At 34.0% G+C, this 72,089-nt stretch overlaps 3 protein-coding genes and 2 long non-coding RNA genes across 8 annotated transcripts; 2 read left to right on the forward strand and 3 right to left on the reverse strand.

Annotated features, from left to right (window-relative positions):
* Nucleotides 1-26,477: 26,477 nt before the first annotated feature.
* LOC145805672 (secreted RxLR effector protein 161-like) lies at nt 26,478-26,921 on the reverse strand. Its single transcript, XM_082900846.1, has one exon. The coding sequence runs from the start codon at nt 26,919-26,921 to the stop codon at nt 26,478-26,480; it is 444 nt and encodes a 147-aa protein (XP_082756972.1).
* A 7,700-nt stretch (nt 26,922-34,621) lies between these two features.
* LOC114273613 (early nodulin-93) lies at nt 34,622-38,200 on the forward strand. Its single transcript, XM_028215415.2, has 4 exons — nt 34,622-35,016; nt 36,489-36,550; nt 37,235-37,310; nt 37,926-38,200. Exons 1-4 carry the CDS (start codon nt 34,920-34,922, stop codon nt 38,024-38,026), a joined length of 336 nt encoding a protein of 111 aa, XP_028071216.2. The 5' UTR covers nt 34,622-34,919; the 3' UTR covers nt 38,027-38,200.
* A 3,855-nt stretch (nt 38,201-42,055) lies between these two features.
* Nucleotides 42,056-44,721, forward strand: LOC145806409 (uncharacterized). 3 transcript variants are annotated; one of them, XR_014349490.1, is made up of 4 exons: nt 42,056-42,383; nt 43,444-43,751; nt 44,129-44,199; nt 44,335-44,721. It is a non-coding gene; the product is annotated as an uncharacterized LOC145806409 (long non-coding RNA). The 3 variants fall into 3 exon arrangements; XR_014349489.1 differs by having other exon boundaries at nt 42,057-42,383; nt 44,120-44,199; XR_014349491.1 differs by having other exon boundaries at nt 42,309-42,660.
* Nucleotides 44,722-52,781: 8,060 nt separating this feature from the next.
* Nucleotides 52,782-55,621, reverse strand: LOC114273617 (uncharacterized). Its single transcript, XM_082900847.1, has 6 exons — nt 55,547-55,621; nt 54,571-54,971; nt 54,105-54,493; nt 53,392-54,001; nt 53,018-53,328; nt 52,782-52,915 (listed from the first exon to the last, which is right to left on the reverse strand). Exons 1-6 carry the CDS (start codon nt 55,619-55,621, stop codon nt 52,782-52,784), a joined length of 1,920 nt encoding a protein of 639 aa, XP_082756973.1.
* Nucleotides 55,622-65,363: 9,742 nt separating this feature from the next.
* LOC145806410 (uncharacterized) lies at nt 65,364-67,238 on the reverse strand. Of its 2 annotated transcripts, none has more exons than XR_014349493.1 (2): nt 67,036-67,238; nt 65,364-65,554 (listed from the first exon to the last, which is right to left on the reverse strand). It is a non-coding gene; the product is annotated as an uncharacterized LOC145806410 (long non-coding RNA). The 2 variants fall into 2 exon arrangements; XR_014349492.1 differs by having other exon boundaries at nt 65,364-66,176.
* Nucleotides 67,239-72,089: the final 4,851 nt, after the last annotated feature.

Below are 72,089 nucleotides of genomic sequence, written 5' to 3' on the forward strand. Positions count from 1 at the left end.
GTGACTACATTTCGCTACTAAATTATGTTTAGTCGGCAAATGTTATGTTTCCGCCACTAAAACTTTAGTCGCCGAATGAGGCTTTTTGGCTACTAAGTTATTGTGGTCGGGGAAGGTGTCACCTTTAGCTACTAAATAATTAGTCGCCGAAAGTACACATTTGGATACGAAACATTATTTAGTCGGCAAAAGGTGCATTCCGTGACTAAAAATTTAGTGGTCAATAGTTTCTTTCTCTCATTCTCAATTGTTTTAGCTACTAATTATTTGGTCGCCAAAACTTTTTGGGTTATGTTTTGCTACTAAATTATTAGTCACCAAAATATTTGATTACGTATTTGGCTACCAAAATATTTGGTAGCCAAATGCTTTAACGTGTTTTTTTTTTTTTTAAAAAAAAAAATTCTAAACAACCTGTATCCATTATGAATACAACATGTACTCTGTATAAACAATATAATCCATTAACACTAAATATGTTATCAAGCATTCAACAATGTGCACACATTTTAGCTCCAACCATCCAAAACATTAATATTGAACGTCCAATTCTATATATAATACAAATTCCATACGAACCAAGTCTAATCCAACGTCAATAATTTCATTTTATACATAATACAGGACTAACCAAATTAAGTAACAAAAAGGACATATGTATCACAACCTAAATTAGCATATATGCTAATTTCTACCATGCTAAATTAGCTTATAGTTACCACACCAATGGTATTTCTTCATTTGCAGCCTGTTCATAAGGCTTCCCATTATCCCAAGTTTCAAGAGCCGTAATATGATCACTGTGCTTCTTAAGCAAATCAGTAAACCACAACATTATTCGTGATCTTTCCTGAAAAAGTTTAACAACAAAGATTACATTACGTAACTCATATTTCAAAATTGTTTGAAGTTAAAATAAGAATAAAGAAGGAAACAAAGGAAAGAAAGTACAAAGCAAATGATCAATGTGTGATATTCTTACATAAGCAGTCATCTTTGGCCATGGTCCTTGGTCGAATGCTTTGCGAGCCGCAGACACTGCTTGGTTGTCATCTTCAGTCTCACCTTCAGCGACATGAGCAATCACATCTCCTGTCCTGGGATCCAGGGTTGGAAATTTTTTCCCTATAGTCATACAATTTGCAAAAATTCAGTTTCACTACACATTCTTGAATTGAAGGAACATCAAGATAGAAACTTGAAAGCCTACAATATATTGTAAAAGGTATCATAATCGAAATATCTACTTAGTTTTTTGAATCAAAGGATGAAAACACACCTGATGCTGAATTCACGAATTGTTCATTGATGAGAAGCTGGGTATAATCTATTTGAACAGGCGGTGTGATTGGTTTCTCAAATGCAACAGCGGTACTAAACCTATTGATGCCTCTGCCCCAGTTAGAGTACCGACCTGAAATTTGATCTTTTCACATCCAGGAAAGTCCTCATTCTCTTATGTCTTCGCCTTTTTGTGTTTTTTTTTCATTGCTTCTAAACGCCTACATATAATTAAAGTTAAGTCATCAAAATGTTTAAAGGTGAACTGCATTGGAAGAGAATAAGCACCAAAAAATAAACTTTGCACAAAAAAAAAAAGTCAATAAGTGACCACAATAAGTACTGAAACATTCTCAACCAATTGGTTTAACAACTACAATGAATGAAATAAAGTGACCACAATATGTCCTCTTCTCGTTCAACAACCGACCAGAACAAATAATGATACATAAATGCCTGGTAGATTTCACATCAAATTCACAAATAATGATACATCCCGTGTGTTTATCATAATAGCAAAAACGTTTAAGCTTGTTATTTGCCAAGGGTTTCACATGGAAATGTTTTCTTCCAACGTCAACAATAATTCATCTTACCCTCTATATGGCAAACACTACACAATGACATTCTCAAGCCAAGTTATTCCCCAAACTTTGACTGGTTATAGATTGTTATTTCAGGGATACCATAACATTAATCTTCATTCCTGGATAATATGTGATCTTTATGAACTACTTTCACTGATCATAGACTGTTATCTCCTTTTAAAACGTTACCAGTATGCATTAATATTTATGAATTTGAAGCCATGGCACGCTATTAAACTACAATTAAGTCCTTTATGACAGCATTTAAATGAAAGTACAAACCACAATTTTTCTACGAAAAATATGAATACAAAGTACGTTTAAAAAAAAAGATCTGATTAGTGGAAAATTTATAAACATTAATAATTAAAGTCTTAAACACTTCCATGAATCTGTAATTATTTTGTGAAACTACCACTAAATTGTGATTTCCCCATTTCTCTTTCTTTCATAAAAATGAAATGAGTGTCATCCACAGGTGATCAAATTTCAAGAAACCCACAAAAGAACTGATTGAAGCTATAAAATTAGGGAAAATTTCAGAAGCACTGTAAAGTAACAATTAAGGAAAATTTCAGGGGTAAAAAGCTAATTACCTTTCAAGAAATTGGACTGTGCAGCGAAGACGACAGGAATGGAGTGAAATTTGTGGGTTTTGAGCTTGCCGAATCAAAAACTATTTTACAACTTCAAAGTGGTCTTTCAAAAAAATTGATGGAACCCATTAATGGAAAGCTAGAATTAGAGCAAAAAGTGAATGACCCAATAGAGAATTATGCATTAGAAATCATATCTTCTGACTATTTAAAGAACCCATGTGTGTGCGTGTATGTGAAGCTGTATGGGTTTTTGTGAGACAGAAAAATAGAGCCGAGAGGGAGAGAGAGGATCTCAGGCGACGGTGACTAACAAGGAGGTGAATCGGTGCTCCGATTGCCGGCCAACGCGAGGAGGAGCGACGGTGAGAGTGGAGGGGAGAGAAGGGGCGGTGAGGGAGAGGGAGAGGGAGAGGGAGAAGGACGCTGAAGAGAGAGAGAGAGAGAGGCGCTATTAATTGTTCAGGGTTGGGTTTGGTTTGGTGAGACCGTGAGATGTTTTATATAAATGGTTATTGGCGACTATCGACATTGGTCGGTAAAGGTATTTTATAAATCCCTCTAAATATTTGAAAGGTCTCCCTCCAAAACATTTTACTTCTTTGGCGACTAAAATTAAATTTTGTCGCTGAAAACAAACTTTTGGCTACCAAAATTTTGGTCGCCAAAGGTAAAAAATAATTTTTTATTTTACATTTGCCGACTAAAGGTTTTAGTAGCCAAATCTATACCTACGGCGACTAAAATTAATTTTCGTCGCTGAAAATCAACTTTTGGCGATCAAACTTTTGGTTGCCAAAGATAAAATTTAATTTTTTATTTTACATTTGCCGACTAAAGGTTTCAGTAGCCAAATCCATACCTACGGCGACTAAATTTATTTTTTGTCGCCAATTTCTGGCATTTTTGGCGACTAAATTTCTTTTAGTCGCCAATTGTGATATTTTTAGCTACTAAATTTTTTTTTAGTCGCCAATTGTAATATTTTTAGCTACTAAATTTTTTTTAGTCGCCCATAATCAATATTCCCCTACTAAAAAAAATTAGTAGCTAAAAATTTGACTTTTGCCGACTAATTTTGTTTTTGGTAGCCAATTTCGTAACTTTTGGCGACTAAACAATATGATCATATTAGAGTGATGAGTTTTTATGGGCACATGTTTTTTGGGTAGTTCACGTCACCGAAATTTTTAGCCAAGGTGCCACGTGGGCGAATCATGGTGTCGAGATATGGTCGGTAATACCGGAATCCGAGATATGCGAATAGAAGAGTCCTAGATGACAATAAACTACTTATTTGGATAGAGATGTGACTTTTTCATCTAATCTGAATAGTATGAGTTGTGATAGATGTTGTTTTTGTAAATGATAGAGTCCCATGAAGTAAGACTTCTAGGGGAAGTTGGACACTGACCATTATAAAAGTGAGGTACCCGTAGGTCTAAAGTATGTTTTTGTTTTTATTTTTTTGATCAGCAAAACAAAGCTTTTTTGATGAAAAAAGCACAATACATGTAAATTTTACATTAACAAGCAGGGAAATGCACAGAGCATCATAGCTAACCTTCACAATCCCAACTAGGTTGGCACCGCAAAGGAAGTACAATCACATGCTAGCATTTGACCCAACATTGATGAGAAACCAATCAAAAGAAACCAAAGAAAGAAAAGAGCACAAAACAATAGAACAGGAAACAGTAATCAAATAAAATAACACCAATAGCAGGCCAGCAGCAAGAGTAGCCCAAAAAACCAAACCTCATCCCAAAACAGAACACCATCAGCAACCCCACTCACTTGTTTGGAACTCTCAACAGATAGTAGATTAGAGTATTGAGTATCATCAAATTCTTGATATGACTTTACCCCAATATGCTCTATAATGTAAACAATATAAACCCCATACAGCTGTGAACTCCACCCAGCAAAACACCCTAGCAGCAACCATAGCCTTATCCCAAAACAGAACACCATCAGCAGCCAGCAGTAGGAGCACCCAGACACCCAGAACACTTGTTTGGAACTTTTTGCTCAGTCATATCAATTTCTTGATATACTTTAACCCCAATATTCTCACCAATATAGACAATATAAACCCCCATTTAGCTGTGGACTCCACTTATCAGTAACCATAACAGCTGCAGCCAAAACATTACAACATCTATAATCAGAAACAAAAACACCAAATCAGCAGCAGTAACCAAAAAAATGACACCAACAGTAGGCCAACAGCAGGGGCAGCCCAAAAAACCAATCTTCATCCCAAAACAGAACACCATCAGCAACCCCTCTACACCAATAGAACACAACAGCAGGAGCAACCCAGAAAGCCTGTTTGGAGCTCTCCACAGATAATAGATAAGAGTAATAAGCATCTTCAGTTTCTTAATATGTTTTACCCCCATTTGCTCACCAATGCAGACAATAAAACCCCCATTTAGTTGTGAACTCCACCCAGCAGCAACCATAGTAGCAATAACACACCAAGAGCATTCCTTTACATCAGCAACTATAACAGCAACAGCTAAAACAGCCTCAATGTAATGCATGTCTTACCTGTTCCAAATTGGCCACCACATCATGCACTGAGTATTAGAACTCACTAGAGGTTGCTATAATCCACAATGCAACTCTAGTTTTAATTAGCTCACAAACCTCCTCCAATATAGGTTGTTTTTCATGAAAGATACACTCATTTCGTAGCCTCCACACAGACCACGGGACTGCCAAAGGAATTGACTCCTAAATTTTCTATTCAATCTTTCTCCATTTGTACCCTCTCCACCAATCCAATACCCTTTTCGGCTTTTCAGGTATCACCCAAATCAAACCCTACCAATTCAGCAAATTTGTCCTGATCCTCCAAACATAAGGGCACTGCACCAGAACATGATACCCTGATTCCACCTCACAGCTGCAAAAAACGCAGTTTGATCGAGGCTCATTACTAAGACACCCCACTCTTTGGAGGAAAGCTCTTGATTTGATTCTACCCTTCCAAGCGAGCCAGCCAAAAAACTGAACTTTTGGTGGAGAAATATTATTCCAAAGAAGCCTTGATGTCCCCAAGCTCTGCGCCACACATCTTCTATTATAAATTGAATTAACTGTGAACAAACCTGAAGATGATGCCTTCCAAGCCAATGAATCAGCTTTTTCTAATAAAGATGGGTCATGTGAAAGTAAAAGGGACTGAATTCTTTCCATCTCATCCTCCTCTAAAACTCTCAGATTCCTTCTGAAACTCAGTTTCCATTCAGACAAGCCACTTCTTTTATCCATCATCTGCTTAAGAGTGACCTCTTGTTCTACTGATAACTCAAATAATCTAGGAAAATCCTCCTTCAAGCATTTGTTGGTAGCCCAACTATCCTCCCAAAATCTAACTCTGATTCCATTTCCTACTTGAATGATAGAATTATCCATAAAGAAGAAAAATAGGTTAGTATTGTTGTGTTCCAAACTAAGAATATTAGTCTACACTCTTGAACAATAGGCACTGCCACTAGAAACTGGTCTCCACCTTCTACCAAAGCTGTCATATTTACCAATCAAAATGTCCTTCCGCAACACACGGTCTTCACCACCATATCTCTACCACCATTTGGCTAGTAAACAATCATTGACTTCCTTCAATTTCTTAATCCCCAAACCACCCAAGTGCTTTGTTTTGGTAACCTCCTCCCATTTTACCAGATGGAGCTTCTTTTTGAGTTCTAAACCTCCCCACAAAAACCTGGCCTGAATTTTGTCCAGCAATTTTGATACACTTGCAGACAATTTAAACAAAGAGAGGTAGTACACTGGTAAAGAAGATAGCACTGCTTTGATCAGTGTTAACCTACCTCCAAATGATAGTAATTTCCTTTTCCAAGATGCCAGCCTAAACTTGAATTTATTGATAACCGGCAACCATGTGTTTTTCCTCTTCGAGCTGGCACCCAGTGGTAAACCAAGATACATGAATAGTAACTTCTGGATTATACAATTCAATTTTCCTGTGAAAATATTTACATCAGCCTATTGTACACCTACTCCACAAACTGCACTCTTATGAAAATTAATCTTCAATCCAGAAAGCACTTCAAAACACCTCAAGATTCTCTTAACATTCAAAATGTCATTCTCCTCCGCCTCACATAACACAATTGTATCGTCTACAAATTGCAAATGGGTGACATTAACCTTCCTTAGGCCAATCACAACACCTTTGATTAACTCCAATGCTTTAGCTCTTTGAAATAATATATTCAAACCCTCAGCCACTATATTAAACAAAAAAGGAGACAGTGGATCCCCTTGTCTGAGTGCTTTTTCTGGGTAGAATTCATTAGTCGGGGAACCATTAACAAGAACTAAAACTCTAGGTGATTGTATACACTCCTTCATCCACCTAATCCACTTATCTTGGAAGCCAAAGCTTGACATCATATCAAAGAGATACTCCCAATTTAAGGTATCATATGCTTTTTCAAAATCCAGTTTCAAAATTACCCCCCCTTTTTTTTTTCTTCTTCCACCAATCCACTACTTCATTGGCTACTAAAATCCCATCTAAAATGTTCCTCCCCCCCCCCCCAATGAAAGCGGACTGAGATTCTCCAATTATTTTAGGCAGTACCTTCTTAAGTCTAAAAGCTAGAACCTTAGACATAATTTTGTACAGAGATCCAATAAGGCTAATTGGTCTATAATCTGAAACACCACCTGGATTCTCATTCTTAGGTACTAATGTGATGAAAGAACTATTGATACCTTTCGCCAAACATCCATTATCATAGAATTCCTTGAAGAATTGCAAGATATCCTTTTTAAACACTTTCCAACACTTTTGAAAGCAAGACAGGTTGAAACCATCAGGTCCTGGTGCCTTATTTCCATCACTCTCTCTAACAGCTCTCCAAATCTCCTCCTCTGAAAAAGGAGTGACCAGCCCATTAGAATCATTATCTTGACCAATGGACTTGAAGACACCTTGGAGCTTAGGTCGAAATTTCCACTCCTCAGAGAACCTGCTTCTAAAGTATTTAGCTACCTCATGTTCGACCTTTTGTGGATTCTGATGAATCTCCCCATCCACTTCAATTGAATTCATCAGATTTCTATTTTGCCTGCTTGTAGCTATGACATGAAAGAATCTTGTATTCTTGTCTCCTTTTAAACTCCAATTAACTCTAGACTTTTGCCTCCATAACCATTCTTCTCTCCTACTTAATGACCATACTTCCTTTCGAACTTCTCTTATTCTTTTAACCTCATTCTCTATAAGACTTCTAGATTTAGCCACTAGATCAATGGCATGGAGCTCCTCCTCCACTGCTTTTAATGAATGAGTAACATTGCCAAAGACCTCCACATTCCATTTTTTCAAAACTGAACATAGAACCTTCAGCTTATTCATAATAACAAAACCTGCCCAGCCAGTAATTACAGAATCATCCCAAGACTTCTTCACAATTTCTCCAAATTTCAGATGTAGAGTCCAAGCGTTTATGAAATGGAATGGTCTTGGACCCCAATCCCTGCCATCTTTAACCAGTAACAAGGGGCAATAATCTAGAACACTTCTCTCTAAACCCCATAACTTTAATTTCAACCTTTCTAGCCACTCCATTGACATAAGTACTCTGTCAATTCTACTCCATCTTTCTCCTTCATTAGAATTGCACCATGTGAACTGTCTTCCCAACATGGGTAAATCAAGAAGCTCTATATTTTCTATAAATAGATTAAACTCTTTTATCCCTCTATCTCTTCTAGAACATCCCCTTATTTCCCCAAGATTTTGTATCTCATTAAAATCACCAGCTAGACACCAGGGATTACAGAAGCTAGATCTTAACCCGTACAGCATATTCCAGAATCTACTTCTCTCATAAACTTCATTTGGAGCATGAACATTGACATGGTATGTTTTTATTGGTAATATTTTTGAATGTGAATTGTATATTTGTTTGCTATCTTTGAGATAAGTTGATTGACTTGATCGTCGGAGTGTCCCTGGGTGGGCGAACCACCGCGATATTTTCATCTTCTTATTAGCAGGTGGTTGGTTCAATCTATTTGGCCGCGTGCTTTCCAGCTAAATTCCCTATTTAATTGTGTGGTAGGAAATCAATACCCACATTTTCCAACTAATATATAGAATGTATTAGTATTTGAATTGAAACGAAAAAAAAAAAAACCAAAATAGGTATGGCGAAAACGGTAGATATCAAACAATATTTAAAAGCTTGGATCCACCAACCACTTGTTCAATATAAATGGATGTGAATTTACTCATACTTGTAACTTTTTTAATTAAATGTTTAAACTCAAAGGATTCCAGGCAGACTTTAAGTTTAAACATTTCAAAAATGCCAAATCCATAGGATGAACCAATTCTAAATACTTTTTTGTGAGCTAATTCTATACATCTAGTATTTTGCACATATTTAACATCTTAGGGTGACTTTCATAATTAGTGATTTGTGGATCGTGTGGAAGACTTGGATGGCCTCCACCACACACATGATAAGAACACTGGAAGAGATGTAATATTTGAGCTCAAATCCATGCTTGATCTTATTTAACACCACATGTCTAAGGAAAAATTATGAATTAGTGGGACGGTAAAATTTTTATTGTAGTATATTTTCTATGTGCATGGTACAAGTTAGTCTTACGTTTAGTGTGAGTCCTTGTGTGAGAGTTATACTAAGAATATGTGTGGGCTGAACAAAGATTATAAATCCAAACGACAAATAGAGTTTTCAAGCCATTCTAAATATGGGTCGAGTAAGGTCAAGGCCCATTGGACTATGCCATTGTCGAATATGGAGGAGCACCAAATAGTTATCTCTAATAAACAGAGCTGAATGTGATGGGAGAATCGACATTGACCCATTAGCTGGGACCAGAATGTCCCTTTCAAGGAAATATGGTAGGGGGTGAGCCTAGACATAGTAATGATGGAATGATAAGTTTCCTGGAATAGGGCTCAAGAAGGATGACTCTATAAAATGAGAAGAGAGGCTGTAGAAACAGGTATGTGCTAAAAAACTTGAACCCCAAGAAACCTAAAAAGACTAACCCTTATACAAGGACTAATTTGTCCATCGGAGTGCTAATTCTAGCACCATCGTCCGAAGTTTTATTTCTATTTTAGGTAACAGCTAGAAGATCAAAGGCTTGTTTAGACCAAATGAGTGTTCCATTTCCATCTCCACATAATTGGCACCGTTTGTGGAAACACTCAAACTCATCCATGGCAAGCCTAAACCAGGTTCCCTTAACAGTCGATAACACCACAACAGGAGCAGTTTCCAGAAGAAACCCCCACAAGGAGGTCTCTGAATTTTAACCTGCTAACTCTATTTCAGTATTCGACATCCACAGAGGATGCTATGTAAATGTTGATGGGTCGAATGTAACATAGTGAGCAACGTCTCAAAAACATGGTAGTGGAAAACGAGCGACTACGTCAAGAGTTGGTAAAGTCCTAACAATTACTACCTTCCCACGAGCATGATCGATCACTAAGAGTCCAAAAGAGGCGACAACGTCAACCTCAGAGGCATGGCAGCAGTACATCAAATTCCTCTTGGGAAGAACCTAGAAAACAAGCCCGAGGAGACGCATCTAGCTTGTCAGATGGGGGAAGCCCCCCGCAAGAGTGTCATAGACGAAAAAACAAGAGACGATGACTCACACTCAGTGGACAAACACGATCCTTTGATACGACATATAGCCAATGCGACCTTGCCTAAAAAGTTTAAGGCTCTATTGTTTACTCTTTGTGATTGAAACTCAGACCCCACGGATCATGTTCGTTATTACAAACAAGAAATGACATTACACACAGACGACGAGGCACTTATGTACCGAATATTCCCTAGCAGTCTGGGATCATTCGCTGTCAGGTGATACTATAAGCTCGAGCCGGCTTCGATTGAAAGTTTCCATCAACTTCAAAAATCCTTCAAGGCCAGGTTTATATCCAATGAAACTCAGCCAAAACAAGAAGACTCGCTATGAGCAATGAAAATCAAGACCAAAGAATCCTTGCATGAATATTCGACGCACTATTAGGAGTGTTTTAATCCAGTAGATGACGATTGCAACGACTCAATGGCAATCACAACCTTCAAGATGAGACTACATCCTGACAGCTCACTCAAAAGTTCGCTGACTCAAAAGCCTCCTAAGACAGTTTGGGCCTTGATGAAGAAGGTAGAAGAATACTGCAAAGTAGAAGACGATACAATGCGAGTTAAAACCAGACTGCAAGCTGCAGAAACGACAACACCTATCCTAGTACAGTCACTTACTATTGTACCACCAGACAGAACCCCTCCCAAGAGGAGCCTAGAGCCAAGAGGCTGATTAAGAAAGGAGAACCGTCGAGATTCGTACTGACAAAACAAACAATACCAAGTAGAAAACAGGCACTCTAGGCGGTCAAATAAGAAATACAGATAATTGACTGAGCCGATCAGTAAAATTCTCTCAAAGATCAAGCATCTAGCCTCCTTCAAATGGCGGACTAAGATAGTTGGGCCGCCTAACATGAGACGAAGAAACTTGAAATGCGACTATCATATAGACCATGGGCACATAACTGATAAATGTTATGTCTTAAAGGATCATTTGGAAGATTTGATCCAAGGTAGCCAGTTAACTGAATACCTCCTAAAGAAGGCTGACCCACCAGGTGTGCTCGCTATACGTCCTAATTCACCTCCACTCGGGGTGATTCATGTGATATGTAGCTTACTCCTGCCGAATAGGGTGAATACGATCCAGTAGTAACAAACTGCCCAACTCAGTTTTGAGCTCAGTATGTCATCCAAACGGTAGTGAATGTCAAACGAAATTAGCTTCTCCGACGTTGATCTTGAAGGGGTCACTATGCTTCATGACGATGCCTTCATGATCAACTTACTAGTAAACAAGTTCGTCTTTGGACGTATCCTGATTGACCAGGAGAGTACATCCGAGATAATGTACTATAAAATGTTTCTCAAACTTGGCTTTAAGGATGCAGATCTCATGCCCGCCGATTACCGCTTGTTTGGTTTTAATACCAATCCCAAATATCCCTTGAGCAAGATTGTGTTACCAGAGCTAGCAAGCATGGTTACTAAGTTGTGATCGATATCTTTTGCTCTAAAAAAGTAACACCCTTACCGACCGGAAGATTTTGCAAGGGAGTAACAATGCCGAATGGCAGAAATCCCTAGGTTCAGGTTTAGTCCTTGGTTCAACTCTACTATGCCCATCACTATTCTATAAAAGTTTACATTGGGCTGAGAAGGATAAGGCCTCAATAGTTGAGGACGGACCTAAGAAAACGATGGAGAGGGAAATGAACTCTACCCTTAGCAATTGCCAGTAGGGAGAAGACAATGGTATTAGCGTTGGCCGTCTCCATGTCCATATTCCTATCCTTAACGAGGGCCAATTGGACATTGTTAGGGATTGAGAAGTGACGACAGAAAGTGACGACCCTGTCCTCAGACAGTAGGGCTTTCAGGTGGTTGGCCATAGAGTCAGAATAAAGCGTAAAAAGTAAAAGGAGAAGGTAATAGGAATAATGGTAAACCTGAATTGCGTGAAAGATAAGGAAAAAGACAAAAAAATGAAATAAAGAGTTAGGACTAGGACTTATAGATTGAAGCAAAGGAAACTTGTGAACAAAAGAAAGAGAAAGCAGAGGAAGTAGAGCAATCAGGAGCTAAAAGTCGAAGATGGAAAGGTAAGAGGATGCTAGCATAAAATCCCTTTGGAAATGGAAAGGCGAGAGGTTTTCAAATCGCATTAAAGGAATGGAAATCACGAAGAGGCAGGAAACCGCAATCATCTCACATCGCATCCTATCTGACGTGTCAGAAATCAAATAGCCTGTCCATTACGCATCCGAATTTCTAGGCACAAAGTACGATTAATCGGAATCCATGAATACGACCTGAATATGAAGCCGAGTACACTACCCATCATGAGCTGGTTTGGAGCTCGGGGGCAATTGTAGGGGCCGAACAAAGCTAATAAATCCAAACGGCAAACAGAGTTTCCAAGCCTATCTAAATATGGGTCAAGCAAGGTCAAGGCCCATTAGACTATGCCATTGCCGAATATAAAGGAGTGCCAAATAGTTATCCCTAATAAACGGATCCAAATGTGTTGGGAGAATCGGCATTGACCTATTAGTTGGGATCAGGATCAGAATGTCCCTTTCAAGGAAGTATTGTAGGGGAGTGGGCCCAGATAGAGTAATGATGGAATGATAAGCTGCCTGGAACAGGGTTCGAAAATGGTGACTCTATAAAAAGAGAAGAAAGGTTGTGGAAACAAGTATGTGCTAAAAAACTTGAACCCCAAGAAACCTAAAAAGACCAACCCTTATACAAAGGTTAACTTGTTCGTCGGAGTGCTAATTCTAGCACCATCGTCCAGAGTTTTATTTCTATTTCAGGTGACAGTTGGAAGATCAAAGGCTTATTTGGACCGAAGGAGTGTTCCATTTCCACCTCCACACAAAATATTTTATCTATAATACAATATTTTTTCCCTGTCCTACTAGTTTAGAATTTTCCCTACTTCTAAAGAACTAGGGATAGAAAAATTAAATTTCATGTATAAAGGACTTTGTGGATCTGTGACCAACAAAGAACATAAATGAATCATATCATAAATACAGAAAGATGTAAATGAAAATAACTCAGAAAAAGAGAGAGGCACCACACCAGTTATGCCCCATAAAATGAACTTTGTGTGGTTCCTCTTGCAATATTAAGTCCCATATACATGAAAAAAGTTATAAGATGACACACGAAAGACCCACACTATAGCACCCCATTTTAGATCAAGCTGAATGGTAATAATTATTATTATTTTTTTAATAATCAGGAGTTTGAGTGAGCTTGTACGTACCTTAACTAATCTAAGATTCCGAAATTAACGACCGGACAAATCTCTAATACTCATTTAGAATGACTCAAACTCGAGATATTAGATTTTGTTCTCCAATTTTACCTTTCAAACCACCCTTAGAATTAAATAATAATAATCCTAAACCCCAAAGATTGACATAATGGTCAAGATTTAGAACCTGGAGATGTGTTTCCTCGGAGGTCTCAAGTTCGTAACCTCCTAAGTGCAAACAAATTTTTTGGATCAGTCCATATGGGATTTTGTCCTAGCTTCAATTAGACCCCCTATTAGTGGATGGTGGGATTGGTCCCACAAATTAGTCCAATCCAATGGCTTTAATTGGACCCTTTACTAGTGAATGGTGGGATTGGTCCTATCAATTAATCAGTCTAATGAGTTAGATACCGAGTTACAAAAAATAATCATAATAATCTTAACTACATGTTTGTCACACTATCAAAATTTACTCTTATATAATGGATATGTGTCAATTGGTCAATTGAGATTAGTCTCTCTGATTAATCGATCTAGTAACTATATGTTTGTGACACTATTAAAATTTACTCTTGTACAATCGATGTGTTAAAATGAAATGTTGTGTATTACAAATTTGTTCTACAATGGATTAAAATGATAATAATAAAAAATATATGAAAGTGCTATTGAGGCTTGAGCCATCAAAGGCTGAGGGATGGAAGGGAAGGGGAAACGGAGGGAATAATTCTTGGCTTGATTATTTCATAACCATCCATCTCGTTTGGAATGGAAAGAGTAATTTCTTGATGCTGGTCTTTCATCATGTTTTGGAGCTCTCCTTTCCTTACCTCACCTCTATGGGATCCAAAAGCATATTAAACAAATAATGATCCATTATTATTTAGAAAATAATAATTATATATAAATAAACATTTATTGTGAAAATTCAAAGAAAAGTTTATTTTTTTATTTTATTTTATTTTATTTTTATTTCAAATCCGTCATAGATGGCAGCACTCTTTATAAAAAGTGAGAGAGAGGTACTATAAATATTTTGGAATCAAAGAGAGTGTTGGTCAACCCAAATTGATGAACTTTTGCACTGAGAATGTCAGCTTACAATTTGCATGCGGACTTTGCCTCTCGGCCCACAGCACTACCCACTCCACCACCGAGACCACCCTACCAGCCATAAAAGTGGTAAGTGAAAGCGATGGAGGGTAATTCGGTCAATTAATTAATTTTTTAAAAATAAAAAATATATAGAATAATTACTCTTTTTATTATAAAAAAAAATAAAAAATGCTGACCTTAGTTTTGCATCAATATTGAGTGAAAAAATATTTTTGAAATCAATAAATCTATGGATACAAACCCAAGCATAAAGGCTCCACTGAGTGATGTTTATTATCGCGACTAATTTTGAGTCTTTTAATACTCTGTGTTAAAATTTCAACAATTGAAAGCTAAAGTTTAGCAACCCAAAAATAATCTATTTTTTTTATCTTTTTATCTTTTTATCTTTTTTTCATTACATCACCTCTCTACTTTTCTACACATCTTTTCGTAAAAAGACAAAAAGTGCACTTGTTTAGGTCATCTCAAACAACCTTAAACACAAATAGATTTGTTAATGGTTGATGAAAATTTGTCACTGTGTGTGTGATCCTATGTAAAAGGCTCATAAAAATAATTTATTTCAAAGTTTAAAAGGAAAAAAAAAAAGAAGAAAAAAAAAAGAGGTGCATTCTCAACCTGAAATCAAATCATCATTTGTGTTAATCTAATTTATCAAAAATCATGCTATTTTAATTAATGTAATGATATTTTATATTATGATATGTGTTACAAAAAAATAATTTTAATTTTAATTTAAAATAAAATTTTAATTTTAATTATTTATTTTAATAATTTTAATCCTATCGTTCTATAAAAGAGTTATTTGAATACTTATATATAATAAATTTAGTTTAATTATTTATTTATTTTGACAATTTTAATTCTATTGTGCTATAAAAATGTAATATCATATAATAATTTTATGTGATATATATTAAATTATAAGATAGTAAAATAAAAACATACGTAAATTAATTATGTAGAGTATTGATTTTTTTCCTTTAATATTCTTTTTGAATTATTCATACATATTGTATATAGGTATATAAAATTTAAATTAAATATAAATATTTTGTAATAAGTAATTTTATGTTAAATAAAAAACTAAATATAAATTAATATTAAGACATCAATAATATAGACAAAAAATAAAAATTAGAAAAGAAAATTAATTCGATGAGTGCAATGCACATAATTAAGTATATTATGTCTTATTTATTTATTTGTATATCTATCGAGATAATTTTTTTTCAAATATCATAAAAATTAAATTATAATTATATATATGAAAAATAAATATTTCTCAAATAGAATCTATATAAAATTTTAGAAAAAAATAAACCTTTAAAATGTGCCACATAAAAAAGGTATAAACACTACTTATATATATATATATATATATGATACATACACACACAAAAATACTTTTATAAAGAACCAAAGAAAAATGAAAATGAATTCAATAAGAACTACACTTCAATTTGTCAATCCTCAATTTTGCAGACGAAAAACTCTGGATATTCATCTTCACCGTTCAGCAAAATTGTGAAATTATAGAATTAAATTCAATTTTGGGTTGTTAATTACATTATCGAAAGACCCTAAGTATGTTTAATAATAACGCATAATCACCTACTACTCAAATCTAAAAATTAACTAAAAATAGATTTTAGCTTTAAGTTAGAGGAACTTAACTCATCATGATAGAAAGTAGTTTCCATTTTAATTTCGAACTAACAAATTAAACAAATGGGAATGTACTGCAAATTAAATAATCATATTAAACAAATTGGAAAGGCTTGTACGACTGAACATGTTTTTCTTTTTGCAAAACTATCTACTTATTAATTAATTAAATCATATTCTTCGGCTTTTGATTTTCTTTCGCCGTAATTGTTGAACACTTTTAATAATCCAAACCCAAAAAGCCTAAGTTTTTGCTGCATAGTTCACGCTTTTAAGTAATGTTATACTCAAATAACTTTGCAAATCCAGAAAATTATGGTTAAAAACTTTTTTAACTGATCATATGCTTGAAACTTAGGTTAGACTTGTGGTAGTTAGTTGCATTGCAGCTTCCCATCATTACTTTATCTTTCTTTTTTTTTTTTTAAACGATTCAAAAATTTTGATTGAAATATGATCACGCCATTTTAGGACATGTTTGGGGGTTTGTTTGTTTGTTTGTTTTTTTTAATGATTTTTTTGACTTTTTTTAGTAACTTTTTTTAGTTAATACATTTGGGAAGTTGATTAAAAAAAATTATTTTTTTGTAAGTGAAAAATTGATGTAACATTTAAATTTTTTTTTTTTTTTTTAACTGATGACAAACAGCTTAATGACTTTTGATTTTTTAACTTTCTAGTTAAAAACTTGCTTTTGGGAGTCTCCTCATGCATCGTTTGAGGTTAGTTTTTTTTTTTTTTTCTCATAACTTTTTTAGGAGTTAGAAAAGCTAATGTGTTTAGATAGTTATTAAACAAATATATATACATATATATATATATATATTAATGAAAAAGTTGATGTGATATTTAAAACTTTTAGTTGATAGCAAATTAACTTATTAATTTTTTGACTTTTAACTAAAAGTTTACTTTTTTGAGAAATCCCAAAGACCCTCTGAACCACCATAATTTGTTGCAAATATTCTCTTTAAACTACAATTTTTGTTGCCAGTAATGATGTTTTATAATTTTTTTAATCAACAAAAAAAAACTTCATTAATGAAATTCAACATGATTAATTTACATTAATAAAGGGAAGGTGAGAGCAAAAAATATCATTGCATGCCTACCTAATCCCCATTAAGTTGACTCTAGGACACTCAATCATGTGCTAGCTCAAACCAAGTTAGTGAGAAACCAATAAAGAGCAGGAAAACAAAAACAAGATCCAAACAAGAAGCAGAAAGAAAAAAGCCGACGGCAAGAAGCAACACAGCTCAAACATTTCCCGTTTCTCCTCTGATGCAGCTCCAGGACTGCCTTTTTGTGCACCACACAACCACCATCAATACACACGCTTACATTATTGAAATTGAAGAGAACATCATTGACAGAGAAAAGCCACTCCTTGGTTGAAGCTTTAAGTCACAATGCAACTCTATGTTTGTAATAGTTGGCACATACACGTTTATTGCAACAAATTGACACTTTTGACGATTAAATTTTTAATCAGCAAAAGTCAATATTTAGTTGCCGAGAGCTTTTGCCAACTAAATTATTTGGTTGCCTACTTAGTTGTTGAACATTGGTTAGGAAAAGTAAGTGGCAACTAAGTCCTTGTTAGTCGTCGAAAGTCATCAATTGGTGACCAAGCTTTTGGTCGCCAAAAGTTTTCAAATAAAATATCGTTTTAACTTTCAACAACTAAATGTTTTAGTCACAGATAAGTTTTGTTGCAATAGTATTACATTTAGGGACCAAAGCATTTAGTCGCCAATGGATTTTACAACTAAACATTATAGCCGCTGAAAACTTGAGATTTTTTGGTCATGCAAAGATGGCATGTTTTTTCATGACTAAATCATTTTGTTGCCAAAATCATCAATTCTTTTGAGCTACAAAATATTTAGTTGCCAAAAAAAATTATTTTTCATTTTGTTTTTGTTTAGCTACTAACTCATTAGTCGCCAACAAGTTTAAGTTTATTTTAGCTACTAGCTATTTAGTCACCTAAAGTCTTACTTCTTTTTTTTGGCTACTAAATATTTAGTCACCAAAAATCTTTGGTTTTTTTTTTTTATTTTTTATTTTTTATTTTTTGGCTATCAAATATTTAGTCGTTAAAAACCTTGATTTCCTTTTTGACTACCAATTAGTTAGTCGCCAACAACTTCACTTCTTTTTTGGATACTAAACGTTTAGCCGCCAAAAACTTTATTTAGTATTTTTATTATTATTATTTAATTTCTCCACAATCTATATTTATTCCGTGCAATATGTACCCTGTACATAAACAAAACAATACATATATCCATTATATTATCAACAATTCCATAATCTGTATCCATTTCACTTTCAACCATCCAAAAATATTGACTTTTAACATCAAATTTCATACAAACCAAATATAATTCAAGCTAAAATAATAATTCTATACAAAACATAGAATCATACAAAAATCATGTCCTCCGTATACAAAAAAGAAATATCCACTTCCATGCCAAATGACCATTTGGCATGGTACAAATTACCTATACCACACCAATAATAATTTGTTCCATGCCAATAGTAATCTGTATTACGCCAATAGTAGTCTGTACAAATAATAGTAATCCACACAAAAATAGAGGACAACAAAATAATGGATTATACAAAAATAATCTCCTCCGTAGACAAAAAATGAATATCCATAATTCCACGCCAAAAACCATCTGTAAAAATAATTGTACTCATTAATATTGATTTAATAACATTGGCATTTCAAGTTATAAAAGAAAATTATATAAAACTCAAATGTATATAATCTTTTCAAAATTGTATAATTATAGTTCTAATCATATGTTTCATGTTTGGAGAAGTTCACCCATTCTGCAAAGCAAATTTTTAGTTAAGTTTAAAGCATTTTCAACTTTAACTCTCAAACTACATGTCCCAATTACATGACGTCTGTCTACACAAGTCATATTTTTCATGAGGAAGCTTTCGGTAACATTCCCAGAGTGGGTCAAGGGCTATTTTGCATTTTTTCTCTTCGAATGCCCTTTTCGACTAAGTTTGAAGCATTTTCAGCTCTAACTCTCAAACTACATGTCCTAATTACTTGTCATCTATCTACACAAGTTGTATTTTTCACGAGGAAGCTTTCGGTATAACATCCCCAAATTGGGTCGAGTTTGTTTGTTTACACAAGTCATATTTGTTATGAGGCAACTTTCGATAACATCCCTAGAGTGGGTCGGGGAGCTATTTTGTATTTTTGCCCATCGAATGCCCTTTTCGATTAAGTTAAGACATTTTCATCTCTAACTCCCAAATTACATGTCCTAATAATGTGTCGTCTATCTACACAAGTCATATTTCTCACAAAGAAGCTTTCAGTAACATCCCTAGAGTGGGTCGAGGATTGTTTTGCATTTTTGCCTCTCGAACGCCATATTTCGACTAAGTTTACAGCGTTTTTTACTCTAACTCTGAACTTACGTGTGGTAATCACGTGTCGTCTGTCCCTACAGGTCATTATTGTCACAATGAAGCTTCCCGTGACATCCCTAGAGTGGGTTGGGGGTAATTTTGCATTTTCACCCCCCGAATGTCTTTTTTCGACTAAGTTTAAGACATTTTTTACTCTAACTCCTAACTTACGTGTCCTAATTATGTGTTGTCTGTCCACACAAGTCGCATTTGTCACGAGGCGGCCGTTGGTTGTATCCCAAAGTGGTTCGAGAACTGTTTTGCATTTTTGCCTCAAACGCCCTTTTTTGGTTGCCAAAGAGTAAAAGTAAAAATTATGGCTGTTATTTGGTGACTAAATTTCTTTTAGTTGGAAAAAATAGTATGCCACGACTAAATTTTTTTTGGTCACGAAAACTGCGTATTTGCAGACCAAATTTTTGGTTGTCAAAGAGTAACAATAAAAATTATGACTGTTATTTGGTGACTAAATTTCTTTTAGTCAGCAAAAATTAGTATACCATGACTAAAACAAACTTTAATAGCCTAAAACCTAAACTAACGCTGCCCAATTTTTATTTATTTTTTTTGTCGCCTATTGTGGCATGTTTGGCGACTAAATATTATATTTGTCGTCAATAATTAATATACCTTGACTAAAAAAATTTAGTAGCTACATCCTGAAACAACGCCGATCAATTTAATTTTTAGTCGCCTATTATATAACATTTGGCGACTAAATTTCTTTTAGTTTTCAATTTTAGTCGCCAAAAGTATAAATTGTTGTAGTGGTTTCCATCAATTGTGTTTGATTCACCTCTAATTAAGTTGTTTCAGATTTTCTAAGAAATCTAATTTTATAGTTCTACAAAAATACTTTAAATCACTCTAACAAATTTAAACAATTGTATGAGGAAACAACTATTTTCCAATTTATGATTCCTTTAAAATGCCCTTTTAACCTTTTTTTTTTAATAAAAAGAACCTAGCTATGGTGTTTAGGTTTGAAAAGTAAAATTAAATCACAAAAGGGAAAGAAAACAAAAAAATTACATGTTAATAATTGAACTGAAAACCCCAAGAAGTCAGACTTCAGGATGAGAAGTGGCCCATAGGCCCATCTCAGATTACTCATTCTGGACCATCGCAATCTAGTAATTAAACCCAAGGAATTAAAATAAGGGAAATTACACATCAATGAGATTTTAATAAAAATATTACAGATTAGTGGAAAACTTTAAAAAATTAATTATTATTGTTTATAAACTTTATGATTGATTTGCAGATATTTTGAACAATAACAGTGAATTGTAATTGTCCCATTAAAATATGACTTTTTTGGGTGGAAATTCTTTTATACATACTCTAATAAATGTGCATAATACATGTAATCCCACTTTCACTCATTAGATTTAAAAAAATGAATTTGAATCATTAATTATAATTATATTAGGCTGTAACTGATATCACTTTGGGATATAACTGAAAATCACTTTAGTCATAATCAATTTGTTAGCTCTACTATTACAATGGTATGTGACCAAACACCAGCAGACCTTGCATATGGTATAAACTAGCAGGTAACACATGTGATACATATGAAATTCAAATAAGTAAGACTAAAAATAAATAATAAAAAAATTAATATTATAATATGTATATTGTTTAAATAGTAAAAGTGTTTTTAATGAAATCTAAGATCTTGTGTTTAAATCTTGTGCAACACTTCTTATATAATTTTTTATTTTAGGATACAAAAATTTGTCACGTGGCATAATGAGAAACCTTGGACACCGAGTTCAGTTTTCACTTAACAATAGCATTGATATAGATAAAAATAAATAAATAAATATGCGTAAAGTATACTTTTCATCTTTAATATTTTATCTAAATTATTTGATCTATTATATCTTTTAATTACAACATTTAAGTCCACATATTTTAATTCGTGCTTCAATAAGTCACTTACGGTTCAACCGAACACATTTTGAGGGCATTAAAATGGAAATGGAGTCACTGCTGTGTTAAAAGCACAGTAATGACTGTTATGCCTCAATTTGAGCTACATTATGGGCTTATTTTTATGATATGAACCGTTATGTTGTAGGGTCTTTTGAGTACTTCATGCTTATCAAAAATCATATTAATCGGATATTAATAACTATATGATTGATAAGCAAAAAAATAAACAATAAGTTTTTCTTTTGAGAAACAGCATAAAAAATATGCAATTCGATCATATAGTTATTGACCCGATTAATATGATGTTTTGTAGGCATGAAGTACTCAACAGACCCTACAAAATGAACGGTTCAAATCATAAAAATAATCCCCTAATGCACCTCAAATTGAGGCACAAATTCCCATTAAAATAAAAGAATTAGAAAATATTACACTTTTCACCCTTTAAATTGAGAAATGCTCCGGACCCCACTGGAGGTGACCCCTAGTGGGCTGTGATTGGCCAGAATTTTTTTTTTTTTTTCAATCACTAACCCCCACGTGCGTGTGTTAGAAGGGGGATAGGGGGGAGTGGAGGTCTCAATCAGCTCTCCTTTAAATTTTACTATAATCTCTTATGTATTAACTTTCATTTTAATGTCAACACGCAAGTTGATTGAAGAAGTAAATTGAAACATGGTTAAATCAGACAATTAAATGTTACAATTAAAAGTTGGTAAACTAAAGTGAATTTTGAATGAATGTTTAAAAGAGAAAAAAGTGTAGTTTATCCTTAAAAAGAGTTATTTAATATGACTCTTTGTCAAAATATAAACAACAAAAGTTTCCATGAAAGGTGGTGGTAACATGAGCAATTAGATTTGTCCAATACCATTTCTTTATTGAAGGAACCACCAAACAAGATTTGAAATTTGACACAACTGAGAGGCACTAATGTCTCGTTTGACAAGATAGTTAGGATTGATTCAGCTTGTTAAAATATAAAATAAATTAAAAAATTAATAAAATAAAATATTATATTTAAATTATAATTTTTTTTCTCAAAAAATAACAAAAAAAATTAAAAATTCTTTTAAACTAAACTTTTTTTAATCCATTAAAATAACCAAAATCTAAAAAGTCAGATTAAAAAATATTTTCCTAAACAAAGGGTAAAGAGGAGGTCCAAACACTCTTTTCTAAAAGATAAAAAAAAGGAGGTCCAAACACAAGTACACAATAACCTTAGGCTACTGACCACTGACTGGCCCATCCAACCCAAAAAAGAGTGGAAAACCATGGACAAAAGTTAAACCCATCAAACATGTTTTGAGTGCTGTCTCTGTACATAATGAATCAGAGCCCTCAATTTGGGACACATGTCTCAATCCCATGGTCCTGTCATGGTCTGCAAATAGATCCGAATGCACGTGGTTAAAGGGTGCCCACCCATGGTTTCAAGCACTACTTTTGTCCCAAACCACTGGCTTCTATTAACTGCTCCAGGAGTTTTCTGCCAAATACTAACAATTTTCTCTCTTACCATATTCTCAATACAAAATAATTCATAAATTAAAATTATATATATATCACTAAATAATATAACAATAATATTTTTAAAGGTAAATTATAAATGTATCTTTTTGACATTTATTTAAAATATGTATTATTCCTTATAATTTTAAAAATTACGAATACTCAATTGTTAAAAATTTTTATTTAACAAAATTAACGGAAAAAATAAAATATATTACTACTCTCCTATACAACAATAAAATTACTTAAATTGTTAATTGAAATATATTTTTAAGATTATTAAAAATTGTTAATTGATTTGATAATTTATTGATAGAGAGGTTATTTTTTATACGACTGCAAACTTTAAAGGCTGAGATATAATTTTCAAAGTTACAGAGGACAATTTATATTTTAAGCAAATCTCAGGAGGTGTGCTTATAATATACCCTATTTTGGATAAATTACAAATATACCATATTTTTGATAAATTACAAATACCCTCTATTTTGTAATTACAATTACAAATAATAAATCACTTTGATGGGTCATTTCATTTATGGAAAATTATAAAATAAAAATAAATAAATAAATTAAGATTTCATCATTGAAACAAAATAAATCATAAGTTTTTAATTTTGTCAATTTAAACCCTTATTTTGGATTTATATTTAATCTAATCTACTAATTTTTTTAAACCCTTATTTTGGATTTATATTTAATCTAATCAACCAATTTTTGTTAAGTAAAATCAATAGAAAAAAGAGTATTTTAGTTATTAAAGTTAACAAAAAATTATATTTTAGACATTTTATGTACACCTATCTATATTGGGTTTAATTTTACTTGAAGGAAATAGACTAATGGTTTATATTGAAAACAAATCAAAATATTAAAGTCTAAATTAACAAAATTTAGAACTTAAAATTTATTTTGTTCCAATGATTAAACTCTGAATTTTTTAAAAATAATTTTATCTTTTATTTAAAATGAATGTATATAAATATATCATATCATTTTATATGAATTTTACGTTTATGTATCATTATGTTTTTAGGATTTTGTATATAGCATTGATAGGGATACCTCGTAATTTATGCATGAATGGAATGTAATTTAATATGTAAATTAGGACATGTCAATATCTTACTGCTTCATAATACACAGGTTTTTAGGAAAATTTTATACAGATTGGAAAATTTTATAAATATTTTTTACTAATTGATATGTGATGCAATAATAAAAATTAAGAAATTGAAATAGGACTTAATCTAATAACAATTTTATAAAAAAAAAATTAATTGATATACGATGCAATAATAAAATTTTAAAATTGAATGAGAATTTACTTTAACAATAGGGTGAATTATACTGACACCCCCTGAGATTTATGTTTATTACAGTTTCTCCCCTCACATTTGGAAAATTACACTGCCCTCTATTAATTTAATTTTATGTATAATGATTATTACGGAGAGGGGGGGAACTGTTATGAAATTTTAAACTTAATGGGGCAATCTGTAATGAACCTTTAAACCTCAGGAAGGGGATGTAATTTTCAAAAGGTGAAGGGAGAAATTGTTATAAATATAAATCTCAGGAGGTGTCAATGTAATTTATCCTTAATAATATGATAGGTGTTACATTAGTAAGTAAAATGTAACGTGTAAGATTAATTAATTTATGTAGTATTACTCAAAATTTTAATGAGCATGGTTAATTTAGAGTAAAAAAAAAAAAACAAAATAAAAATTGTAAATAAATAGGGGAAATTAAATAAATGCAAAACCATGCAGATTCAAGTAGCTCTATTCTTCGGCGCAAGTAATCGTGCTCAAGGGATGAGCAACTTAGTCCTCCCCTAAAGTTCCAAGCGAGGAAGGCACAATTATTTTATCTTTCCTATATGATACGTATATACATGAAAACCATCACTCAAACAATCCTGAATTTATATCATTTTCATTCACTCGACAGGACCCAAAAAAAAAAAAAAAGTTATCTTAATACCTCTTTCATATGATGGAATCTCTTTCTATGTATTATAACAAAATATAAATTCTTTTATCATTATCAAAGAGACAAACTTATTATTTTATTTTTTTAATTCATTCATTTATTTATTTAGCTATCAGGAGGAGTGTTTAAGCTAACTTACATTCACTTCGATTAATTCTCTTTTCAATCTGGTAAAAAAAAACCATCCATGTTGAGACTAAAAACTTCACAAAAAAATATTTTCACATGACTTGATCAAAAAATCAAACTGTGAACAATCATGTGGAAAACATATCCATCAATCACTAAAGGCAATTCTAAATTATCACTCACTATATTTTATCTCTCCACGCTATACACTCAATGATCACTTTCTTATTAAATAAAAGTTTGCTCAACAAAATAAAGGTTTACTACAACTTTCATCTCTTACCCTCTCATCAAATAAAGTAAAAAGAATCTATACTTTTCTATCTCATTATACTTCAAAAGTTCAATTTATATTCATCTCCTATCAACCAAATTCGAATGAAACAGCTCATTTTATTGTACCTGTCTCTAACTTCTTCCTTTGTGGTGAAAATTTTCATTTAAGCTACAAAAAGTAACTACTCCTTTGCCTGGGCTAATGAAATATACATTTTTTTTTAAGTATATTATATTTTTGTTTTTCACAAAAGATGAAACTTTACATGATTTAATTTATTTATTATTAAAAAAATTGATTTTGGTGTCAGTGAAATTGACTAATTTTCAAGCAATAAACTTAAATTTAAACTAAATAAATAAATTTTGGTGGTAAATGTTATGAATTTTAAATAAAAATTATTGTGTAAAAAATTATAAAGGCTCCAATTAAATGTTTTTTGCATCGAGTCTCAAGTAAATTTGGGTTGCTTTTGGGTTCAACTGAAAATTATGACTTTACTTCACACTAGAACACAAACCCTACTTGCGCATCTATAGCTATCGAGTGGTATTGTTTAAATGGTAGTCTCAACTAATGAAAAATCGCTACAAACACTAAATGGGTCATTCCTTGTGTTAGAATTGTTGAAAGAAATATGGAAAATATGTATCTGTATTATATATAATGAATTGAATACAATAGGAGAGCCTGTATTTATAGGCTGAACACAAACCTAGATAAGTATAGAAGGAGATAGCGATAGAGAGAGATAGAGATATAAGCAGATAGAGATAGAGATAGAGATAAACTATATCTACAATACAAGGAGATAAAGTATAAATCTAAATCTAAATCTAATATATACATTAACAGCCCCTCTCAAACTCAAGGTGGGTAAGCATCAACCAATTTGAGTTTGGAAACTAGATCACTGAAATAACTAGAAGGATGAGCCTTTGTGAAAATATTAGCAGGTTGATCAGCAAAAGAAATAGGAAGAAGGTGAACAATGCCACGTGTAACATGCTATCGAATGAAATGATAGTTAATCTCAATATATTTGGTACGATCAGGGAAGACATCATTGTGAGCAATCTGAATGGAACTCTGATTGTCATAATAGAGAGAGGTGACACCAGGGAAAGAAACAATCATATCAGCAAGAAGCCAGCGAAGCCATAAAAGTTCCTGAGTAGTGTCAGCAAGAGTGCGGTATTCAACTTCAATACTAGGGCGAGCAGTGAGGGACTGTTTCTTGCTGTGCCAAGTAAGAAGAGAATCTTCTAAGAAGAAATAGAAACCCGTGGTAGAGCGTCGATCAGTAGGATCCCCAGTCCAATCAGCATCAGAAAAAGCATAAAGCTCGAGAGAAGAGTAAGCAGAGTAATGGAGCCCATGGAACATAGTGCCTTTAAGGTACCAAAGTATGCGAAGTAGAGCAATGCAATGTGGCGTGCGGGGAGCCGACATGTACTAAATAATAAGATGGACAACATAAGCAATGTTAGGACGAGTCATAGTGAGATAGACAAGACTACCAACCAGCTGGCAATAAAGAGTAGCATCAGAGAGAAGATCCTCGTCTAGAGGAGTGAGACAAGTCGGAAGATCAACGGGAGTAGAGGTAGTCTTGTAATCGGTAAGACCAGCACTTGCCAGAAGATCAGATGCATATTTGGCTTGTGACAAATAATAACCAGTGGAATCATGAGAGATTTCAAGTCCTAAGAAATAATTAAGAGCACCAAGGTTTTTGATCTCAAATTGACGATTGATAAATTGTTTGAGGCTAGGAATACCAGCCACATCATCACTGGTGATAATCATATCATCCACGTAAAGAAGAAAAAGAGTAGTACTATGAAGAGTGGTTCGAACAAATAGAGCGGAGTCATATGAGCTGGAGTTGAAGTCGAAGTCATGGATGGTAGAACTGAATTTTGCAAACCAAGCTCGTGGGGCTTGCTTGAGACCATAGAGAGTACGCTGTAGTTTGCAAACCTTATGAGCCGGATAGGCTGACCCAGGAGGAGGGTGCATGTAGACTTCCTCAAGAAGATTACCATTAAGGAAGGCATTTTTGACATACATCTAAAAGAGATCCTAGTGGCGAGCAGCAGTAACAACAAGTAAGCTACGCATAGAGATAAGTTGAGCAACCAGAGCGAAAATCTCCTCATAATCAATGCCATATTCTTGGGTGAAGCCCTTTGCAACAAGACGGGCTTTGTAGTGCTCAATAGAGCCATCAGAATGGATCTTGATTTTGTAGACCCATCTGCAGCCAATCGCAGTCTTTCCAAGAAGAAGATTAATAACATCCCAGGTATGAGTTTTGTCTAAAGCTTGTAATTCATCAGTCATAGCTTGCTGCCAAAGAGGATTAGTATAAGCCTTACGATAGGAGGTAGGTTCATAAGTAGAAAAGGCAGTAGATCCAACAATATAATCACAAAGATGAACAGGTGGTTGAGTTACCTGATGTGGACCACCAGTGGAAGAAGGATCTGGTAGGGTGATAGGAGACTCAACGAGACCATCAGAGGGAGTAGTCAGGGCAGGATCAGGTGTAGGCAAAGGCGTCTCTAGAGAGGAGGAACCTGCATCAAAGGCATTAGAGAAGAAATCAATAGAAGGATTAGTAAACAGAATGGAAGTAGAAGATGATGATAAGTGGAACGAGGATAAGGATGAAAATATTTTATGCTCCCAGAAAATCACATGACGAGAGACACGAAGACGTTTAGTGATAGGATCCCAGCAACGATAGCCTTTATGTTCAATTACATACCTAAGAAAGCAACAAAAATGAGAACGGAGTTCAAGTTTGGTGTGCTCATGAGGTTGGAGGAGAACAAAGCATGCGGACCCAAAAACCCGAAGTTTTGTGTATGGAGGACTAGTGCCATGTAAACGTGCATAAGGAGTTTGGTTATGGATAGTAGAAGTGGGAACACAATTGATAGTGTAGATAATAGTAAGAGCAGCTTCCCCCAAAAAATATTCAGGACATGAAGAAGAGATAAGAAGGGCTCGAGTAGTGTCAAGAATACGCCTATACTTCCATTTAGCACGACCATTTTGCCGGGACATGCCAGCACAGGAACAATGAGGCTGAGTACCATAACGCTGAAGAAATGAGAGAAAGTCAAGATCCCTATATTCCATAGCATTATCAAATCAAAAATTTTAATGGTTTTAAAAAATTGGGTTTGGACCATGCTTGCAAAATTGTAATAAAGTTGTTTGAGTTTTGATCGACTTTTCATGAGAAACAACCATGTAAAACGTGAAAAATTATCAACAAATACAACAAAGTAACGCAATCCCCCCATAGTGGTAGTAGGTGATGGTCCCTAAATATCAGAATGTATAAGATCAAATGGTGCATGAGAAATAAAAGTACTTGCATTAAATGATAAGGCAGGTTGTTTTGTAAGTTGACAAGATAAACAATCCAAAGTATCGGGAATTACATGACTTAATTGACGATAGTAGGAGCGGCGCACGCGGGTGCACGGTAACAGGAACGGCGCACAGTTATGGCGCATGTGTGCACGTAGGAGAGTGGAGGTAGAAGACTGGACGCGCCAGTGAGAAAAGTGGCGCGTGAGGGTGCGTGTGGAGGTTTTTGGCGACAAGCCTGGTGGCGTTGAAACCAGGGCACAATTCCGAGAACTTTGTGGCAAAATTTTTAAATTTTTGGTCAATGATGATGACGAAGCAATGTTGTGAAACAAAGAATAGTGTATTGATGAAAGAGAAGAGAGATGCTATAATGCCACTATATACGGGCAATAAGTAAGAGAAAAGAAGAGTTAGGATTCAAGACCTATGCTCTGATATCATGTTAGAATGGCTGAAAGAAATATGAAAAATGTGTATCTGTATTATATAGAATGAATTAAAAACAATAAGAGAGCCTGTATTTATAGGCAGAACACAAACCTAGATAAGTATAGAAGGAAATAGAGATACAAGGAGATAAAGATAGAGATAAACTATATCTACAATACAAGGAGATAAAGTATAAATCTAAATCTAATATATATATTAACACCTTGTATGAGAGGCAACAATAAGAAATTTTTCGCAATAGGGCTTACGCCTAACAGAGCAATGTTGTGCGGAGATAGAAGGTCCATAGGTCATGAACTTTTTTTTTCTCAAAGAAGAATTAATGATGATATTTGAGGAATAAGCTTCAAGTAACGTAGAAGTTCCAGTTATACAGAGAATTCAAGTGTTATTTAAAGCTTGTTAATTAACAAGCTTTAAATAACACTTGAATTTAATTTTCATTTTGGGCATGTGAACTTGGATTGATGTTGCATATTCAACTTTTAGGGGTGCTTGGAAATTAGTTCTTGATGGTTTGGTTTGCGGTTTGGATTCGCCCGTATGTTTGCGGTTTGAAAAAAATTAAACCCGCAACAGCTCGCAATGCAGATTGTGATTTGTGTAGGGTTCACAAAAAATTTATTTTTAGGACTTGTTTTTTTCTATTTTTAAATATTTCTTTTGGGCCTTTCCCCCCCATTTTTAAATACTATTTTGGATCATAAAATTACATATTTCTTATCATGAAATCATTATTTTTCAAATGATTTATCTTAAATAAATTACGGCTTATCTATTCAATTTACTTCTAGAAGAAAACCGGCCATAAGCACAAGCCATGATCAGTCAATTAATTCATATTCACTTGGTAGAAAATTGTAACAACCCTCATGCTGTTTACTGATTAATGACTGATTGATTACCGATAATCACCGATTACTGCTAAACGGAACTGATAATGACTGATAACTGGCTGATAATTGAACTGATTAAAGTACTGAACTGACTGGCCGAAATTTAAACTGAATTAAATGAATACATCTGTTTGAATTGCATTCTATCTGTTTGACTGTATGATTATCTGTTCATGCTTATATGTTTAAACTGCTAATTGAAGGCCTTATCGGCGGCCGAATCCGGAATTGGTCAGTGTTTTATGATCCTCATAATTAATGTAATTTTATGGTATAATTATCTGAAAACCGATTAGGTATGATTAAATTAGATTAAAATATGCCAATTAAAGAGTTTGACGTAATTACACTTTTGCCATCTAGTGGGGCCTTTGTTTACTCATATTTGAGCCTTGTGTATGCTTTATCAAAACATTTCTTCAGCCATATTTTGAGCACACCACCGAACTAGAGAGAGAGGAAGTGAGAGAGTGGAATTGTTCTTGAGAATTGGCTTGAAAGGCTTGAAGAGATCATAGGAGATTTGCCTAATTGGACTCCTAAACCTTGAATACAAGCTCTAGGTAAGGATTTCATCTTCTCATTCTTATGTTTGAACTGGTTCTTGCATGGTTCATGTCTAGTTGTAGAGCTAAGTCATGAATTGATTCATTAATGGTGAATTGAAGCTCAATCTTTGCATGCATATTAGTATTGTTGGATTTTGAGTTGAGTTCATGGAAAAAGGTTACATGCATGTTCATAATTTTGTAATGGTCCATGTTTTCACCATGTTTTGAAAAGAATTGGCTCCTTAGAGCATCACATTGGAGCTTCAAAATGGTTTGAATTCATACATGTTTGCATGTTCTTCTTCTTCTTGAAAATTGTTTGAAATTGGGTTTGAATAAAACACCCTTGGGCTTTGATTTCCCAAATTGAGTTTTGAATCATGTTATTCTATGTGTCTATAAATGTTTTCCAGAAAATGGGCCCAAGAGGATCGATTTTAATGCTTTTGAACTTGGTTTTTGGCTTGGAGGTGCAATCTGGAATTTCCAGATTCTGCACTTCCGCTCGAGCGTAGGAAGTGCCGCTCGAGCGTAGAATTCGAGCGTCCAGTATTTCTGTACTGTTTTGCAGTCCGCTCGAGCGGAGGATTGGGCGCTCGAGCGGAGTCATGTCTCACGCTCGAGCGGGCATCGAGCGGAGATTTCACCCATCCAGCACTTTTACAGTAAGCTCGAGCGGGAAAGTTTACGCTCGAGCATGTACCTTTCTTGCATGTCTGCTCGAGCGGGGAAACCTGAGCTCGAGCGGAACTCTGTTTTTCTGAAAATGCTTTTAAATGTACATCTTTGCATCCTCATCCCATTCTAGGCATTCTTAGGCCTAGTTTAAGGCATCTTGTTGAGGATATAGATATAGAACACACCGAGGCATTAGGAATTAAGTTATTACCGTTCCCAATTGGGTAGCTTAGTGTGTGTTCAATCTGTTAACTGTGTAGGGTTGGCGACTGGGGAGACACGCTCTAGCATACTGTAGCCCAAACTCTGTGAGTAACAATTGTGTAAAGATATGTTCAACTGATATCTTTTGAATACTGAACTGAACTGTTTACTGAATTGGTATTATTGAATGAATGTATGTCCTTTATTTCTGAACTGTACTGTGGCATCCTTAGTACCTACTGTTTACTGTTACTGTTACTGTTACAGAGATCTCTGTCGGTTCCCTCGTGGAGCCACTACTGTTTACTGACTGATGGCCATCATTACTGTTCGGTCTTTTAAGACCTACTGTTACTGTTATGCTAATGGATGTACCACATATGACTGTTTACTGTACTGAACAACTGAAATACTGATTGAATTGAACTGTTTTCATTACTGTAAGGACATTCATTCTAAACCCCTTTACGCTTTATGTTATTCACTGGGCTTTAGCTCACTGCTCATATATATATGTAGGTGTACAGGCACTAGATCGGAGCTAGGAGCGTCAGGGTAACTCCAGTTTTGTCAGGCCAGCCTTTGTGCCTCACTGCGAGGTTCCGAGTTGCCATGTTATGGCTTTGGGGTGTTTTGTTTGTTTTCCCCCGCCTGTCTTCATACTGTCTAACTGTTCTGTATGGACTGAATGTTTACCGTACTGTTATCAAGGGATTAGGTTCCTGTACTGTGTGACTGTAAATTCTGTATAGACCGTACTGTTTGTATGTATGAATGCATGAAAAATCTTTTTGGCATACAGACCGTCACAGCTCATTGGACATTGTTTAATTACTGTTTTGGCTTCCGCCAGGCCCTGTACTCTGTTTTACTGTATTACTGTTCAGCAGGCCTTCGGTAATCTCGGATTACTGGCCGGTTACGGTGCTAAACCCATAGGGCCGGGTTTGGGTCGTGACAAAAATGTATAAATTAAACAAAACCCATAGTTGTTTTAATAAAAATGGAACAAACATTTCTTTTAAAAAATTGATTTTAGGTTTTCCTGAACTCACTAACTAGCGAAAACACAAAAAGCATAGCCATGAATAAGCCATTTTACTAGTTTTATTGCAAGTTACCAGTATTTGTTGAGTCTCCACACTTGCAATGCAAAAAGTTGCAAAACATTTGTTTACTTGCAAGTAAGAGAGAGAAGAGAATATTAGGGTTATACACTTACAAAACTTACAAGAAAATCTGGCAGTCTAGATTTATAAATAAAATAAAATAAAATAAATGTATACAGATGCGGATGGATGAGTGCGGGTGTAGTAAAACCCACGATCTGCCCACAACTCACAAAACAGGAAAATCTTAAACCACTTCCAACCATAACGATTATGTGAAACTACTAAATAGGTGTAGACAGTTCAGTTTGAGCAATTTTTACGAGTCAGATAACCTTATGTCTAGCCTTAATTACAATTTTTATCATGTTTTTCTTGATCTGTGGTTCAAGGAAGTTTTTTTTTGATGATATGCTTCTAGGAATATCTGATACTTTTAATTTCAAAATCATATTCCAGGTTGAGTTCTTCTAATTAGCTAGCGAAGTAGATTAATATTATTCTATTCATAAACTTTTTTATTACGTATTAGTTGAAAATACAAGCATGAATAATATTACATGATATTTTGGGATCACCTACCTATAGTTTTACGACTATTCCTAGCATATTTCCCAAAAAACTAAGGGTGGGTTTATGATGTAGGTTGACTTTTTAATTTTTTTAGTTGTTCTAGCCCGTGGCTAAAAAGTTTCGTTTAAGATAGACTTTTAAACTTTTTTGACTTTTGTGAGAGAAAAAATAAAAATATTATGAGTTGGATGTGATATTTTAATCTATTTGACTAAAATAGTCTATTTTGTCCTATATGACTATTTTAGCCCAAACTAGTATCCTAAACGAGGCTTAAGAGCCCAAATAACCTTATTTGAGATTTAACTCTTTTTTTTTTTGGTCACTTTTTTATTTTTTAAATTTTTTATGAGGTGAAAAAAATTATAAAAAATAAAATTTTTAATTATATAAAAAAATCGTGAATGGGTAATGACTTACATTTTTTAATGACTTTTTAAGTTTTTAAATTTTGGATAAATTACAATCAACCCTCTTGAGATTTAGAAAAAGTACAATTAACCCTACAATTTTGACATAATTATGCTGACATCCCTTAAGGTTTTAATTTACATAAAAAGTTAGTTTATTTTTCATCAATAATTCATTAGTCGTGTGAAAGAAAAAAAATAATATTATCATCTTTTAACTAGTAAGATGTATATTTATTTTTATTTATTTTAATATTTACCTACTATTTGTATTATTTAAGTCAATATAGCCAGACAAAAAGGTCAATAAAATTACATCAAAATATAAAACTAATTATATCTTTTCTTTTTAAATGGAGGTGAATGTAATTTATCTTTAAATTTTTTAATGATTTTTTATTTATTTATTTGGAGTTTAAAAGTCAAAATTGCCATTATCCAAACAGGCCTTGCCCACTAAAATCAATCTTCACTCCGGTGCACAGTACCTGGGGCCATTGATTAATCGGTAAATTATGCAGGCAAAATTTGCCTAAACTATTAATCTTATAATTTTAAAAATTATATTTCATTCTTGACATTTCTAATTTCATAATAAATGATCGTTTTTATAAATAAAATATCAAATCAATTAATAATTTTTAATCATGTCAGAAATATATTTTAATTAATAATTTAGATAATTTTATTATCGTATAATAGAATAGTTATAAATTTCATTTTTTTAAATAATTCTATTAAATAAAAAAAATCTAACAATGGATATTTATATTTTTTTTAAGCCGTAAAGAATAATCTGTATCTTAAACAAATCTCAAAAAATATATTTATAATTTAACCTTAACAAAAATCAACCGAGAATAACAGAAACCTAGGTATACCATACGTACTACATATTCAAAACAACAGACCCCGACGTTCGAAATGCACTCAAAACCATCAACTCCCTATCCACCCACCACCACAACACCTGATTTCTCTCACTCTCTCTCTCTCTCTCTCTCTCACCAACTCCTATACTAGCGTCAGTCTCTCTCAAATGCCTATAAATATTGAAACAATGCTCAAACCCACTTCATGCTAAAACTTCATAAACCATTCTCTCAATTCATTTAAAAAGAAGAAAAAAAAACCCACACTTCATTCTTTCAAGTATATTTGTGTGTTTTAGTTTTTGGTATTGTCTACAATGGCCAAGAATAATATTATGGCTCAGTCTCCCCTTGAGAGAACCAACTTGCTTTCACTTGACCAGAAGCTAGCCACGGCCAAGCGCTGCTCCCATGGTAATAATGCTTACTCAAACTCTTTCTTTTCTTTTTTGCATTTCTTCTTCTCTTTTTTAATGATGATCATTTTATTTGTGGATGCTAGAATAATGATGTATAAATAGATTGATACAAAAAATGTATACAGTATAGATATATCATTTTAAAAATAAAAATTTATTTCAATAGATCATAATATCAAAGTTGTCACTGATAGGTTATTTTAATTATGAAAATTTTTAAAGAAACATTCACTATGCTTGGTTTCACTTTTTAAAAAGTACTTTTCAGAAAATTTTATTTTTCTTATTTTTCGATTTTTTTTAATATTTTAAGCAATTTTTAAAATTTTTAGACATACTTAACTTAAATGTATCTAAAAAGTAAAAAAATTGTGAAGAAAACTTTTTAAAAATTCACTAAATATCCAAAATATAAAAAAAAAATACGAGAATTTAGTACATTTTTTGGTACTTTTATGTATTTATTTATTTTTTAAAATATTTTTTCACAAATTTTTTATTTTTTAAATACATCTAAGTAAGGTGCATCTAAAAAGTAAAAAAGAAAATGTTTAAAATTTAAAAAATATTTATTAAAAACAAAAAAAAACACGAAAATCAAAAAACTTAATTTTCAAAAAACTTAATTCAAAAAATTCAAACCAAACACGCTGATTAATTTTTTTTTTTTAATGTTAATATGGTGATCTCATTTGACCAAATGATTAGTGGGCTATGGGTGATGTGAATCAAAATGCTAAGCATCATGAGATTCCCATGTGGCATTCAACAATTCCCAATCCACAAAAAAAAGCAATAAAATCATAATACTTATTTGGTGGTCTTATAATTATTGAATGAAGATTTGGTGTTTGATGGTCCCTATACTAGTCTAATACTAAATAGCATAAAGGGTGCCCTTTTTACATGGGTGGGTATGTTTTTATCTAAAGGGATAAAGAAGAGTCCCTCTTTAGTTGTGACAATAATATTATGGATGTAAAATTTATACACATAAATTTATTTAAAAGAAATTTTATGTAATTTAAATTCAACTTATGTATATATATATATATAAATTATTAAATAATTTTTGTATGTAAACTTTGCATCTGAATCTATATATAACAATTCTCTTATTTACAAGGGTCTATATGTGCATGTTCTAAAAGTCATCGTGCCTTGATGAAAGGATCCCTCACTACTGCCAAAAAGAAGAAGAAATTTTTATCAAAAAAATAATAATAAATAAAAGTAGTACTTTTGAGCAATCCGATGGTCAAGATTCATGATTGACAAGCCATTATGAAATCAGATTTGGTCACATGACATCGAATGGTGCTTTGACACTAATTATATTGTGCTTTAATTAATGTTCATCAACCTCTTTCTTTGAATTCATCCTAATAAAAATTTTAATGTCTAACTCTTTTTTCTTCCTTTATTTTATTTTATTTTATTTTATTTTTAAATTGCATCTATCTGCAGAGGGTGTTGTTGCAGGAGCCAAGGCAGCTGTAGTTGCCACCGTTGCAACTGCTATTCCAACTGTAAGTCTTCCCTTACATTTTACAACCTCTCACGCTGTGTTTGGTTGGGGGATTTGGGAAGGGAAATGGAAAGGGAAATGGAAATAAAAGGAAAAGGAGAAAGAATTAATAGAATTCCAAATCCTAACTATGTTTGGTTGTGTTGGTTATAAACCTATTTCTTTATTTATTTCTCACCCCCTTTCTTTTCCCATATATTTTTTATTATAACCAAACATAAATAGGATTACATTTCTCATTCCTTTTCCAAATCCCACCTCAAAAACTCCAACCAAACACAGCATCAGAAAATTTCCAAACACAAATCAACAATATTAGGAACCCAGAATATTTACCAAGAAAAATACTCGTAAATAGTATTGATTGGTTGAGATGTATTTCCAGAGTGGTTCTTATTATACAAAACTGAATTTACACCATCCAACAAGTTTTTGGATTTTTTTTTTTTTGGGTCCATAGCTTTTCTGAACACACATAGTAAATTTCATTTACATAAACATGGAACAAACACATTGCCAATTTTCCAAATTAACCCTTGTCGAGTTTTTCCAAACCCACCACCATAGATGTCACACTAAGTTCTAGAGCTTAAACATTAATGTAATAATACTCATATGTTTGATTCTTCATCCCTTTCATGTTCTAACATTTCTACTGACATAGTGTTACTTATGAACCATGCAGTTGGCAAGCGTGAGGATGCTGCCTTGGGCAAGAGCCCATCTCAATCACACTGCTCAAGCTCTCATAATCTCAACAGGTAATTTTTATTAATTACCACTGTCACATGCCCATGCTTTATTATTATTATTACTACTACTACTACTATGACGAATGGCAATATCGGCATTTTCTACTTTTTAATGCAAAATTACCAATTTACCCTTTGTTTTTAATAAAAAAAATTGTTCTTTTGGATTTGCATTGGATTTTTCGTGAATAATTTGAATTCTTTTTTTTCCACTTTTCGAGATCTGTAGAATAACAATATGATTTTTTTAGTTTATTGAGCTGCTTTCAAAGAAAGCTTACAATTTACAAACAAACAAAAAAACTATATAGAAAATCAATTTAGCATTACGTGGCAAATCGTGGTGTTATCACTCACTCATAAAGAAAAAAGGCTCACTCAGTTGAAATTTTCAAAAATGTCACTCACATATCATTCTAATCAAATTATATAGAAAATTAATTTAGAATTATGTGGCTAATCTTGACCTTATCAATTTGAAGCAGAGAGGCTCATTTGGCTTGAGTTTTTAAAACTGTTGCTTGCAAATCATTCTAAATTTCTAATCATAAATTTTGTATAAAAATTATCTAAGAATAAAGTTTTTTTGGGGTGGTTAATGAGAAATGTATTTGCAATGTGCAGTGGCTGGAGCAGCATATTTTATAGTAGCTGACAAGACAGTTCTGGCATCGGCACGACGAAACTCCTTCAAACATCCCTCACATTCTGGCTTTGAGGCATGAAATTCTATGAGCTAGCTTAAACTAGTTCCATCTCAACCCTGTAGTTCTTCTATTATGAACTCTCATGCTCTTAATTAGCGTGTAATGTAATATAAATAACTCTATGGATTTCAATTCCAAAGTTTATCTCAGCTTTTGTGCTTATGGATATCATATTATGATGTTTGGTTGCAATTTACTTGATTTACATCCTTTGTTTTGCGTGGGTACACACTATGGTAGTGTTTGGTTCACTAGAATGGAATGATTATTTCATTAAAATGTCCATTCTCATGTTTGATTGACTAACAAAATCAATGAAAAATACATTGTAAATAGAACATTCTAGTAATGGGATGATCATTTTGTAAGGAAGCTTAAAGAATGACTATTCTATTCCATTTCATCGCATCCCATCTCATTCCAATGAACTAAAGAACTAAATATAGCATATTGAGTGTTTGAAGTAATCAAAGGGGTATTGTAGTAGTTAGATACGGGTAATTACATAAAAGGCAATTTTGAAAAGAACAAAATCTGTGACAAAGTGTTCATATCAAATATACTGTAAATTTTATATAATAATATATCCATATATATATATATATATTGTATGGTTTTTTTTATAGGCTCAATTGTTACTACAATCTTGACTCTATTCATTTATGGGTTTGAGTCACAACCACCACAAAGGAAATTGGAATTTAAAAAAAAAGAAAAAAGAAGAAGGGTGAAATAGAAGCTACTCTGCTTGCCTTCGCGGTACAAGCTTCCAAAGCATAAATATGGATAAAATACAACAGTGATCATCTGGGTTAAGGGCTTAATGTCTAAATGTGATTGTTCAAGTTTGGGATATGGAGTTGGTTAGTTTAGAGTAGTGGTGACTAATAATTAGTTATTAAAATGGCCCTGTTAATTTGATTGTGATGCGGCGACATGTGGTCAATAACTCTATCCTCTGTCAAAAGAAAGAAAGAATATTACACTGGTCCACAATCATTGAGGGACCGCAAAAATATCATACTGGAACTTCAATCCTATTATTCACTTGTTTGGATTCTAAGACCATAGCTAACAGAGTTGCTCATTTGTAGGCATAATTGCAAATTATTTTTCTGTCTTTCTGGATGCTTCACTAATCTTGAAGTTGTTCTAAATATGTTGCTTTGTGCTCTGAGAGAGAGAGGGAGAGAGAGAGAGAGAGAGAGGTTGTGAAGAAAAGAAAGAGAGAAAAACAATCTACTTTGATTTTGTTTTGGTTCTTGTTTCCTCTACCCATGGGACTGCACTAAAAAAGGTAAGAATACAGTTATCAAAATATTTCCTGTCTTCCCTTGCAACTATACTGATTCTTTGGAATTGCAGAATCCTAACACGAGATCCGTTGGAAATGAAATTGGAGAAAAATAAAGGAATTGAAGATCAATCATACAAAAATACAAGAGGTTTATTGGGTGTTGTTTCACTATGTAAACGAATGAACCAGTTACAAGATACGACGGAGTTGACCTATGGCTATACTATATTTAGCTAAGGCATATGTTACATATAAGAGAAAAATACCAAAGTATCCTTACATAAGTTCGATCTATAAGATACATTGCTTGGTATACAGTATTATCAAGCTTCACACTTACCAACGTTGATTACTAGATCAGCATCGGGAAAAATAAGGTAATCACAGAGAAGATTTCCCTCATCTTTACTGTTCAGATAAACTCTAGATAGGGTGAAGATTTTGAAATAAAATGATTACATGAGAGAATAACCAAACTGAACTATGCCTTATGTTCCAATCTAGGCTGGGTACATGAATGCTTGGTCATTATGCTCTTTCAAGAGCTATATGCTCAGTATTGGCGCATAAGACAATCAAGTAGTTAAAATGATAAAAAGGGCACCTGGGATGGGCAAACAGAACATACCACTGTTAAACTCAAGCATGATTAAAATTCCTATCCTCTAGTTGAGAATACACTAACTCACATAGCATAAAGAGAATATTCAAAAGCAATGGCTATTTTTTCGATCACCTTTGGGATATGGATTCTCTGGAAGTATTATTGAGGATAATTGGCCCCTTTTTGAGGGGGAGTCCACAAATATAGAATAAAGAGCTGCGGGTGGCTTTTGTCTAAGGTTTTTAAAATTTGGAATATTTATTTTGTCCGGTAAAAACAATTGATGATTAGGATTCGTCCTTATCAAATCCGAGGTCAGCATGCAAGCATCTGTGCATGCGTGGAATTGACTATACTTGCCATGTAAGCAAATGTAAGCCAAAACAAACATACCATTGTCAAAGGGCCTTCTAACAAAAACTGATGTGTTTGATATCCTCCTGTGCCCACAATGGAGGTAGGTATGCTTGTCAATTTGTTAATTAGCAGTGCACCAAACTTCAGCAGTCAATTTCTCAGCATGGTCTAATCTGAACGATAAGTTAACCACTTTCTATATATTGTTAAATTGAAGATACTAATGTATTTTCCCTTCCCATATATGATCATTTTTCACTACAGAATCATTTATGTCTAAGAAATAGGTTATCATTTGCTTTTGCCTTCACCCTTCCGATGACTGTTGTTATGTGTAATGAACCATTTCTTTGTTGATCAAGGATTGGTAAAGAATCATAACAGAGGGCATTAAAACCACACATACATTTGTGCAGAAATATGTGAAAGACAAAAAGAGTATTATTGTGAGCATCAAGTTGAACCGAGTGAAAGCATTATCTAACCCTTATAAATTAACTTTGGCAACTTGACGCCCTGTTGCCAAGGCATTTTAGTTCAAGGACAGTCCAATTTAAATCAATGCCATTTTCATTAGCTCTCTGGCATGTCCTTCTACTCTAAAATAAATAAATAAAAAATTGTCAAATGCTAAATTATATCACCAAAAAGTAAGTATACTAGCTAGCAGTGATCCACTGTCTTCTGTAGAAGAGATGTGAAGTTTACTGCACTAATTCCTTCAACTCATGTATTCTTCTCCATAAAACAGATTTTACAAATTTTTAGCATGACAACTTGATGCATGTAATGGTTAAAGACGCTTATTTTTTTGTGTTTTAATTTTTTTTAAAGATGAGTAGAGAGAATAAACTTAGCATGCTGATGCAAAAGTTAGAGATTTCCAGTTTCATTGTTTCATATCTTATTACCCCCTGATACACAAGTATCAAATTAATTGAATTTAACCTAACAGAATTGAAAAGGATTGTGGATCTTTGACAGCCACTGTATCAAGCAATACCCTCATTTTAGAATCGGAATACCACATGCTATAATCCCACCCGACTAGTAATTATCTAATACATCACCTTTCGTAAACAAAATTAAAAAAAAAAAATATTATGCGTTTACAGATTAATATTATTTATCTTGATCCTTAGGCCAAAAAGAGAACAACTTTGCAATTTTAAGATAGTTCATCGGATAGCAATTTAATAAATTGTTGTGGGAAAAAGTTCTTGGAACATTCCTTTTTAAATGCTTTGCTAGCCATACCTGGTTGCGTTTATTAGAGGACTTAAAGGTTTGACATGTGGAATGGCATCAAATTGAAAGATGCCCTCTGACCATATAATATTCTACTTAGCTTCAATCAATTTAATGTAACTATGCAAGCCTTTTAAGGTGAAAATTAAGAAAAAGCATTCATATATGCGGGGGTGAGGAGACCGCAAAGAATACCGATGGATATGAATCTTCAAATGACACTTTTGAATTATTGCTGGAAAGAAATTGAAACGAAAAAGAATAGAATTTCACAATGGACGTGCATTAAAAGGAATCGATTCCTGAATGGAGAACTTCTCTTGTTTCTCTAGCTTTAAACCTGAACCATGTGGACCGGAACTACATCAGCCTACATGGGAGATGAAAATTCCATGTAGCCAATTTTCAAATGACACCTTCCCCTCATAATGCCTTAAATAGAAACCAATAGAGGGAAGAGAATAACATTTAAAATTTTTATCCTTGAAATAATTCACGTGGAATCATATAAAGAAGGGTATTATTGGATTTTTTTTTTTTTTGGAATATATGTGTTTGTATCCATGTACTTACTAGTTTATAACCTTCCAGTAATTCCCCAAACACACCAGCCTAAACAATAAGACAGAGAAGAAAGAGGGAGCTATTTTATCCTAATCTTTCATAATTTTCTACTTTTGGAATCCCATCTTAAGAAAGCAATCCAAAGCTCGTATAGCCTGCGAAAGGAACATTTTTAGGGCCCCATCACGAGGCTCAACGAGTATATAAACCATCTCAACCCATCCATCAATATCACCAATTCCATTGGCTATTTCCTCTGCTACTACTTTGTACTACTTATTACTTCATTTGTTCATCTTCTTAAGGTGAGCAACCGTCCTTGGTTCTTCTTTTTTGCATTTCAGATTGTTTCCAAGGTTTCAAACTCATAGTTTCTACTGCTCTTTTCACCAGTTTGTAAGTCCTACCATCTTGATTGAACCCTAGTGTCGGAAAATCAAGCCTTGTATTCAAGCAGTTGTTGTCAAGGGTCATGAAAAGTACTGTTAGCTAGTGTGGGTAGAAATGCCTATTTCCAAATCATGAAGTGTTTGTTGAGGTTCAACATCAAAATTTTAGCACATCCCCTTTATCATAAAATAGGTTTTCCCTTAATTCTTCTTTTCTTTTTAAGTAACACTAAGGGGTTGTTTGTGATGACCTAAATAAGTATATTTTTGTCTTTTTACGAAAAGATGTGCAGAAAAGTAGAGAGGTGATGTGATGGAAAAAAGGTAAAAAGATAAAAAGATAGATTATTTTAGAGTTGCCAAACTTGGCTCCGTTAACAGGGTCTAGGAGGGATAGGCTGGGTACGGACCAAGTCTTTGACCATTCTCTTAATTCTGTATCAATATTAAATATAGGCAAGAAAAGGCACTTTGGTTCTATTGCTTACTAACCTATCACCCGTGCTATACACGGAATAATTATAGATATTTATATTTATTTTAGATTTTTTTTAATATATAAATTATGTTTTTTAAGATTTTTATAAAAATAATTTAATAATCTTATCACTAACCATAGTGTATGGGAGAATTGAAAAGGGTACTACAGTAACTATACACGGATTGTATCTATAATTATTTGTATGGAGGATTTTAAATGTTGATCATGAGATTTTGATCAAATCAATAAATGCACGCATGTGGAAAGGCATGTGGATTGAAAAAAGTTAATAAATGATTTTGACCAAATCAATAAATGTTGAGTATTTTTTATTTTAAATAAAAAATTTTCAAAATTCATATTGAGATATTAGCCTTGGGGTTAAAAACCCCCCATTTGTTTAATATATAGTGTAGATTTACACCAAATGCAAGATTATATCTTAGCTTTAAATGTGTAAGATCTATTTCTTACAGTTTTGTTTCATTCTGTCAGCTGATACAAAACAAAATGAGCAGAGAAGGAGATTGGATGTGCAGTTCATGCCAACACCTGAACTTCAAGAAGCGGGACACGTGCCAACGATGCAAGTGGCCCAAGTTTGGATGTGGGACCGATGTGTCACCGTGTAAAATAAACGGGACTGAAGAACTTGCAGGGGACTGGTACTGCAATGCCATGAATTGCAGAGGACACAACTATGCAAGCAGGACAAGCTGCTACAAGTGTGGAGCGACAAGGAATGGTGATTGTGATGAAAGTGCCCTCCCTGGATGGAAATCTGGAGACTGGATTTGCTCTAGGTTAGTACACATAAAATGCAACAACAAAGAGAGACAAAACAAACACAACAGAACACAAGATATACATGGTTCATAAATGAACCTACACAGTAAAAAAAATAATTGAAAAGAAAATTATTTAAAAAAAATAATTGAAAAAAAAAACTGAAAACGTAAACTCATTTTTTGAGTTTATGTTTTTTTTCAAATTTATAAACTGAGACAACCATTTATAAACCAAAAAAATTATCAAACAAGTTTTTATAACAGTTTTTAAAATTTTTATAAATATAAACTGAAAACTGAAAACGGAATGGTTACCAAACAGGCCCTTCACAACAGTATCATTTCTATTTTTGTTTATTTTCTAATATGACTGCATTTTGGAGATATGGCAGTTTTGGATGTGGTATGCACAACTATGCTAGCAGGATGGAATGTTACAAATGCCAAACTCCAAGGGGTTAAGGTAAGCAATCTTAACAATCACCTTTGGTTTATTATGATTTTTAATCTGGCTCGAAAAAGGTGAAAATTAAATAATTGTTTCCAAACACTACTAAAGTATTCATCTTCCTAAGATATAAATTTCTTTTATTTTCAGGTGGTGCAGGCTAATGAAATTGAATTACAAGAGATAATTACAAAATAATTACAATAGCGGGAGCTTCATGCATTGCGTCACCCTTTCTGTTTTTTTTTTTTCTCTCTCTTTTGGCGCTCATTGCTCCAATTTTACAGTCTATAAGCTATACTATACCATTGATGTATGATGCTCATCAAGTCCAAAAAAAAAAAAAAAAAAAGAAGAAGAAGAAGAATAAGAAAAGCAAAGAAAAGAAAAGTGGCTTTGACTTATTTAGAGGATTACATAATAACAAAATGGTAAATAAGTGTATGGCGCATTGCCAAATTTGCCCATGGGTCATGTTTGATAATAAATGGCCCAACAATTAATTGCTTTACTGCGACTTAAGGCACTTTTCGATCAGATTCCTTTGTTTAGCCTGCAATTTTGCAATTTTCTTGTTCTAAGAAAGTTTTATTTTGTAATTATTTTTATCCAAAAAAATCCATTTGGTTGTTTTTTTGGCATGATTTTTTTTTATTTTTTTATTTTTAATTTCTAGTTTCTAAATTTGAGTATTTCTCGAGTTTGATAATTTTTTTATTTTCTTTATATTTAGTTTGACTAGCAAGAAATTACTGAACTTCATTGTGATTTTTCGAGATCATAGTTGTGTAACTTTTTTGCTTGAGAGAATGCTACACAAACAAACTTTTTGTATAACCCTTTTTTATTTTATTTTTATTTATTTTTTATTTAAATAAATGATGCGGCATACAATAGCAAAGTATTGGTATTTAAAATGAACCCACTAAAATTAAATGATATGAACAACTCAACTACCGCGTCAATTTGTAACCTAAATTTGTAAGAAGAGCAGTGCTATACAAATAGAAAATTTATACAGAAAACTAATACCAGAATGATGTAGTAAGTTTTGATTTGTCATTTCAAAACAAAAGACCTATCAAGATGACTGATATGTTCAATAATGTCACTATCACATCATTCTCATAAAAAATTCTGCATATTTCTTGTCAGAAATATTTGTTTGTAAGCATATTACAACTCACCCTATATGAAAGACCCTTTCCAATTTTGGGAAAAGAATTCTATGTTAGCTTAGGATCAACTTCCTAAAACCTTTTTAACTTTGCTCTATTGGCTTGATAGCCATCCTAAATATGTGCTTATTATTGCTTTCTTTTTTTAAAAAAAAAAGAAAAGAAAAGTGCCAATTATGTTTGCCGCAATGCTGCACTGCTCAACTTTCCAAAGATTCTTGCCTCCTATAAGTTAGCTTTTTATATCTTCATATGTTTTCTTGATGTTGGAGGAGTATCAAAATTCATGAACTTGTTCCCCAGCATATTTTTTTATCCAAGTTGTTCGATTTAAGCTTTTGGAAAGTGGCGTTATAATGCATATTGTGCTTTTCTGTACCCTCCTCCATAGAGGAAATAAATACAAATAGAGAGACTTGTGTTGGACCATGAAGGTTGAATCTCACATCAATTAAAAGGTAAAGTGGGTTTTTAGGCTTTCTTTGGTAGCTAGTTACTAATTTATTGACTAAAAATGAAGTTTAGAAAAAAGGGAGTGATATTAGTTATTAGTTTGACACATTTTTAACTTTTTTACTTTTGCTAATAAATTTTTAGAGTGGCTAAAGTGGACTTTTTAATGAAAAACGAGTTTTGCAAGTGCACTAAGACTTTTAAGCAAAATGGACTTTTTGTAGTCAATAAACGTGACTTTTCAGCCACAACCAAAAGAAGCCTTAATATACATTAGAATGGGCTCCCTAATTGTAGAGGTATGAACTTCAAACAATATATGTTGCACCCTAGCATTGTGCATATGAAATCCATGTTGACTCCTTGACCGATTGGGCAGTGTTGTTTGCATTCGTGAGCTCTTCAAATTCTGAACAATTTGAACCTCTGTTGGATCAACACTAGTCTCATAAGTTTGAAACATAAGAAAATGGGTCCGGAAATGAATTACAAGCTCTGAATAATGACCGGACTTTTTATTCCTAACTCCCCTTTTTGGTATCATTGTCCAACAAAAGGCAATTAATTATAGAGGACATCATGTTAGTCTAAGTTACACGGACTCAGGTGCGGGTGTCGGATACGGGTATGTGTCTAGGTGTCAGATTCGCCTATTTGTGAAAATAAGGATACAGGGACTCGGCTAAAAAATGTCCAAAAAGAAGATACGGATACGGGGACACGGCATATAAAATATTAGTAGAATTTTTATATTCTACTAACTAACTATATAATCTATGCATCATGATGATCAATAACTAGATTGTTAAAGTCTAAAAAAATACATAGAAGAAAAAAAAAAGTAATTTATTATGAAATGAATGTAGGACCTAGGCACATACCTGATTGATTAGTGCTTCCAACCTCCCACAATTCACATGTTCTTTCACCATTTTAGCTGCATAATTATCACCATCAGTTTTTAGGCAATAAATAAAAAAATCATTGTGTATAAAATATAAATTAACCAAAAAAAGACAAGGAAAGGATATGGATGCTTACTTGATCAAGTTTAAAATGTGTATGACTTTGACCACACCTATAATATTCTATATCATTATAATTGCAACATAGCATATTATAAATTCAAATTGTGAATGATGTCAAAGCTCCTTAGTAAAATCGTTAATCAAACTATTGAATCCTTGAAACTGACAAGGAAGATTGATCATCCAATGATGTTGAGCTTCTAAACTCTTCAATGCTTTAGCCTTAAACTTGTCAGCAACTATACCAACACATTGATTCACAATATTCCCACAAATATCTCTAATTGTGTCCCATAAGTTATGACAAAAATATCTCTGCATACAAATATAAACATTATGACAAAAAAAACTACCTTCAAGTTGATTGAGATGATCAAATTTAGATTTAAAAAAATGATAAGTTTTGTATGTCAAGTCAACTATTCATAGTTGACTAATTGACGCAGCATTGTAATGGAATGAATGACTAGATATCGTTCTAGTAGACGAAGAGGAAGATATCGTTTTTCGGACGGTAACAACTCGAAAATCTTGCGCACAAGGCAAATGGAGAGAACTCTGGTTATATTCTTAAAAAAACTCTTTTTCTTTCTTTTTATCTTTTTTTGCCACAGGGCTTAAAAACATATTTATACTAACTACTAGATACTCAAACTGTGAATTTCCTAATATAGAAATAAATACTAAAACACTCCTTTAAACTCTTGTACCAAATACAATGTATCAAATACAAAGAACCTAACCTTTAGACCTTGAAGAGTTTGAAAGACATGAATACAACCCAATGTATCAATGAATACAAGGAATGAAATGTATCTAATGTATCCATTAATTAATTTTCCTTTGAACTTGAACCTATTCTGCATCAGTCTCCCCTTCTTTGAAAGAACTCGTCCCCGAGTTAACTAGAGGAATTGGGATATCTGGAGTCGTATAATACGCAAATAAGTCTTGGACATTGAAAGTTTTGGAGATGGCTAAATCTTCTGGAAGATCCACCACATAAGCATTATCATTGATCTTCTTCAAAATGCGAACATGACCAATCTTCTTCTATTTAAGCTTACTGTATGTGCCCACTGGAAACCTCTCTTGCGCAAGTGAACCATTACCATATCACCAACTTCAAAAGTTTTCATTCGTCGATGTACATCTGCGGCGGCTTTATACTTCGCAGCTGATTCTTCCAATTTCTTTCGAACATCTGCATGAATGTTGGCCACCTTTTCCACCATATGATCAGCAATGATACTCATTCCTGGAAGCTTGGGAAGAGGAACCAAATCTAAGGTATGCAGCGGGGATCGAACATAAACAATCTCGAACAGAGACTTTCCGGTCGAACGGTTTGGCACATTATTATAAGCAAACTCTGCTTGAGAAATAACAAAATCCCACTGCCTTGGACTTTCTTGACACAAACTTCGCAAAATATTTCCCAATGTACGATTCACTACCTCTGTTTGACCAACTGTTTGGGGATGACAAGTAGTACTATACTGCAAAGTTGTATCCAGCCGCTTCCAAAGAGACTTCCAAAAATAACTTAGAAACTTGCTATCGCGATTGGAAACTATAGACTTTGGCACACCATGGAGACGAACTACCTCGCGAAAGAATAATTGAGCAATATTGTTGGCATCATGTGTTTTCCTGCAAGGAATAAAATGCGCCATTTTCGAAAACCTATCAACAATAACAAAAATAGAATCCACACCACGCTGTGTTCGTGGAAGACCAAGAACAAAATCCATGGACAGATCTTCCCAAGGAAATTCTGGAATAGGAAGAGGTGTATATAATCCAGTATTTTGTGCTTGACCCTTCGTAGTCTGACATGTGTAACAACGCTTCACATACCTCTCCACATCTCTTTTCAACTGAGGCCAATAATATCGAGATTCGACCATAGCGATGTTCTTGTCTCGCCCCAAGTGCCCTCCCAAGCCTCCACCATGAGTTTCTCGAATAATGTGCTCTCGCAAAGACCCGCGAGGAATACAAAGACGATCATCGAAGAATAAAAATCCCTCAAGTAGCAGGTATTTGCTAGATTCTTGAAAACCTGAATTGCACTGTGCCCATGCATCTTTAAAATCCTCATCATCAGTATAAAGCTTTTTCAAATATTCAAAACCAGAAATCTCATTTTTCGCAATGATAAGTAAAGAAGCTCGTCGACTCAACGCATCAGCTACTTTATTTAATTGACCAGATTTGTGCTTAAGAGAAAAGGTAAACTTTTGTATATAAGCAATCCACCTGGCATGCATTCGGTTTGGCTTGGTAGCATTCTGAAGATACTTGAGAGCTTGGTGATCACTGTTTAACACAAATTTTCGTTGAATCAGATATGGCTCCCAATGGTACAAACTTCGTACTACTGCATACAACTCTTGCTCATACGTCGTCCACTTCTGTCGAGCATCACTAAGTTTCTCATTGAAGAAGGCTATGGGTCGGCCTTCTTGAGAAAGAACAGCTCCAATGCCAATACTGGAAGCATCACAATCAACCTCAAACAACTTATCAAAGTTTGGCATGGCTAAAACCGGTGTTGTGGTCAACCTCTCTTTCAAAACTGCAAAGCTCTGTTCCGCAGCATCAGTCCACACAAATTGCTTATGCATCATGCAATCTGTGAGTGGGCAGCAATGGTACTGAAATTCCACACAAAACGTCTATAAAAAGTTGCCAAACCATGAAAGCTGCACACGTCGGTAATGGACTTTGGGGTTGGCCACTCTCGAATGGCTTTAACCTTAGCCTCATCAACCTTGATCCCTTCGACACTCACAACATAGCCCAAGAAGATCAAGCTATCTATCAAAAAACTGCAGTTCTTCAAATTCACATATAAATTGTTCTCATGAAAAACATTGAAAACTTTCTTTAAGTGTTGCATATGCTCTTCTTCATCATGACTATAAATAAGGATATCATCGAAATAGATAACTACGAACTTTCCAAGAGGTTGGAATACTTGGTTCATTAATCGCATGAATGTACTCGGCGCGTTAGACAATCCGAATGGCATAACAAGCCACTCATACAACCCTTCTCTTGTCTTGAATGTTGTTTTCCACTCATCACCGGGGCAGATACAAATCTGATGGTAACCACTTTTCAAATCGATCTTTGAAAATACTTTCGAACCATTCAATTTATCCAGTATATCATCTAACCTTGGTATAGGAAATCTGTACTTTACCGTGATCTTGTTGATGGCTTTACTGTCAATGCACATCCTCCAACTTCCATCTTTCTTCGGAGTTAGCAAGGCTGGCACTGCACACGGACTCATACTCTCTCTGATTAGACCTTTCTGCAGCAAATCATTAACCTGGTCCTGCAAAATCTGAAACTCTTTCGGACTCATTCTATAATGTGGCAGGTTCGGTAAACTTGCTCTAGGAACAAAATCAATCTCATGCTGGATGTTCCGCATAGGAGGTAACCCTGCTGGCAACTCATCTGGCACAAGTCCCTGAAACTTGGTAATTAATGGCTTAACTCGCTCTGGTGTCGCAATGATAACTTTTTCTTGTTCTTCACCCTTGGCCACTAAAGCATAAACCAACTGTGTTTCCTTGACTTCCTTTATAAAATCTGGTATTATAAGGAAAGATTCTGCATTGGTTGGGGATGCTGTTACTAGGATTTCACGCCTCATAGGAGCCAAGACAACTTTACTTTATCCTTGTAAAAGGTGTAAGTATTCTTCTTTCCCCTATGCACAGTGTTCAAATCAAACTGCCACAGCTTACCCAACAACATATGACAAGCATTCATGTTGACCACATCGCACAAAACCTCATCTTTATAATTTGGCCCCATAGAGAAAGGAATAACACATTGTTCTGTTACTTTTGTTTCATCGACATCTATGATCCAGCCAATACTATAAGGAGACGGATGTTTCTTTGTTGGAAGATTCAACTTATCAACCATAGTCCTTGACACGATATTTTCACTACTACCTCCATCAATAATCAAATCACAGACTCCCTGGTTGACGGTACAACGAGTTTTAAAGATATTGTGTCTCTGAACATCCTCTTTTCGTGGTGTGTACATCAAACGCTGTACAACAAGCGATACACCCTCATCTTCATGGGTCCATTCTGCTGGATCTTCTTCTTCAAAATTCTCCTCCTCTTGTCTGCCTTCTTCTTCTTTATGCTCAACTACGTTGGTAGTACATCGCTGGGGACAACGATTAGAATAGTGTCCAACTTCTCCGCAACGGTAACACTTATCACTTCGTGGTGGAGCATAAGGGTCACTCTGTGTTCTTGAACTACTTGTACTCGTTTTTGTATGAGTCTGACCTTTCCATGGGGCCTTGTTCTGATTCTGAGAAGCTTGACTATGACCTGCTTCAGTGACTGCTTTTCCTTTACCCGGCTTGGACTGATTTTGTACTGGTGAAGGCATGACTGTCTTGGTAGAGGGTTGATTTCGAAAACTCATTCTTCTGGCTAATTGCAATTCGGCCCTTGTTGCTAATTGAATGGCATCCAGCAGCGTATGAACCGGTTGCATGTTAACCACATCTTGTAGATTTGTACGAAGTTCATCCACAAATCGCGCCACCAATTGTCCTTCAGTTTCCGGTAAGTCGTTACGGGAGGAAAGTCACTGGAACTCAGCAGAATACTCATGGACTGATCTGGCACCTTGTTGACATCGTTGGTACTGATGGAACAGAACCTGATCATAATCTAGAGGAAGAAAATGTGCTCTCATCAATTGCTTCATTCGGTGCCAAGCCCGAATCTTACTCTTGCCTTGTCGCATCCTAGACAATTGCAATTGCTCCCACCATGCAGAAGCACCGCTTTTCAGTTTGTACGCAACAAGTTTCACATTCTTCTCTTCTTCGATATCCATGTAATCGAAGAACCGTTCTACTTCATTCAACCAATCCAGAAAATCTTCGATGTTTAACTGCCCATTGAAGGAAGGGAGGTCCATCCTCATACGGTAGTTATTGTTGTTATACCGAACACCTTCTCTGGACTCCTCGTACATTGCGATCTGCTCAAGATCATCCTCTGTTGAATCACCATCGTAAACTGGGTTGTTTACAACACGCCTAGGAGGAACCCCTAAGCGTCCAGGATTGTTGCCTACCCTTGGTTCACGAACATGCTGGCCGCAGGGCGCAATTGGATCCTCTGTTGTTGCTCTCTCGGCGTTGAGATTCAATCTATTGAGAAGACCAAGAATCTGGTCCAACTGTTGTTGTTGCCTCTCAATTGCACCCCACACAGCTTCATTGTTAGATTTTGGTGAAGTCTCACTGTCGTTGGCCATTGAGACAAGGGAGGACCTCGCTTTGATACCACTTGACGCAGCGTTGCAACGGAATGAATGACTAGATATCGTTCTAGTAGACGAAGGGGAAGATATCGTTCTTCGGACGGTAACAACTCAAATTCACGAGCAAAGATAAACAACCTTGCGCACAAGGCAAATGGAGAGAACTCTGGTTATATTCTTAAAAAAACTCTTTTTCTTTCTTTCTATCTTTTTTTGCCACAGGGCTTACAAACATATTTATACTAACTACTAGATACTTAAACTGTGAATTTCCTAATACAGAAATAAATACTAAAACACTCCCTTAAACTCTTGTACCAAATACAATGTATCAAATACAAAGAACCTAACCTTTAGACCTTGAAGAGTTTGAAAGACATGAATACAATCCAATGTATCAATGAATACAAGGAATGAAATGTATCCAATGTATCCATTAATTAATTTTTCTTTGAACTTGAACCTGTTCTGCATCACTAATCATCTCCACCACACCACAAAATGTCAATTTAAAAAAAAAAAAAAAAACAGATTATAATCTTTTACATAAACATCAATATATGAAAATGCAAAAGATCAAGTCAAGCTAGTCCAAAAGCTAAGCATCTAAGTCTTAACCATGACCAACATCATCAGGTTGAACATCCTCTATTGCATCATCAAAAGTCACAAGCTCCAACTCAGGTTCATTGATGGAAAGTTCTGCAAACTCAATTGGAGATCCATTAATGTCAAACCTATCTCCACCTACAATCATGCAAAAGTCAATAACTAATCCCAAAAAAAAAAATGTGTTTAAGTTTAACTAGTAGAAGAAACAGAACAAGATTAATGAATTAGAAAACTTACATAAATCCCAATACTTTGAAGGCCCGCCCTTGTACTCTTTTTTCTTTCTTGATAACATCCATATGTTGCAATGTACAAAGACCAGATCTTCAGCTCTACTACTTGCAAACCTATTTCTTTTGATGCTATGAATATGACCATATGTGCTCCAATTTCTCTCACAACATGATGAAGAAGCTGGTTGTGACAACAACTTAAATGTTAACCCTTGCAACAATGGTGTTGAAGCACCATGATTAACCCACCAAGAAATTGGCTTCTCATACATTCTTGCTTCAATAACATGTGGTTGATTGAAATAGCCGGATCCACTTGAAAAAGCACCATATTCAGCATAAACATTTCACAGATGAGTTGTATTTTTTTGAAACAACCGCTCAAAACACTTGCTCCTATTAGTAGACACTTCTTCATCTTCATGCGGTGCTGATCGCCGAATGCCATTACTTCCACCTTGAAGCCAAGACTCATGATAATACTTAGGGACCGAGGAATGAGCTATGCAATGCAAAGGTGTGTTGCTTTTGGTCCATCTAGCTTCTAGAATTTCATGAATCGTGTCAAGGAAATCTGATTGTCCTGTGATATGATCTTTGTCTTCATGCTCAAATATAATTGCTTTCACATTTTCTATCATAGTGTCCCACATATCATATATAGAATGTAACACAGGAGCATCAGTGTCTGCATCCCTTAGCATGTCAACAATAGGCTCTGTAAAACTCAAAAGATAATCCAAGTCATCCCACCAAACATCATTTACTATGAGTTGCTTCACCTCACGAGCTTTAGCATCCATTAGATTCTTTCCATCTCCTTTGTAAATCTTCCATCCTGCATCCATCACCATCTTCTCTAATGTTGGCTTTACTTCCTTCAAATGTTTAGCCATGACAATGTGTGATGCAAACCTTGTTTCTGCAACCCTAAGTAATTCCAAATTTGAGTAACTTTTGAAAATGGCATTTGGCAAGTTATGATTCACTATGAAATTTCTTATATTATGAAGATCAGTGACCAAGTTGGCTATCCATTTACATGCAGGATATTGGGATGAACTTTGGGGGGAGGGGAGGTTCACACATACTCTTTAATGCCAAATTCAGACTATGCACTACACATGGTGTCCAGAAAATGTGAGGATACTTATTTTCAATTGTCAACCCAGCAGCCTTAAAATTAGATCCATTATCTTTAACAATTTGAACAATATTCTGCTTCCCAATTTCTTCAATCACTGATAGAAATATGTTTGCAACATAATCTACATCTTTTATATTTTCACTTGCATCAATTGCTTTCACAAACATTGCTCCACCAATAGATGCTGCCATTATGTTTATAAGCGACCTCTTCTGTCTATCTGACCATCCATCAGAACATATGGATACTTCTTTGTTTTTCCATGAATCTTTTATGGGCTGAAGCTTTTTATTCACATGTGCCTTTTCTTGTGCAAGCGATGTTGTCCGCAACCTATGTATGTTGGGGGAGAATAACTAGATAGTTTGCTGTTTGCCAAGGTTTGTGAATATTTTCTAAAATAAGGACACCTTGCTAAATTAAATGACACATCAGAGGCATAGAACATACGATCATCTTGTTTATCAGCAATGTCTCTTTCTGCCACATTAAATGCAGCTGCCAAAGGTCCTGAAATTGAACCCTTTCTTTTTTTGTTTTGAAGCAAGTCTGATCCTTCAAGTAGAGACACATAATCTGCTTTTTTTCTTACATCCAATTGTTGTTGAGCTCTTCTTTTTTCTGCCACTTCATGCTCTTTTTTGAGTGTTTCAAAAACATCATCCTTTATAGCTTTGCAGGCTTCCACTCCACAGTTAGGAAACTTCAACAAATGAGCCTTGACTTTTGAATATGAACCTGTCACTTTCTTATTGCAATAGTTGCAGGACCAATATCTATTTCCACTCCCACCTATTGGTATGCTAAGAACCTTAACATGATTTCACAATGGTTTACCATCAAACTCAATTCCTTGAGGTTTTGCTGGATGTAGTACAACATATTTTCCTTTCCCCTTCTACTTTTCCTTGCCAGTAGATTTTGAGGATGACATTATTTATACCTGTAGGAGCATATGTATGTAAAAAAAAAAAAAAACGTAGCAGAGCCTTTATGATTATTATGCGAAATTAATGTTTGCAGGATGACATTAATTTTTTGTGTTAAATTTTTTGTGAAATTAGCTGAAAAATAAAAACAAATTTCCATAAATTCAAACAAACAGAGCCTTTATGATTATTATATGAAAGTTATGTGAAATCAAAGTAAAGTACTTCCTTGATGTTATTAAACTTGAGGGGAAAGAAATAAGTAAAAGAAAGAATTAAAACACGTTTTTGCTTGATTTTTCTAATGTACCTTTAAATTTTTGCAGGTAGTTGCAGGAGCTTTAAAATCCTTTTTTGAAATAGAATTTGCAGCTTTAACTCCTCTGAAATGGGAAGAAGAGGTGTAATAAAAGAAAGGAAGAAAAATGGTTCAGAAAGAGACCAAAGCTCTAAAAACCTGTTTTAAAGAAGGCAATAAGCTTCCAGAAGAAGATGGAGGAACTGGGGCAAAATATTGTGTGGAGATGACCATTTCACATCTTTTTTGTATAAGTACACAGCTTGTTTGTAGCAGAGCAGGTTAGAGCATTAAATAGAGATGACAATTTCTTCTCATTGTTTGCCATGTTGATTTGTCAATTACTAAATTAATAGGGTAATGTTAGAAATACCAAAATTTTTACTAAATAAATGATTAAATGTCTCACATAGGTGTGGGGTTCATATTTTGTGGACTCCACATTCATGTGAGACATTTGATCTTTTTTTGGTAGAAAATTTGAGACCTCTAATATTTTCCAAATCAATAAGGTAATGCCTATCAAATTTAAAAAAAATTATTAAAAGTGAAAAAAATAAACAAAATTTATGATTAAAATGAAAATTATTTTTATTATTTTATAAATAAAAACAAATTTATTTATATTTTATACTTTATTTTCCTATTCAAATTTCTAAAAGATTATATTTTAATATTAAAAATTATATTTCATAAATATATATTTTTTTCGTACTATTTTATTTTTTAATATAATTTTTTTAGTATAAATATTATTACACCATTATATTTTTATATTGAATTATTTTTATAGAAAGAATGGTGCAGTAAAAAATGTGGAATAATTAAAAAAAAAAATCTTTCTTAGAAAAGGCCATTCCAATCAAGTAGAGTAAGTAAATTAAGTAGGATAATAGAGGGTAAAACAGTAAATCCCCCTCGAATCCCAAGGGATTGTTTTTCTAATATCATCTCCCATGGGGGCCTACTAATCTCATCCATGGAGGCCTATCATAATCCTAAGGTACTGTGAATTTTCTTTCCAATTTTGCAAACAAACACAATATTAGTGAATCCCACATCCATCCTAATCCAATCTCATCTCCTACTACCAAAAACAAACGGATCCTATAGTCAGTGAGAGAGATTAGACTTCCAACTGACCATTCTGTAGGCAGTAAGAGAGATTAGACTTCCAATCCAACAGACTGTGATATTCAAATAAATAGTTAAGGTAGTTAATTTGGCATGTTTCTGGAAAGTAGGCTACACATATGATTATTATGTTATAAGTGTGATTAACAAAAAGAGAATACATATAGGTTGTTTTTAGAGTTGAGTAGGATTGTTAATGTGTGCATTGTTAGTGATGATATTATCCAAAAGTCCTCTCATCTCTTAAAATAAACCGGCCCTCGTTAACAATAACTTGTGAGAGATATTAGACTTCAAAGAAGAGAGTAAAATTGACTACACAATGAGTTACTGTGTTATAAGTGCAATTAACATAAATGAGGACACATATCGATGTTACCAACTAGTGTGAGAAATTAGACTTGTAAGTGCAATTAACATAAATGAGAACACAAATTGGTGTTAGTAACTAGTGTGACAAATTACACTTGTATGTGGAATTAACATAAAGGATAACACAAATCGGTGTTAATAACTAGTGTGAGAAAGTGCAATTAACATAAAGGAGGACACAAATCGGTATTAGTAACTAGTGTGAGAAATTAGACTTGTAAGTGTAATTAACATAAAAGAGGACACAAATCGGTGTTAGTAACTACTGAGTGATATTAACGACAAACTAATCCCATCCATGGAGGCCTATCATAGTCCCAAGGTATTGTGAATTTTCTTTCCAATTTTCTAATCATTTTCTTCGTAATGGTTGTCATGGAACATGGAACACAATTCTTTCTTTTTTGTTTTTAACCTTTTTTTTTGAAATGTATTTTCAATACATTTTGTAATTTTAATTTCAATACTTAACAATTTCTCTAGGTAATTTGAACAATATTTGGCATAGTAAGTTTTTTACCAAGTAAATCACATCTGCCTATTTAGCAAATAATTATAAAATAATAATCAATCTTCATCTCATAGATAATTATATATTTTATAATTTATTCATTTTCAATAATAATTATTTTGTAATTGTTTTCTTTGCAATGGGTTGCATATTTTTGTTAAGTAAAATCGATAGAAAAATAGGTATTTTAGTTATTAAATCATGAAAATTTATATATATTTTAAACATTTTGTGTATACCTACATTAATTTTAATGATTAAAAGATTATTTTTTTTCATCGATTTTACTTAAACGGAAGCAGTATAATGGTTTATATTGAAAACAAATCAAAAAATTATAGTTTAAATTGATAAAATTCAAAAGTCAGGATTTATTTTGTTAAAAGACATAAATTATGAACTTTTTTTTATATATTTTTTTTTGTAATTATCCCAACAATTTAAAATGAAGGGAGCACAAGTTTTACTTACATTATTACATAAAAATAGCTTATATAAAATTAAATTTATAAACCTAATTAACTCAATATTTTTTATTAACCAATGAAAATTATTTACAAATATAAAAAGAATATCATATCGAATTACAGTAGATAATTATAATTTTCTACTACATATGTATTCTTTTTTTTTTTTTTTTTGGGCTAGTCCAGTGCATATATATTAGTTCAATTGATTATCTCCAATTTAGAGGAACCAATTTTATTTATATATTTATTTTTTTTGTATTTAATTTCCCAACTTGTTTACTCAATTTTATTATTCTAGACATTTAAAAAGGTGTATATATGTAGACACCCTATTTTTGACCGTCCTCAAGACTTGGACGTCACCGCTCGAACACTCGGTGATTACTCATGTTTGTGTTTCGTTTTGAGTTCCCGGAGGTCTCGGCTACGCGCCTTGCCTCAGGATCTCTCAACTCGACTGTTCTGTGTTTGGTTTTGCACCAAACACTTGTGTTTTTGCTTCTGAGGGTAGAAAGTAGCTTGTTAGCTACCCCTGACACCCACCGGCCTTGGTTTGAGGCCACCGGCCATGTTTTGAGGCTATCGGCCATTGGTGAATTATACCATTGGCCGGTCGGCACTAAGTATGGCCGGTGACCTCCTTTTCTGGCCGGTAGCACCTTTTTACCTTTTTCAGGCATGGTGCATGCCAGCTGTGCTAGCTGGAATGCACCAAACCTGCCCTGGGGCATACATGTGGCTGTTTTGCCCTTTTTGCACCCTTTTGGTCAAAGCTTCTTGAGGAAGCTTGACCCTTTGTCAAAGCTTCCTTAAGAAGCTTGCCAGCTGTCCTAGCTTCTCTAGGAAGCCTTGACCCCCTTGACCCTTCTCATTTAGCTTCTCTAAGAAGCTTCAAAGCTTTCCCTTGTCTATATAAGAGACCTCCCTTCTCCTTTGATTGGGTTGAGCAAAAAACCAGAGCTATACACAGATATATCTGATATATATCATCCTCTCTCTCTATATCTCCCTCTCTCTCTTCATTTTGTGTGTGTTTGAGGGCCTAAAGTGTGTGTTTGTTCTTAGTTTTACACTAAAACACATAGCATTACACCTTACTTCGACTTTGAGAGACATTGAGGGTTTGTTCTTGAGGTTTTGGACTGATTTTGGTCAGAAGAGAGTGGCTGGGCCTGCTATTCTTGAAGTGTTCTTCAAGGGTGACACTTTTGCTTTATTTTTCCCAATCTTGCATTAGCTTTTGACCTGTCTTGAATGCTGATTTAAGCTTTGAGTATAACATAAAAAAGTTCTATTTTTTGTGTTTAAGATAGTTCATTAAGGTCACTTTTGTGTTTGGGGTCGTTTACCCCCTCTTAGGCCTTGTTTGGCCCCATTTTGTGCTATTTTTGGTGAGCTCCGGGACCACCTTGTTTGGGCCTCCTCACCACTTAAAATCTTGATGGATTTCAGTGGTGAGGATGGTGATTTAAGGTCCTAAGAAGGAGAGGGTCATCCCCTCTCTTTGTTGTCTTATTTGCTTGCATTTTTGGCCTTACAAAGGGGCCTATATTTGAAAACTTCTTGAGCTTGGTTCAGGCATTTTTCAGTGGGTTTTAGGACCCCCATAAGCCATTTCCAGAGTTGTTTTGGTCATCTTGAGTGTCCTTCTTGCATGTGTAGAGTAACCCTCTTATTGGCCTTTCAAAGGAGCACCTTATTCTTGCATGTATTGGACACATTTCAGTGGGTATTTGGTCATATTTTGGCATGCCTTAGATATGTTTTTGCTTGGTTTAATGGTCTCTCGCATGCATCATATGCTTGCTTTGCAATCCTATGTTTTGGCCTAACATGCATCATGTTGTGAGATGACATTTTAGCATGATTTTGGTTAGGTTCCAAGAGGGTTTTAGCACTGTTTTGCCATGCTTAAGGTCTGGTTATGGTTGTTTTGATCATGTTTGCCATGATTTGTATAGTCGTCTTGCATTCTAGCTTACTAGCCTTGGGTGTGTGGGTCACTAGTATGCTTTACTTGGCTTATTCTCATGATTTGGCATCATTGGAAACCATATTTCAGTCCATGTTCCATGTTTGCATACTTGCATTTTCCATCCCTTTCATGCCTTGAAGAGTTGATGGCTTACGCTCCATGTTTAGGCCCTTGTGCATGCATGCTTGTGTGTGCGTTTTCATGCCTTTGTTGCATCATTTTGACCACTGATTTGGGCCTATTTGAGAGTTGCCCATTTTGGTTTAAGACCATTCCCACATGTCGTTGCATGCTCATCCATCTTGCATGCTTGTTAGTTTGCATAACTTGCATGCTTGCATATTTACATTGCTTGTTCACATGCTCATATTGCATGCTTAGCTTCCATGCCTAGGTTGCATAACATTAAGCATGCATGCTTTGCCTCTTGAATTGAGTATGATAGAGGTTGAGTTCATTGTGTGTTCGTGTGCATTATATTTGACATTAAAATGCACAACTTGATTTCTTGGGCCATCACGCATTGAAATGCGCGATTGGTGGTTCGAGAATCGAGCACCATACCCCTTTGAGTCTTAAATATGATAAGGGATGTGGTGGTGCATACATTTGCTTGAAATGCATTGCCATGCCATGTTTTGCCCTCTGTTGCTGTCAAAACAGGTTCTGCAGGAATATTTGGCCGGTCGACTACATGGAGTGCCGACCGACCAATTATTGATGGCCGAGAGCTCAACAAATGGCCGATGACCATCCGGAAATGGCCGGTGGTGTTCCCACTTGGTCGGTGGTGCTCCATAGTGTCCATGGAGCATACCTTGGGAGTTGTGCAATTTTCAGAAGAGCAGAGCAGGGAAAACAGAGGCAAACTTGTGCATGGCGTTGGATTTCCGAGAAAACCCAAGCACGCACGCATGGGACCCTCTTCCCGAGGCCTTTTACCGCATACTTAGCTTAGTTAATTTGCTTAATTAATTAGGTGGACTGTAATATTTAATTAGCTTGTAGGTTAATTAATTTGTATTATTCTTTTGGTCCCTCCGGGCAAGGGCGAACTTGTAATAAGTGTGGGTGCGTGTGTGCCTGTCTTCCAACCCCCACTTCTTTCTCCTTTTTACTTATTTGCTTTTGATGGTTAGTATTAGGTCATATTTGATTTAGCATACCTTATGCTATGCATGCGTGCATCCATACATTTGTCTTGCATGCACCGGGCTCGGCGCATCATACTAACTGCATTGTATTTTAATTCCAAGTTGAATACGTGTTAGTTGTAGCATCATCATATGTCATCCATAGATTAGCCGAGCCTATTGTAGCTGTATCTTGCATGTGTTGCATTAGCCATCTTAACATGAACTAGGATCATGCATATGATTACTAACTAGTTTTTGTTTTGGCTTGGAGTACTCAGTGAGCATTTATGTTTTAGCATCCTTGCATGCGTGTGAGTGTTGCCATAACAACATGCTTACCATGAGGCTACTTGCTTATATGATATAACTGCTTGAATGCCTGTGGATGGAGGTTGAATTACATAAATTGGAATAATGCATTAAAACTGTGAGTTTTAAGCCCACTAGATAGTGGCAAAACCATCTTTTCTAAAGCCACCTTGAGGGTGGCAAAATCTGCATTTTAGCCTACTTGCGAGTAGCAAACCATTTTGAAAATAAATATGAAATGTTTTGTTCCAATTTAGGCGATTTGGTCTATACTTGTTTGCTGTGCGCATAACATAGTAAATCTAGGCTAATAACCGGAATAAGAGCATATAATGTTTTCAAAACAAGATATCACGGTTAGTAGAGGCCGATCTTTGATCGGGCGAGAGGGGGTGCTCATAGCTGACCTTCCCCAATCGTACCCAAGTTCCCGAGCCGAGGCAACTTTGGTGATGACGGACACGTGGCCTTTGGCACCGAGTCAGGGTTTCCTAAATCCCCCAAAATAAAATATTTAGGTGGCGACTCTGTATCTGGCAAAGCAGTCCATGTTTGGCACTTCTTTCAAAAATCTATTTTTTCTCAAAACGATTTGCTGGATTTGGACTCTTTGGTTCAGATTAAGAACCGTGACAATTTGAGTCCGAACTGTAGCAAGCCCAATATGAACAGAATGAGAGTCATCCTCTCGGGACGTTCGGGCGCGTCTACAATATATTTTTATAAAAAGTTAAAAAATTATTAAAATAACATATTCCCAAATGAGTCGTAAATAATATAATTACTACAAATAAATAATTTTGGATGCATGGTATGGTGTCTATTTCTATCATACAATATCTTTCCAAAATCATTGGGTAAAGTGATTGTTAAATCTTTATTAAATTATAAAAATAATTCTCATCTTAAAAAAAATTATAAACAAATTTATTCATAAGAATCATATAACAATACTATTAGTATTGTAAATAAATTCATTTTTAATGGTATTTTATTTTAAAATCGAAGGTCCACAATGAACATTATTATTATATATAAAAATTATATATATATATTTATATATATATTTGCTTATATAACATTACTCGTTAATTGTAATGATTACTGATTTAGTTTTTTCAATTTGAATTGCCAAGCTATTTAATATAAACTAGACAGTACCTCTACAATAAAGTATCTGCCTCAACCATAATGAGTTTTTTAAGTGAAAGTTGTAATAAATAGGATAATATTAAAATAATTAGTAAAATTTATATTAATACAAATTAGATATGGAGGACAAAATTTTATGCCGAATATAGAAAGGATAGAAAAACTAAAAATAAGCATAAGAGAATATGATAAAAATAAGTTCTTTCTTACAAAAATTATACTTAATTACAATTTTGAAAAAATAAAGAATAAGCATAAGTGACCAAAATTAATTATAAATTTATGCTTAATAGGTAATGTCATATATTATGAATAAATTTATTATTTGCATATTATTTTTTATTTACTATCATTACCAAAGTAATGTTAAAATGTTGGTAAATTTGAGAAGATGACATATTTTTGCTCTATTTACTTTCATATAAGATGGTATAAATTTTTTGAACTTTTTCAAATATATTTTTATAATATATAAAATATGTTAATCTTATTTATTTATAAATGGTCAAAAAATTACATATTAAATGTTCTTGGGATATTGTTTAATATTGATATTTTTTTTAAACAATAAATTAAAAATGGTGACAAGATTTTTTTTTCCTCCAAAAATAAACAAAAAGTAATATTGGCTTGAGAATAAACTATTTAAATAATTTTTAAATTTTTTAGTTAAAATATAAGGTAAAAAAATTTGTATGTTTGGAATAACTTTTTAATTTTTTATCAAAAAATATGTAAAAAAATAGAGAAAAAAAGAAATACTAGTTAATTTTTTAGTTTAATTTTTTGATTTTGTTTATAACTTTTTGACTGATTTTTGATATTCTCAAATCAACCCTAAATAAAAAATATTTTTGTATTTATTTTGTATATAAATATAATAATTTTACTTTATTACCATTGAATTGTATTGTAGAAGACACAAAATAAAAATAAAATCAAAAAATAAAATGTACACACATTACCACTATACCCATCTATTATGATTATACACACTTCTCAATTATCTTGAGTCACGTGCAGAGTTCGTAAGACCATCATTTTTAAATAAAATCCTTCTTTTTTTCTTTTAAAAAAATCATAATATAAAATTAAAAAATAAAATATATTAAAAATACGTAATAGATTAGTAATGGTATAAATAAAAATTTCATGCATAATTTTATTAGACAAATATTAATGTTCCCATGGCACTTGTTAATATTGAGAAAGTGCAAAAAATATATAGTTTCAAAAATATAAAAAGTGTATTAAATTAAAAAAGTATATTAAATTTAATAATACTTTTTTTCAAAATTAACATATTTTTTATCGTTATTATTCCTTAACAAGTGTCCCATGCACTTCAAAATAAAAACCTATTGAAGATGCATTTATTTATAATAATGATATTACCACAAAATTTTAATAAATTTTTTTATATAATTTTATGCATGAATAGAATTTTTTAATTAATATTTTATTTTTTATTCACATTATCTCATTTTGTAGGTCAAAAATATCATAGAAATAAGAAATAAAAGATTTAATAAAAAAATAAAAATTTGATTTATTTTCTAAATTTAGTGATATGTGAAGAAAATGATTGGTTGATAATTAAAAAATATTTAATTATTAACTAATCATTTTTTAAATATATGTAAAAAGTATATATAATTTGAAAATGTTATAGACTCTAATTAATTTATCAAATTTTCTACCAAAACTCTCACATAGATAAGTGTGGGACCCACACAAATCTACGTGTGTGCGGGTTCATACTCATATGAGAGTTTTAATAAAAAAATTTAATAAATTATTTGAGATTCCTAACATAACCCTATCTAATTTTTAAATTTGAAAAACCGTACTCATATATATATATATATATATATTATGTATATATCTATTCCCTCTTATCATGATTATAATTTATACGTACTGTCCAAGTCCAACTATCTCGAGCCATGTGAAGAGCAACGTATCTCTAGACTCTATTTACAATCTTTCTCTTAGATTTGAAATTGAGAATAACTTCTCTTACAGTGATAAAAGAAAAAAAAAGAAGAATTAAGTCTCATTCTCATCTTTTTCTCTCATGTCTCTTTCAGTTCCCTTTCTTATCTCTGTCAGTTCTCCGGCGAAAGGCTTGCGATGACAAAGCAGAGGCTTGCGACCTCCAATCCAACTACAAAGGCTTGCGACCTCCGGCTACCATTGGTCGATTGTAAGTTTCTCTCAATAACGTTTCTTCTTTCTCCTCTCATGTTAGTCGTGTCCAAGAAAAACAATGCCGAATCTGACACATATCTCACACCCGCACCCGTGCCATGTTGTGTCGACACGGGTACTCTGCCCTAAACCGGCAAGTCCATGTAACACAGATGTTAGTTGTAGTCTTAGGTTCGAGCAAGTAATTTATGTCTTTATTGCTCAATCTCAAAATCCTCCTCAAGAACTGTTAAGTTTTTGTTATTGGCAATCCCATTTGACAAAACTCCTTTCAGTTGTAATTTTATTTGATCTTTTATTTTACCGAGGCTATGAGTATTTAGATGCGAATCCAACCCGAATTGTGCCTATGCAGAGGAGTTTGTGATCTTAATCCTATCATGTTTGCCACTTCACTAACTATGTCGGGGATCGAGCTGCCCGGCCAGCTCGCGGGGGTCTAGGGGGCAACGTCCCTTGGCTGGTCCGGGGCAGTTGATGTTGTTTGTTCGCTCGTTCGAGCGAAGAATCTTTGGTCTCAGAAGTTTTCACTGACTGTAAAAATACTGAGCAGTTGCATTTCTCGTTTGAGCGACACTTTTTGGCTTGAGCGAAGACACTTGGAGAAACATGCGTTTTTGTAACGCCCCAACTTTTGGGCCGTTAAATACGTACAATAATACAACACAAGTAGGATAGATAACCAAAACATCTTAATAAACATATATAACCAAAGTTAATATCACAGGTAATTCATTTATGTTCCATTACAGGATTACCAAAACATTGCCAAACCAAAAGTCAAAAGGAAAAAAAAAAAAAAAACAATTAGTACAAGTCTTCAAATGAACCACAGCTCCAACACTTTATCTTATTTGTCTTCAAAATAACCTTCACCATTGTAAACTGCTTCATCACCTAGCATGATACGCCATGAGCTTGGAATGCCCAGTAAAAACACACACACCCCCATATCTTCTATCAACCAATCAACCATACACAGAACAAATTGGGTAATATAACTTACAATATTACAATAAGGTTCTATGAATTAGTGGTTAGACTAGACGAGTAGAATCTCCCAAAGAGATCCTTCTACCCAACCACAAGGATTGAACACCGGACGATTCAGAACTCCCCCTTTTGCTGCTTTGCAGACCTTACCATCTATGCCCACCTCCCGGCTATTTACCGGTCAATGACGTTGATGGACCTCAAAAGGGACGGCCAAACAAGTGGGCTCGCTTACACCCAAATTGTGCCTAGGGCTCGCTTACACCTTGCACATACCATACCAAATCGTGTCTAGGGCTCGCTTACACCCTGCACATACCATACCAAAGGGCTCGCTTGCACCCTGAAACCACCGCATAGAGTCTGAATACTTCCGTGTCAACCTAGGGCCTCGCTTAGACCACTTGCGCAAGACTTAACTCAGTTGGTTTTAATCCCATTCACATGTATATTACATAAATCATTCTGAAGCATAGGAGTGAACGTCACCCATTACCAACCCCTTTCCATTTCCCATTTATTAGATCTATTGCCAAGCAAGTTAGTCACATTCGGTAATTCGGTAATATAAAAGAGCATGAGACAAACATAAGAAATGAAATATAGCCCATGATAATCATACATAGGTATGGTAAGGCAAGCAAATAACATTAGGCATGCTTTAAAATACTTAGAGACAAACAACACAACAAAACACCATTTCCAGCACTGTTCGGTTCTGCAGGGCTAACAAGAGTGCTTTGGGAAAAATACATCTAGGTCAAATTAGGGGCTGAAATTGCACAGAAATAATAATTAACCTGTCTAGTTTCAATTCCAATTCACAGAATGTGCATAGCACCTCCAGAAATTCATCTACAAGCTATTTTCGAAAACCTGTCCAGATTTGTCACCCGTTGAGAAAACTAGCTTTCCTCTCAATCTACCCAATGATTTTCACCCAAATAAATTCCATTGAAAAGAGGACTCAAAATCATAAATTTGTATAAAAGAACCAACCCGAGATGATTTTTCTGAAATTTTATAAAATTGCAAGAAGTGGACTGTTTTTCAGAGACTCAGGACTAGATTTTTAAACAAAGTATCTAAGCCCTAAAAACACACAATTAGGGGCTAATAAAATTACCACAAGCTCTAAACATACCAAATAGCTTACATTAAATTCAGATTGAAGAAATAAATAAATTTGATATTTCTTTTAAATTAGAGAAGTTACAGTAGTGCCTTATTTTACAAATTTGTAAGGCAAAGTCACTAAATCAAACCCACACTCTTATATACATCAAAAACCCTATTTCCTATTAATATGCAACACAAGAGGGCATCTAACAATAGGATGGGATGGTGAAAGAATTGGAGAAGACAAGGGGAAGAAGTGTTCTTACCTTGACTCAAGAAGGCACCCTTTTTCTTCCTTTTCTTTTTTTTTTTTCTTCTCTACTTCTCCGTAATCACACTCTCCTTCTCTCACCCTCTCCTTGGCTGTTGATATGTGTATATGTGTGGAATTGAGACAAGGCTCTCAATTTATAGGAAATAAGCTTGGGTCCTAACTTAATGACTAAGGAAGGCCTAAATATCTAGATGTTTTTTTATTTTGTTTTTCAACCAATTTTCTACCAAAATATTATTTATCACACCTATGTACATATTCAAACAAACAATAATATTCTATTCAAATAAATAATAAATATTCAAATAAATAATAAATGAAAGAACAACAAAAACAAAAATAGAAATAAAAATAAAATGTATGAATTAATTTATAAACTAGGGGGTAAATAAATAAAAACCAAGTTTTAGGATATTTCCAATTATAAAGTGGTGTTCTGGGATTTAACTATAATACAAAATAAAATATAGAAAATCTATTATTTATTGGACCATTTTGTAAAATTTTATGGAATTTGGGACTAAAATGCAATTAACCTAAGGCTTAGGGTTTCAAGTGTAACTACCAAAAATTAGGGTCTCTACAGTTTTAGTCTCCTCGCTCGAGCGAGAATTCTTTCGCTCGAGCGACCATCGCGGCCCTGTTTTTTATAAATATGTGGTTTTTTCAGATTTTAGGGTTACGACTTCCAAATCTTCTTCTTAGGTGTAAAGGTTTTCATCTGGAGCTTCTTTGCCTGTTTCTTTTGATATCTGTGAAAGTTTAATCATGAATTGAGTGGATTATATCAAAGAGTTTGTTTAGTTTGTTTTATTCACAAAAGAGAGTTGTTTTTCGGTGGATTCTGTGGAACTTGAGCCTGAAGCTTTGGTGGATTCGACATGGGCGTTGTAGATTCAACGTTGGACCAGACAATTCCGAAGTGAAGATGGGGCTGGAAGAGGCACATAGGGCCGGTTTGATTCGGACGTTGATTCGTTAGGTAATTGAGAGTACACTTGCGTAATTTTTTTTATGTCTTCTTAGTGGATTATTTTGTGACTTTTGCCAGTGTTTTTTTTAATTACAATTGGAGGTGCCCCAATTGTGATTTTTCCACATAAAATCGTTATGTCGATTTGTCTTTGATTTTTTGATTGAGATTGCTATTTACTGGTTAAAATTGATATATAATCACAAATCAATAATTTAGGGAATTTTTAGATTTTTCAAGAACAATTCATTGAGGAGAAAAGTTTGCATCTTATGTGTTGTCAACCAAACAGACCCGATTAAATCCACAAGTAAATGTCACTTTATTTTCATCATCCATATTAGAAATAAAACACCAGCTGCACAAAGAGTATGATTGATATATAGTTCTTTCCAGGGAACTGTTGGCAACACCTTTGTTTCCAAAACCTTCACCTCCACCCAATACTTCAAATCCATAGTGGCACACTAAAGGAAACATTTGACATCAAATAAACACTCCACTCCATACTGCAAAATGTGACGTGGCTTTTGGCATTAACATAGCATGTCAATTTTGACATGCTCTTGAGCTCCTGTCATTTTCTTTTTTCTTTGTTTTTTAAATGAAGTTCAACAGCAACATTAAGGAAAACAAGTCCAATAGGTAATAAAAATGATACACAATACAATAAAACAATAAATTTGACATATCAGGTGAAAAGTTTTCTTGTATGAAATGTCAAATTAGTTTATGTCAATTTGCCACCTAAGCCTTTCAAAATTTAAAATACCAAATTTTGAAAGTTTGGGCGGAGATAAGGTGTCATTTCTATAATATAGAGCACTAAGGTTCACAATTATCTATTTAAGAAAATAAACATCAATACTGATATAGTTTTTTGTGAACTAATTAAGAGCAAGTAATGAAAAATTGATAGAGTTTGTAATGTTAGTACTAGTATAAACTTGTGACCGAAGGACTAAATCCATTTTTGTTGTGTTCTCATAATGAGGAATTTCATAATTTTGCAAAATTTTCATGATTTTAAGAGTGTGAAAGTAGGTTTGTTAATTGTGATGGTTTTGAATTTTTTTTTTAATTTAAATTTTGATAAAATGTGAAATTGCCCATTCATAGGGGCATTTATTTATAAATCTTTTCCGACCCACTATTGTTATTCTTTGTCCAAATTATTTTATTATATTCTAATAGGTCCTATGAATGACATATTTATTAAAATACCCCTAATAATAATATGGTGAATTGCGCATTAATGATCACATTAACAGTGACTCAATGTAAACATTCACACTATCAAATACGAATGTTCACATCACCAAATTGCTAAGAGCTCAAAAAATATTTGTAAGGATAAAATTATTCATAAAATACCTTAAATATGATAAGTAAGATTTGATAGATCAAATATACAAATAATAGGACTTATTGGAATACAAGAATATGTTATGGGCTAATTGTGAAAGAGGATTTCCGAATGAATTTTCGAATTTCATAATTTTGCAAATTTTCACCTTTTCAAAAGTGCAAAATTTCACGTTTTCCTATCTTATCATTTGTAAAATTTATCAATTGCTATATTGAGAAACTTGACATGAAAACATGACATTGGAGAAAATTGCAAAATCTTCACCATTTTAAAAGTGTAAAGTTTTATTCCTTAAAAAAAATATGTAATTTACAGTTTCAATATAATATGAAAGAATATGTTGCCAACAAAAAAAAAAAAAAAAGGAAGACAAATTACACTAACAATCCCTATATTTTGAGGTTCGTGTCACTTTGGTCCATGACTTTTCAATTGTGATGTATTTGACCTTAAATTTTGAATCTTGTTCCAAATAAAGACAATTGAAGATACTATTTCTTAATTTCAAGGGCAAAATCATCAATTTGATAAAATATACACTAATTTGACAAAATAAATGTCAAAAAAATATTTTTAAATTTTTAAAATTTATTTCTATCCATCAAAGATAAAATTATGTAAAATTGATAAATCTTTTAGACATTTATTTATTTATTTTTTTTACCAAATTAATTTTTATTATATGTTTGTATGATGATCATGTAATGAGTGGTTGTTAATATTTTAAAGGATATTCGATATATTTAATATATGAAATATTTTTAGTTTTAGATTTTTTGATTTAAGGGATTGGTTCAGTAATGGTATCAAAGTTATCGTTATATTTGACTTTTGAAAAAATAGAAACTAATTTAATGAAAATAAAAACTACCACCCATTACATGATCATCATTCAAATACATAATAAAAATTAATTTGATAAAAAAATAAATAAATGTCTAAAAGATTTATCAATTTTACATAATTTTATCTTTGGTGGGCAGAAATAATTTTAAAATTTTAAAAATATTTTTTTGACATTTATTTTGTAAAATTAGTGTATATTTGATCAAATTGACGATTTTGCCCTTGAAATTAAGCAATGGTACCTTCAATTGTTCCTAATTGGAACAAGATTCAAAATTCATGATCAAATGTGTCACAATTGAAAAGTCAAGGACCAAAGTGACACGAACCTCAAACTATAGGGACTACTAGTGTAATTCGCCAAAAAAAAAAAAAATACTCTCAATTTTGGTTGTTTGAATTTTTAGAAATTGCTTAGTTTCTAGTATCGATTGGTTTATGGTTTATGGTTTATGCATTTTATTTGTTTTATTTTAGATTTCACTACTTAAAGATATGGTATTACATTGATATGGTTACTCATTGACTAAACTCAATATTTTCGCAAGATTACAATGGCGGATTTCGTTCTCTTGAAAATTTTGTACTTCATGAAAAATGGAGAATTAGCCATATTTGATTCTGTAACAACGAATACTGAGATTTAACTTTAGAGAAATTTGGTAGTGAATTCCTTTTGATAAATTTGTTTCCCAATAAGTCCTATGAATATTCTTATGTTATATTTAGTGAGAGGGGAGATTTGCGAGTTAGTATGGCCGAGCTACGATAACGCCGATCATGACGAACTGCACGCCGCCGAGCAGAAGACCGGCCAAACACGAACTAATGCCTGGCCGAGCTATAACGCGGCCGAGGGCGTAGCAGTGTCCGATGACCAAGCTAGGAGCAACTCGGGCTAGACTGTGGACGCGGTTACGGCCGGCACGCTTCTGACCGACCAGCTGAGATAAGTGGGCTTCGTGTGACCGAGAATGAAGGTAGGACAGGTGGAGGCCGGCATACCTCACAACCGGCTAGCCTAATGAACCGGTCAATATCAGCTCGGCCATAAGTGCCGCCCTTTGGCCCCTTCACAAGGGACAGTCCGGCGGTGCATAGCTCGGTGGTGTGCATGTGATGGCAACTCTCCACGAGTGATAGGCCGGTCGTGGTATTCTGGTCGAGTGTGCCACCTGGACCAATGGCATGAGGGATAGAGGAAATCAGCTCCAAGCATGCGCCAATACCGTTGGACAGCTCTGCGTGTACTGGTGGGAGGACTAAGCCTTTACACGCGTAAGGTGGTGAGAGGCGAGCACTGCCACCTGCCCTGGGAAGGACAGCAGAGGTAGTGCGCGCATAATCTTGAGGCTGCATGGCCAGCCTTGAAATAGGGAGGAGAACGAACGCTAGAGATATGCAACTTCTTTTCCAAAGAGAATACTCTCTCTCTATCAATCTTCTTCTTCCTCAAGTGGACTGACTTGATCGTCGGAGGGTCTATCCGGCACACCACCGTCGGGCAGCTCACCGTTTCTGTGTTGCCAGGTAGACGCCGTCAAGAGAAGCTTGGAGTACAAGGAGTACGGAAAGCAGAGGATATTTCGCCCCCGTACAATTGGCGCCGTCTGTGGGAAGTTTTTGATATTCAACCCTTGTTCTTAGAGCTTCTTCAACCATTTCCATGGCCAACAATGGCGAAGCCCCACTGTCCGTCGTCGATGGCGTCACACCTGAGTACATCCGCTTGAGAGAAGGTCCTCCGAATATTCCAGCCATGGCGGGCCTAGAGACTTCTTCGCGAAGTGCACGAGATAAACGCGGGAGGATTACTGATCGCTCGCAGAGTCCTAAGGGCCGCCGATGCTGGGGGGAG

This window comes from Camellia sinensis, chromosome 13, assembly GCF_055761805.1.
Source record: "Camellia sinensis isolate YWXY chromosome 13, ASM5576180v1, whole genome shotgun sequence".
In the NCBI taxonomy this organism is placed as follows: domain Eukaryota; kingdom Viridiplantae; phylum Streptophyta; class Magnoliopsida; order Ericales; family Theaceae; genus Camellia; species Camellia sinensis.

Excerpts from the sequence above, each read along its gene's own strand:
- LOC114273613 (XM_028215415.2), top strand. The coding sequence starts at position 34,920 with ATGGCCAAGAATAATATTATGGCTCAGTCTCCCCTTGAGAGAACCAAC. Across the intron at positions 36,551-37,234 it reads TTGCAACTGCTATTCCAACT|TTGGCAAGCGTGAGGATGCT; the intron begins GTAAGTCTTCCC and ends TGAACCATGCAG. Across the intron at positions 37,311-37,925 it reads AGCTCTCATAATCTCAACAG|TGGCTGGAGCAGCATATTTT; the intron begins GTAATTTTTATT and ends TGCAATGTGCAG.
- LOC114273617 (XM_082900847.1), bottom strand. The coding sequence starts at position 55,621 with ATGGTCATCTCCACACAATATTTTGCCCCAGTTCCTCCATCTTCTTCT. Across the intron at positions 54,002-54,104 it reads TCTGAATTTGGCATTAAAGA|TGAATCATAACTTGCCAAAT; the intron begins GTATGTGTGAAC and ends GAAATTTCATAG. Across the intron at positions 53,329-53,391 it reads AGGAGCAAGTGTTTTGAGCG|TGGATCCGGCTATTTCAATC; the intron begins GTTGTTTCAAAA and ends TGCTTTTTCAAG.
- LOC145805672 (XM_082900846.1), bottom strand. The coding sequence starts at position 26,921 with ATGTCGGCTCCCCGCACGCCACATTGCATTGCTCTACTTCGCATACTT.